General features: G+C 36.3%; 1 pseudogene; it reads left to right on the plus strand.

The window, feature by feature from the left end:
- Positions 1-28,340: 28,340 nt before the first annotated feature.
- LOC149218975 (putative polyol transporter 4 pseudogene) lies at positions 28,341-32,282 on the plus strand (annotated as a pseudogene).
- Positions 32,283-72,089: the final 39,807 nt, after the last annotated feature.

Here is a 72,089-nt window from a genome sequence, read left to right on the forward strand (position 1 = left end):
GGTTACTAGAGGCAAATCCAAACCTTTATCCGCGGTTGCTTCTGAGATTGAATACCTTTCATTGAGGTTGTCATGATTATGCCGAGAATGTATACCGAGACTGTTACAGGAATATATTATGCCGAGAATGTATACCGCTCATACCTTATGCCAATACAGTATTCTTATCCGAGATCTGTCACACCGATCCGAGTTTTGTGCCTGGGTATATGTATCTATTGCTGTGGAAGGAGTCTCTGGACAGCGTATGAGACCATATGATTGCATTCCAATTTCCTGCATATATATATATATATATATATATATATATATATATATATAATATATATATATATATATATATATATATATATATATATATTGCCTGAATATTTATATGCCTGGGCTGCGTTGAATATATACCTGAGTGACTGCGTGCCTGCGTATATGTATCTATTGCTGTGGAAGGAGCGTATGAGACCATATGTGACTGCATTCCCATTTCCTGCGTATATATATATATATATATATATATATATATATATATATATATATATATATATATTGCCTGAATATATATATGCCTAGGCTGTGTTGAATATATATCTTCATGTATAGCGTATAGACTGTGAATGACATCGTATACACTGTGGTTCCTGCGGCTTACCCTGTAGCTATATATAAGTTGCGTTTTATATGTCTTCATGTATAGCGCATAGACTGTGAATGACATCATATACACTGTGGTTCCTGCGGCTTACCCTGTAGCTATATATAAACTGCGTTTTATATGTCTTCATGTATAGCGCATAGACTGTGAATGACATCGTATACACTGTGGTTCCTGCGGCTTACCCTGTAGCTATATATAAGCTGCGTTTTATATGTCTAAGTTCCCAGCATGTATATATATAATGCCCACCGTATATATATAATGCCCAAACCATGACTGCGTTTAACATGAAAGTCTCCAGCGTTGACTGCAGCTAGGGTAAGGCTAGATCAGCCTTTAGAGAAACGTACTCTCCTTTAGATCTCTCTATCCACAAAACCCAAACACGTGGAGAGAGATCAAAAGAGATGAGTGCAAATGAAATTAAATCCTCATCTATTTATACTAAAAACGTAGAGGTTGAATAGACACGTCAGCTGGGCTTCTAGAGCCTACATAAGAGCTGGTCGGCTTGATAATAATTACATAAACAAAATAAATTCATGTCTCCATAAATACTTATCGGAATCGGATGATCTTTGGATCAATCCTACACCTCTCAACGAGAGTGATCCAATAAAAATATCAGCTGCCATAAATAAGCCGACCCACATGGAGTTTGGCCCTAGTTGCCAATTTAACAACCTGTGATAAAATCCATTGAAACCTCCTCCCAATGTTGGCTTGGAATGGATAAAGGTTGTAATAGACCCAGTGTCTTAATTGTTTCAACTTTATTTTGTTGGCAAACCAAACATTCCGCCACAAACTTTTGAATATCTGATTTAAGGCCCTCCCAAAAAGATTCCTTCTTAACCCTGTGGTAAGTTTTTAAAAATCCTGAGTTCCCTCCTAAGGGAGAAGTGTGCAATTCCATAAGAATATTTTGTTTTAGTTGGGAATTCTTACAGAGGTATAAGCGATCTTTGTACCATAACGAATCATTTTTCCAGCTAAATGTATCAGACGTACTGGAGTCTTGTTGTAACTTTCGAATAAGTTCCCACACTTCTTCATCATTCTTCTATTCCTCCCTTGCTTCGTTTATCCAATTTGGTTGGATAATAGAAATGGCACACAACAATGCTTCCACATCCTCATCCTTTCTTGAGAGTGCATCTGCCACCACATTTTGCTTCCCTTTTTTGTAGATGATTTCAAAGTCATAACCCAACATCTTTGTGACCCACTTTTTTTGCTCTTCAGAGGATAATCTTTGTTCTAAAAAGTATTTAAGGCTATCATGATCCGTTTTTACCTTGAAGTGTCTTCCCATTAGGTAGGGTCGCCATTTCTTAAGTGCATAGAGTATTTCCAACATTTCCTTCTCATAAATAGCTTTGTGTAAAAACTTTCCCTTGATTGGACGACTTTCAAAAGCAATGGGTCTTTCATCTTGCATTAAAACAACACCAATTCCATTTCCTGAAGCATCACATTCCATAATAAAGGTTTTTGTGAAGTCTGGTGTAGCTAAGACTGGTGCTTGGCACATTACCTCTTTAAGATGCTCGAAGGCCTTTGTTGCTTCTGGAGTCCATGAAAATGCATCTTTCTTCAATAATGTTGTTAGAGGTGCTGCTATTCTCCCATAATTCTTAACAAACTTCCGATAATACCCTGTCAACCTGTGAAATACTCGCAGATGCTTTATGGATGTGGGGATTTTCCATTCCTTAATGGCTTTAATTTTTCTAGGGTCTACCTTAACTCCTTCATGAGATACAATATGACCCAGATATTCCACCTCTTGTACTCCAAAGAAACATTTGGATCTTTTTGCATATAATTGTTTCTCCTCCAATAATTGTAGCACCCTGTCAACATGTTCAACATGATCCTTCCAAGACTTGCTATAGATTAGTATATCATCAAAAAATACTAACACAAATTTTCTAAGGAATGGTTTGAAAATGGAATTCATCAAAGCTTGAAATGTTGAAGGTGCATTGGTAAGGCCAAAAGGCATGACCAAAAATTCATAATGACCCTCATGAGTTCTAAATGTTGTTTTCGGATTGTCTTCAGTCTTCATTCTGATTTGATGATATCCTGAACGAAGATCCAACTTGGTGAAGTAAATTGATCCATGTAATTCATCCAGTAATTCATCAATGACTGGAATGGGAAACTTATCTTTAATAGTGAGCTTGTTGAGCTCCCAATAATCTGAACACATGCACCATGATCCATCCTTCTTGTGCACCAATACTACTGGAGCAGAGAAAGAACTTTGACTCGATTGAATTATACCAGCCTCTAGCATTTTTGCAACCATACGTTCAATTTCACTCTTTTGGGTATAGGGATATCTGTACGGCCTGATGTTTGGAGGAACACTTCCTGGAATCAGATGAATAGCATGATCATGATCACGAATAGGTGGGAGACATTTGGGAGTTTCAAATACCTTGGAATGATTGTCCAAGACTTTTTGGAGATCTGGAGAAATAGATGATTCCAATGTGGAAACATCTAGCGAACATAATTGTGCAATTACACCTCTTTGTTCCTTTTTTAGAAGCTTTGTCATACCGTTAGAGCTGAATATCTTTCCCGGTTTCCCTGCAATACCCCTTAATTCAACTTCCTTTCCTTCCACAGAAAATTTCATGAAAAGTTCTTGAAAATTAAAAGCTCTTGTACAACATCAGCACCTCCCATTGGAATGGAAAGCATTGGGCTAGTCAATACATATTCTCCCATGGATAGCTTGATATTATGGCACTTTCCAAAGCAGTTTATTGTTCCTCCATTTGCAACCATCACTTGACACTTTGGTGCTGGATATAAGAAGCAATTCAATTCTTTTGCTACCTTACAATGAATAAAATTGTGGGTACTTCCTGAATCAATCAACACTATTACCTTTTTCTTCTTGATTTGTCCTTCTATCTTGATGGTTTGACGAGTGGTAATTCCTGCCAATGCATTACAAGATATGGTCGGATTCATTTCTTCTTTATCTAGGCTTTGTTCCTGGAGTATATCCTCTTCTTTTGACCTTTCTTGCTCCTTTTCTTCTTCCTCTTCACAATCTATGTAGAATAATTTCTTCTCAACACACTTATGACCTTTAGTGTATTTGCTATCACAACTATAACACAGCCCTTTTGCTCTTTTTTCTTCCAATTGTTGTGGTGTCAACCTTATAGGTTGTGGAAGACTAGGGGAAATAACACTTCCATCTTTATAGTTGTGAGTGGTATGCTTCCTGGTTGCCATAATTTTGCTTTCCATTTTTCTTGCTAACCTAAATGCCTTCTCTAATGAATCAGGTTCCCAAAGGCGAACATCATGTTGGATATTTTCCTTTAAAGTCCCTATGAACACATCAATCCTATACTCCTCTGGAATATTTTTTACCCTTATGTTCAATTTTTGGAACTCCTCAATGTGCTCCATTATTGAACCCTTTTGTTTGAGACTTATCAATTGGCTAAAAAAAGTGTTGCTTTTTGTATCCTCATAATGTGCTGTCAATTCTTCTGTAAAAATTGCCCAAGTGATAATTTGTTTACGAGAGCAAAGCCATTAATACCATACAAACTAATTTGGTTCCAAATATAAAGTTGCAATACGTACCTTTTGTGTGTTTTGCACATTATTGAGATCGAAGAATTGCTCCATCTGTAATATCCATGTTGCGGGATCCTTGCCATCAAACTTCCTCATATCGATTTTTGGAATATGGTGGGTATTCGATCCAACATTAGAGTCTATAGAATCATGATTAACATTTCTTTGTTCTCATCATGAGTTTCCTTTACTACCCTTTCACCATTAGTGACCATTTCTTGTAGCAACTTATTCATATTTATCTTCAATTCTTCCATCTTATCATCCATGCCATCAATTTTAGCGTCCATGCTATTCATCTGAGCTTCCCTACCATCCATCTTAGCTTCTACGCCTTTCTTTAAACAATCCATCTTAGATTCTACACCTTTCTTTAAACCATCCATCTTAGCTTCTACATCTTTCCTTAAACCATCCATCTTAGATTCTGTTGCTTTTTGTGCAAGTGACACTTGTTGCACTTGGTCTCGTAATTTTGATATATCATGTTGCATTTCTTCCTCTTCTTCATAAGTCATGCTAGAGCTTTCAGGTTTCTTACTAGTTGTTTGCATTTTCTTTCCTCAGGGCATCAATTACTGATTCAAACTAATTTTTCAAACCAAGCTTATGCAAAAATTTTAAAAAAACTACACACCTTTTTTCTCTTTGTAGAAGCTTGATATTGAATCTGATGTATCTCTGCAATTTCAGATCATCCATTTCTAAAATTGTGACCTACAGTAGCCCTTTGTGTCCTATTTCCAATGCCACCAGTCTGATCCAAGTTGGATTCTCCAAGGAAGAGTTATGCACAATCTCCCAAGATGACCTGATTATAGACTAGTTCAGTAGAGCGAACTTGTACGACGTGAAACGAGTCAATGTTTTGACCTTTGGATCTGAAAAAGATATACAAGAAACTACAATCCATCTTCTTTCTGTCCCTTCTTATGAAATTTCAATCCGATGCTCAGAGAGAAAGTTATGATGATTTTCCCCAGGTCACCTGTTTGGAATGTAATTCAGGAGTCTTCAAAAAGACCAACTTCCTCAGATCATATCTCCACAAATATAGCGCGAAAAGCTCTGAAATTCAGACCCAAGATTTAGCGCGATTTCTTCTCAAATGGGATTTTTTTTAGCTTTTGAGACGTCGCAGAAAAAAAAATTATAGCGAAAATTCCATGATGACCTGTTTGGAGCATCAAAACCCTAGATTCCAAAGCTCTGTTACCAAATGTTATGAAACCAGCTCACAAAAAGATAGAAAAGAGAGATCCACGCCTTAGAATTCAGCATCTTCGAGGGGGAAGCCTCCTTTACATTACATAAATGAGCAATTCTTGGATGATTCAAATGACAAAACCTCCTTTCTATATATAGGAGTCTAAGGAGTCACAATATAACCCAGCCGACCTAACAATAATAATATAAAGCCACAAAAATAACAATAGAAGGATTCTATGGGGCACAGTAATAACAATATGGGGGAAATAGGGGCACAACAATATTAATAAGGGATACAACTACAATAGTAATGGGGTAATCACTAGTATTATAGGGACCCAACAATCTGACCCTGATAGGCTACTGATCAAGTAGACTCTGAGTAACTCTTTCAAACCAATCTTTTGGTTGAGGCTTAGCCTCCTCAACCTGAGAGGGCTCTCTCAATAGGTTTAAGATTTTTTATTAATGATTAGATGGCTAACTCTAGGAACAAAAATGGACAAATGTATAACTGGTTGACTGGTTGAATCAAAGATTAGAAAACATATATTGGGCTATGGAGTCAAGATAGTCTTCAACAAAACAACATGATCAACAAAACATGGAAGTCAAGGCACTTGGAGTTTAGGTTTATAAGTAAAACAATAACACAGTGAATCAACACAGTTTACAAGCATGTGAAGGAAGTTAGAGCATTTTCCAATGAATTCTAAGTATCACAAGCTCATACCACTGCAAATAAGTAATAGAAAAAGGCCATAAGAACATCAAACACATAAACTCCTTGTGAATCTTGAGAAGTCAAACTGATCTATGTATTAAGTTTGAAAAACCACAATTTCTTACAATAACACAACTTTCTTTTTGCTAATGAAATTACCAACCCTAAGAAATTTGATTCTCATTCTTTATATAGAATTTTTACAACCTTGGATTCTATGATCCATCTTTAGGAGAATTTGAATTCCTAACATTGACACCTATCTATTCATAAAACAAACTACTTAATTACAACTTGACAGCTAACTGTCTTTAAGAGTCCTAATACAAATAGGAGTGAAACTCCTAAAACATGCTTTCAACAACCTTATCTATGACTTAAATACATTCTTTAATCAGCTGCTAATCCATGTCTTCGAGCTTTATGATGTCTCCAATATTGTTGCAAACCCTACTGAGTCATGACCTAACTGTCCTGAAAACAAGGAGACAGAGTTCCTCCTTTTAAACCCTTAATCCTTTATGCTTATCTTCAAGCAGTTTTGCTGGTGTATATGTGGCATGTATTAGTAATCCATTAAAACTTCATTTTCCACCTGTGAAAAAAAGGGAACCTCGAACGTATGGAAAAGAGGATGAAACATGATTGTGCTACAAAAGTAGTCTATTTTTGTAACACAACTTTTATATCACTTATGGAATACTTATTGGAACCTTTCTTTCTGCATCATTGTCATCTAAAACTTCATCAACGATCCTCATATGTCTACCAACAATCATCAAAACTTGGAATTTTTCAGACCTTACCTTCGAAATGCATCTATAAAGTGCTAAAAGTTCACCTTCAGCAGTTTCGTAGCGCGCTACAAAACTGTTGTGTATGCTCTTTTTCCAATACAGTTTTCAAAAATCTGCAGTTTGGGAATTTCCAAAATTTCATAAAGACTGATATGATCACCAAAAATCAAAACAACTTACCCTTATAAGATGTTCTTCTTCACAGATGACCTTCTTTTTTATACCAAAACTGTTTTAAGATATATCCTTCACTGCCCTTTTTCATCACCCTGTTTCATTATTGTTGTAGCCTTTTCTTCAGATTTTGTTAACTGTATTTCTAGGTCTTCAATCTGTCTCTTCAATCTCCTGTTAGTAGCTCTCAACTGAGCATTCATCCTCCTTACAAATTTGGCTTCTTTGATTGCAGGAACAGTCCAAGTGAAGTATTGAGTTTCACTACTGACTATTTCTGGTTTGGAAACTTTTTCAACTTCCCAGAGAGCCTTTATCCTTTTGAAATCTATCTTTTCAGCAGCATGCCTTCTTGCTCTCATCCTTAGTCTAGAAATTTCATTATTAGCTGCTCTTAACTTTCCTTCCATTTCTTCGTAACTGGATTTTTCTGTTTGAGTGGAAAAAACTCTGTTTTTGTCACCTTCAGGTATTGGTGATGAAAGGTCTATCAACTCTTCCTGAACAATGGAAGCTTCTTCTGTTTTCCCTAACTCAATATTGGACTCTTGCATCTTTTTGGATTGCCTGGTTAAGGGCTTTCTAGGCTTGAACACAAATGCTGTGACATCATCCTCAAATTCCAATTTCTTAGAGGATTTCATCTTCTTCGAATTTCCTTTATCAAACTCTATGGCATCTACCTGCACCAAAGGAGATTCTGCAATATCAATGGCTTTTAAAATATCATTTAAATTACCCTTCAAGCTTGAACTTTCTCCTGAGATCACTAATTTACCCTTCTCCTTTGCAATTTGACTTCTAGTCAATCTCCTTTGAACTGGTTTGTTAGCTGACTGTTCTTGTGCCATTTCTTTAACTTCAGCTATCTTTTCCTTTGTGGATTTAGGAGTCTCAAGAATAACTACTGATGTTTTGCTCACTTGCTCTTTCACCTGCTTTCTAGGTTTCAACTTAACAAATCTTTTTGACCTAGACATTACAGGCTTGCTGGTTTCTACTGATGGAGTTTCTTTAACCTTAGGGTTAATGCCTGTATCTTGATTTTCCACTCCAAAATCACACAAAAATAAAAATGAAGACCATTCTTTGTTGATCCTTTTGAGTTCATGTAAAACTATCAGTTTAATTAGACCATGATGAAAAAGGGAAGTTTCATATCCTTGAGATTTCATTTGCACTTTATCTGCCATCTTAGCTATACTTTGATATGGGAATTAAGGAAATTCTAAAGAAATCATACCAGTAAAATGCAACAGTAGTTTAAAATGATATGAATAAACTTTTTGATATCTACCCTCACAGGTGAAATAACGTTGAATGTTGAAGAGAAAGTTGGCATAGATATCTTCGATGTAGTTCCTTGGAATTGCCTTGGTTAGGTCTGTTTCTGCAAACTCCGGCTTTAGAAACACTTTACATGGTTCCATGTCGAATCTGAAGTTTTTGAACCATATCTTGCCCCCTAGGAATCTCTGTCGCCAAAGATATGATCTCTGGATAAATTTGCAAGTTTAGGATTCCAACCTTTGTGTTTGTGCCAGTGAAATGTAGTGCAAACTCCTTTGTCACCTGAGTATGTCCTCCCTACAATTTTTTACAAAACTTCTAACATCCTGCTTTCTTAAATGCTTTTGCAACTGATTTATCTTTGACAAAGACCTCGGTGCTTTCAGGCTCTGTTCTTAAACAATGACCGGACCTGTGACTTTTCCTTTCTTCTGTCATCTTTGCCTCTGAATTCCTGTAACAAACCAGCCTCACTTGAAATTTTGTTTATCAGCCTCGCTTGCTTATGGTGGTCAGCCTCACTTGAATTATGGATGAGAGAAACCTTGGTAAGAAATTACCATAAGCTTACCATTCAAAAAATGATCTGTTTGAGGGTTTGCATGCAAACTGCGGTAAGAAACTAGTCAGCCCTTCTGAATTTGAAATTACCTATCATGATGACCCCTAAATTCGAAATGATGAGTTTTGGATGGCGGCATGCTTAAGAACTGACTCCTAGCTGACACCTAATAATGAAAATTTAACGGAATCTTAACGGATTGATGTTTTGACAAGACTGCCTACGAATCTGCGCTTTCGTAGCGCGCAGGGAAAAGTGCTACGAAAAGAGCAACGTTTTCGTAGCGCAAAACAGACATTTTACACTGTCTGCGCTACGAAAACATGGTTTCAGGGCTAATTCCAAAAATTTTCAAAATGGTTTAAGATATGAGTTTCTAAATAGAATGTGAGACTTATGATACATGAAATAAGGTTGTTAGACTTTATTTGGATATGAAAATGAGACCTTTGAGACTCTTAACTTATCATCTACCCATTAAAACATGGGATGACTTGAAACTTATCTAAGACCATGATTAGGAACAATATAAACTCTTATTTTGGTGATAACACCAAATAAGCACACAAACTAAGCCAATGAAGATTTCCAGTCAGGGAGAACATAGGCAAAATAAGCTAAGAGGCAGAAATTAATAGGGCAAGACACACTGATTATGGTCCAGGAGAAGCCCTGATCTTCACCTACAGGAATCGGAGTGACTGCCTAACTAACAACAAGCACTGATAGGCCTAATCGGCGTGACTTTTTGGCCAAAAAGAGCGTTGATCGATGGATTCAAGAAAAAAATAAAAAATTTCAAAGGCCAAAACTAGACCTACCATTGTAAATTTCAGACTCAAAGTAGAAAACCAGGCAAAGCAGAGAAAACTAAAGGGAAATGGTGATACTAGAAAAGTTCACACAAAACCATAAAATGACAATCAATCAAATAGAAGGATTGGCTCCCCAGCGGAGTCGCCAATTTGTGGTGCAGGTAAATTCTCAATGTGGACATAAACAATTCCTCTAGCTCGAGAGAGCGGGTCTAGCCACAAACAAACAATCTATGGAAAATCTCCTTAAGCTAGAATCAATTAAGAGGGAATACCTCTTAGAACGCTATTCCGCTTGGTGATGATCCTACTTCCTCACTCCAACTATCTTCTATTTCCTTCCTTCGAATACCTGAAACAAGCAAACAAACAACAACAACAAATGTGAAAGCATACAATATTGTATTTGGCCTACTTAACAGGTCAAGGAACATTAAGCCATAAAGATGTAAAATAACACTTCATGTAGGAAATCAATCAATAGTTGTATTCATATAAATCAGAAAGAGATTACAATTGATGCCTTGACATTGTTGGTCTCCTCCGACATATCCGGGTTCCCACACTTCTACTAGCACTTCATGGATAGCCCCAACAATGGAAGTTTTAAAGCCTCTTCCCTCTAGTCTCAAACCAAACCAAAACACATTATTCTCCCTCAAACATACACTAGAAAGATACAAGCTATAGATGTCTTACTGATCATTCAAACTCACTCCAAAAACTGGTTTAGCTTAGGAAAAGAGAGGTTTATATAGCTTGGATGGATGGGGGATGGTTCCTCTCATCATGGGAGAAGGTCTTATCTCTTGATTTTGTTCCATCCTAATAGGGGAAAGGAGCCCAAACTGATTTCCTCAACTCCATCCAGCCCAACCATCTACTAGACTTCCATTACGAAGCTTTTAGAGTTGGAAGCTTCGACTCCATATTTAAAAAACTTGCCAAAAGAGGATCGACACGACTGGAAAAGGGCTCAGTCACTTCGTATGAAGCTAGGGATAGTTTTAATCTCTGCAAATTGGTGCAAGGAGGAAACTGGTCAGTAGCGTCAGTCTTGTAAACTAGGATAAAAGGAAGATTCTTGGAAAATTATGCAAAGGGGAATTATTCTTCTCATGAAGAGGGACATAATGGGAGTTTCTTCATGATGGGAAAGCATGCAGGGTTCATTGTAGAGGTCCTCCAGGATCGTGGACGGGGAGTACAAGGAGAGTGGAAATATGTTGTGTAACAGTACTGTTACAATGACTCCAAGCTCCATGAGATGGTTAGTATAGACACAGCTTGGAAGGCTTCTTTGCAGGTAGCAACAGCATAGGAAGAAACAATAACGGCAGCAATAAGTAGCAATACAATGCAGGACAAGGGAAAGAGGAAGATTTTTGAGAAATCACATGCAGAGAAAAACTACAAGATGAGGGTAGATCCTATCACAAAGAAAGCAACTTTGGCAGTAGAGGCAAAGAGGAAGCAGTGAATAAAGAGAGAAGATCGAAGGAAGAGAGAAAAGAAAAGGCTGCAGGAAGCAGAACTAAAGTTGCAGGAAATGGAGAAAAAGTTGAAGGAAGAGTAGGAGCTGAGAAGGAGAGAAAGAGAAGAGAAGCAAAAAAAAGAGGAAGAAGAAAGGCAAGGCATAATGACGGAGCAAACAATGCCCATACAGGTTGAGGAGTTGAAACAACCAGTAGTTGAGGAAGACAATGAACAGATGCAGGATCGGGAACTTGCTCAAGAGATTGAGAAATTGATTGAAGTGACAGACTTGGAGTTGGAGTAGGAGCCACAGAACGAAGACACTGGCCTTATTCCGTGAGCACTAGAGGTCACCTCTCAGTATCCACCACCTCTAGTGTTAGAAACAGTCCGGAGCGAGTAAGGAGAGGTTGTTCTCCTTGATGGTGATCCAGTCATGGATGTGTACAATCTATCCTTTCATGAATTACTAAAGACGATTATACAGGAGCAGAGGAAGCACTTTCTGCATGATCATGCATCACTTGCATTCATGAAGGAAAGGGCGATAGTGCCGGACATCAAAAAGCATCCAATTGACCTGTTGATGCCAACTTGGCTTATGCAGGAGCCACAAGCTAAAATTTTAAGTTCTTGTTGGCCAAGCATGAATAAATGGCAAAGAACGTGCAGGATGCCAAGAAAGAGGCAAAAAAAATCAGAGAGCAGAGTGCAGTTTCCATAATGGGGGAGATGAGGAAAGGAATACTTGTTGAAGTAACAACACTTAAGACTACCATGTGAAAGCTCTATGATGAATTTGTCACCATGCATAAAGTAGTTGTCTGTGTTCATGGATTATAGTAGCGTAGCAAAGAGTTTGTTCAAACTTTCAGGAACATACATGCTGCCATCACCCATGTTAAAGAGTGGACAATGCAGTACAAAGTGGCCTCGCTTAGCTTTCCGAAGAAGATGAAGCCATAGGAAGAGCTAGAGAAATCAAAGGTCTGGATGTTGTTCCAGAACTATGAGCATCTCGCCCCATTCGTCAGCAGCATACAAGCCTCATATGAATGCACAGGATCCCATCAATCGGTTCCCTCACCGAGGCTAAACCCAAGAAGCAAGTTCGACTAGGGATCAATGGGTACATGGAGCAGCTAAGGTGAGAGGCCACCAGGGATGACTTGGAGCTAAGCTCACATAAAATTCAGAAGTACATTGGTGGTCTTGTCATGGTCAACACCCTGCTACACATGATTCAAGACGAGTTGGACACAGGTTCCAAGACCACATACCCAGATGCTATGGAGGCAAGAGTCTGCTATCAAAAAGTTACCATAAATCAGTTTGGGGACATTATCACACAGTTCCAAGCTTGGAAACAATACGTGACCGAGAAGCACCAAGTGTAGGTTGCCGAGTTGGTCTTTCCCCAAACTTCAGAGTCAGATTGTTTTGCCTTGTTAAGCTATTTCTAGCCTATGATGTCTTACATGGGTACATCTAGAAAATGTAATATTATTTGTAAATATGTCATAAGTGAAATTCCAAGTGTCATTAGTGGAATGTGAAAGGCCATCATGTTATGTAATGAGTTATTTGTAAAGAATTTGAAGAGTCATGAGGGTAGTCAAAGAGTCATAAAGGGGAATGTCAAGGGTCACCCCGCCCTTTGTTATAAATAGAACCTCATAACTCATAGACAGGGCTTTTGGGAACTAAGCTTTTAGCTAGGCTTAGGCTTAGAAAAGGCTTGGGAGTATTGTGATGAGCCTTGGATTCTCCACAACATAGAGTGAGTATACTTCTTTGGAGGAGCAGGTGTTCTTGACTGTAATGTTCCACTATTGGGGCTAGTGGTCGTCAATGGTGTATGTATGGATGGAACTTTAACTTATAATAATATTATCATAGCCAGCACGCTTTCATGCATATATTGTTATTGTAGGTGGACTATTCTGGTTGCTTTAGCAATGTATATTGTTTAACTTGCGCATTTTCTTATGAACTACTTTGTATGCAATTGTATGAATCTTGGTGAATGTATGTTGTTGGATTAACCCATCACTTTAATTTGTGGACTATTCTGCATTTTAGCTTGTGATGTCATTCCGCTCGTGCATTCCTTTCAAGTTGCATACTATTATAGAATTAGAAGGGGCATACTCCCTTTTCCCCTCTGTGTATTAGAACCCCCATCCATCGCACTTGACTCTCCGCAAGGTCACACACTTGCTCTCACCCAAATTTATCCTACTTATCTTTGCGCGATACCGTGGTCAAGGAATTACATTACCACCTACTGTTGGGACTCCTACTCCAAACGGTTCGAGGTCTAGTTGGGACTTCTTATATGGGATATCCCCTGAATGTTGGCGGGTCCAACACCATCAACAATATATTATAAATTTTGCTATAAAAAAAAATTGCAATTTTTTATTAATAAAAACAAAATAACAATAGAAAAAAATGAATTGAATATTTTTTTTTACACTCAATTATAAACACTACAACATATTTTTCGTATTGGGTTGTAGTAACAATACAACAAATTTAATTGAATTTATTTATTAATTTTATGATATTTTTAATTAAGCTGACATTTAAATATTTACACTTATTTACAAACACTACAACATCCACCTCATACTAGGTTGTAGAGTGCATCTCAACACAATGAAGAGGCTTTAATTTTCCACACACAAACATGAAATTAATGTACATAATACTCTATCAATCTATTTGAAAATCTTCTAATGCTCGTGTGTTCCTTTCAAGCTGCATACTATTACAGACTTCTAAGGGGCACACTTCCTTTTCCCCTCCATGTGTTAGAACCCCCATGCATCGCACTTGAATCTCCGCAAGGTCACACACATGCTCTCACCCAAAGTTATCATACTTATCTCTGCGCACAACCATAGTCAAGGCATTACATTACCACCCACTGTTGGGACTCCTGCTCCAAACGATTCGAGGTCTAGTTGGGAATTCTTATCGGGGAGATGCCCTGAATGTTGGCAGGTCTAGCACTATTAACATTTCTAGATCTAGAAGGAGGGCTAGATGACAATCTGAGCCCTTGAAGTTTGTTTTGAATTTTTGCACACATTTCATGACTTCTGTTGAAATCATAACCCCGACGTGTTTCTCTCACGTTGTTGAGTTTGAAGCGTCGGTGACCATTATAGATGACTTGTCCAAACTAAGTTCAAAGGTGATAACAGAACACCCTTGTTCAGGCACACGATTGCGTTTGTTAGCTTCTGTGACAGCGATGATGTCCCATCAGATGACATTGCCTGTGGGTTGTTCGCTTTCACGTTAAAAGGGCGCACAAAGCAATTGTGTCACACATTGCTCGCAACCTCTATATACTCTTTCAATGTCTGATACCATTTGTGCTCAACTTAGAGTTGACACTTATTCCTTATATATATGTATGTATGTATGTATGTATGTATGCTCTAAATTAAAAAACAATCTGAGTTATAATAAAAAGCAAAAATGAATATATATCTTTGGTTAGTTTTAATTAAAAGTATTTGAAAATATCAATGTTGGCTTGGTTGTGGTAAATATATCTTACTGACCAGCATATACTATAAGTAAAATAGTATATTCATATGAAGTAACATAATTTTATATAAACTTTAGAGAAATAAAATAATTAAAAGTAAAAAATATTATATTTCATTGGGAAGTTGTATCATTATTATACTTTTAAAAATATTTCAATATATGACTTAAATAAATTATTTCAATGCCCATGTTAACTAATTTATTTCAATATCAACTTCATATATATATATATATATATATATATATATATATATATATATATAGATAATTAAAAGAAGAAGAATTCAATTACCTTTTAATAAGAGGGAGATGTGTAATTCATTCCATTCTCAATATAAAATTAATACTCGACATTTTAAATTTTTTAATAATAAAAAAACAATGTGAGCGATAACTAAAATATTTGAATATGCAAGATTAAGTAATATTGATGTGTATTTAAAAAGATGTATAGTAAAAAAATGTTAAGAATGTGGTCCATAAATAAATTATTGCACTCACTATGTTAGATAAAATATTACAATGTCCATTTAAATAATATATGTGTCTATGTGTGTAGTCTAACTTATAGACAAAATAGCCTTTTTCACTGAAATTAACAAAAATCCAGCAAAACAATTTCAAGATTTTTTGTTGTTCAAAATACATTTTTGAATGCATAAATGGATTCAACACCTTGAAAAACCCTGGGGCACTCCAATTATGCATATTAAACAATTTAAACGCAATTTTTTTAAAAATCTCTGTCAAGTTTTGATTAAAATTAACCAAAAAAATGGTTGTGAAAAAGGCCATTTCGTCTATAAGTTAGACTATATATATATATATATATAGATATAGATATCATTGACCTAGTATAAGTGGAGAGATGTCAAGTCTCTCCATGTGCAAACATCTTTCAAAGTTTTGCACTTTAAAAGAGTTTTGCACCTCAAGAGATTTGATCCTAGCTTGCTAGATCCATGGTTAAGATGGATCTACACTGACCTAGTAAGAGCGGAGAGAGGCCAATTCTCTCAATGTACAAAACATCTTTTAAATTTTTTCACTTTAAAAGATCTTTGCACCTCAAGAGATTTGATCCCGACTTGCTAGATCTGTGGTTAAGATGGACCTACATTTGTGTAAATACAATAATTGTACACAATAAAAAATAATATGATATATGATGTCAATAATTGTGGAAATAGAGGAAAACTATTTATATTCACACTCTCATGTATTTATAATTAGTATAAATCAATCTTAACTCCATATATATGAAATCCCAAGAGGGTTTAAAAAGTTGATGATGCAAACTTCTTTTTTAGTACAAAACTTGAGAACATATTTGATTTCTTTCAATTTGTAGTTAAGATGGATATATGTTGGTCCCTTTTTTTATATTGTAAATCAAAAAATCTCTTAATTCATGAGAAATTTACATTGTGAGAAGCATAGTTTCAAAACACCCCTAGTCGCACTCATACCAGGCTTTTTGGGCAGGTTATAGTGACAAAAAAAAACTTACAGTATCATTTCAAAACTTAGAGATCATATCCAGATTGCCCAAATCATCCAGAATTACCCAAGGAGCAAAATACAACCCACCCACATCATTAACCAATAAGATTATATGGAGTCGGGTCATCCGGACCATTGCCACATGGTCGGCGAAAGGCTTCATGGACATGAACCTCCATATGTGCCATCCTTCCTTTGAAGTTATCCGACCTCTCCTAGAGTCGCTTCTAGCCTTGTCGAAGGGAAAGCAACCAAGTCATCATGTGCCACTGATTGTGCTAGAGGTCATTCATGAATGCAATGACTTCATTGTGATTTTCATTCTAGTCACGGGCCAATTGCTCCATCATTGATGACACCTAGTGAATTTGTGCTTCTAAAACGTCAAAGGGTGGAGGAAGGTTGACATGTCCTCACAAATTTTACTACTGCTACTTAATATTCTATGCCTCGTTTGACTGCTCCACGTGGTGAATACCTCCTTACCCACATGGACCAACACCTCGTTGGGCCTAACCACATTGGCACTGCATGGTGCCCCATCTAGCTACTTGACTCAGCCCATGCAAAAAATTCAAACCAACAACCCTACTGCCAAGACATATTACCAACCAAAACCCCCAATACACCCAAAGCACCACTCCAACTGAGTCATCCACTTACCGCACAGTCAACCAGATGGAAATATTCCACCAACACCCATTTCTATAGGCCCTCCTACTCAACAACAAAGAAATTCTAGTCCCTACCCCAAAGAGTTAAATTACATAATCTTCCAATCCCCCACCACACAAACCCTCCAAAGGAAAATAGAAATTAAAATAAAATCCAGGTGACACACTAAGGATTCCACTACCCATAACATCCACCATGGCTAACCCCATGACTCTCCAACTTCCACTACAAAAAACCCACCAATCAAAAGCTGAAATACAATGAAAATTAGATAAAATCTAGGTACATGCACTGACAAGAGAAAGGACAAGTTGAACCCTAAGAAGCTACCAAACGCCACAGAGGGGTTACTGCCACCTTTTGCAATCAACACATTGAACCCTCGGGTCCCACCAATGGCCACGTTAAGCGCCAAACTAGATCCCTTGGATCACCCATCAAGAGAACTAGAGAAGGTCATCTTTTAAGAGTAAACCAGTGAGAAAAGGGTTCTAGAGGTTCGAAGAACTAGTATGAGGCCTTCCCTTCCAGCCAAAATTTTGACCTGTGCTACTTGTAATAGTTTGTTGCTTGATGCTGCTAAACACCACGACCTCGTGTCCCAAATGGCTACCCCATGTGCCACCAACATAGCTAAAGAAACACCATTTTGCTCACATACATAACAAAATGTCATGGTCTTCAACCAAGGGGTGAGGAATGGCTTGGGCTTAAACCCACCCAACTCACCTGATGAAATTCCACACATCACAAGCTTATCCCTAATCTGCCAACTCCCACAAACATGCCCCACTACCAGGTCAGTGGCAGTTAAACGATTAAGGTTATCTGTTATAAATTAAATAACAAAGCAATGGAACGCATAAAATATTGTGGAAGCACAAACACAGAAAAGCACGAAACAAGAGAGACACATATATACATGGTTCACCCAATTTGGGCTACATCCATGGAGAAACAACTAGTCCTTCCTTTTCTATTATCCAACAAAATGAAGAGATATAACTTACAACAAATTCATTGTAATTTCCTCTTCTCTCTCATGCATTTTCCTCTATCTTTCTCACACAAAATAATATACACAACCACAAGCAAATTCTCTCATATAAAACAAAGGTTTCCTTCTAGGGAAAAACCTTAAATTAACATAACTTCTATTGTCAGATCTTCCGTCTAATGAACAACCTAGGTTGACTACGAAATTACAATATTTTACAAGGCAAATTTTCATCTAATTTTTGCTTCAAGGTTACTGCCCTTGAACCCCCACTAGGGGGGGGCCAAAGAATTGTATTCACCCCCCTAGCAGCAATAGTGGGGAGACAAGTCCCCCCACACACCCCCCCCCCTCCGTCAAGAACTGAGATCCAAACATGGTTCAAACAAGACCTCTAAATCAAGAAGATAATGAGGCTCCACACCCAATAGTTCTCTAAATCCTTCATCGAGCGAGTGCCAAGTGAAGTGTCTGCAACACGCTTGTTCATCATTAATGATGTGTGGGTGGGGAGTTGTAGGCCATCTCTCGAGCTACCAATCCTTCATCTACCACCCATATTGAGAAATATGTTGATTCTTAATGATACTATTTACATTATATAAAAAATTCAAACCTCTATATATAAAAATATACTTATTTTTAGTTTTATTAAAATCTTGATGATACATAAAATTACAACTATTTAAATTTTCTTTAATATGTTTTATAAGTTTTTTATTTTATTTTTTAATGTAATATACATAGCATTTATTTTATATACACAGGTACTACAAAAAAAAAAAAAATGTGAGTATTATGTTTTTTTATGTTTATTAATTAAATATAAACGTGAAGTTATGAAATTTGTGGGATATATTACTTAAATTTTTAATGATATATTACTTAATTTTTTAATGTTATATACATGTTATGAATTTGTAGTTTTATTAATAAAAACAAAATTACAATATAACAAATTGAGTTGAAAGGAATTCTTATTTTTATTATTACTTTAATTACTTTTTAATTGAGCTAATATTATATTTTTTATTATAGCTTTAATTAACACTTCACTACAACATTTAATGTAACACGTCACAACAACATCTTCCCTATCCCTATAGTAGTTGCAGAGCACCTCTCAACCCGATAATCCACAACAATAAGAACTAATATGATATAGTTGACCCAAAACAAAACAAAACAAAAAATTAAAAATTAAAATGTAATTTTTAAAATCCTATATATTCAATGAAAAATTTTAAGGGGGGAAATGTGTTTTATTGAGCATTTTCCCTCTCAAATATTATTAATATTTATCACTTATTAAAAAAAAACAAAATAATTCTTCTCAAATATTTGATTAATAATTCTTTAATAATATTTCATTACATAATTAAAATAATTATCTTTTTTCATATTATTGCCCCAAGTCATTTATGAGGGCTATGTAATTCCAATATTTGAGGTGTGTTGGAAAAAAAAAAAATGCTATAAATTAAAGAAATAATGCTGGCTATAATAAAAAAAAACAGAAATGAATTTATGTTTTGTTAGTTTTAATCAAAAGTATTTGAAAATATGAATGCTAATCGGGTTGAAATTATAGCCCACTAACTATCAAAGAGTTGTAGTAAATATATTTCACTCTTACTCTTATATCTATTTCACTCTTAAATATGTATCACTGGGAAAATATATCATTATTATATTTTTTAAAATATTTCAATATATGACTTAAATAAACTATTTTAATATTCATATAAACTAATTTATTTCGATATCAATTTCTTTTATATATATATATGATAATATTAATTATCATAAAATATTTCAATGTCTAATTAAATGTAAAAATAATATTTATTTTTAATAAAATTGAGATGTGTAATTCATTCAATTTTTAACATAACTTAATATATAATATTTCAAAAATTTTAATAATAAAAATAATTTAATGTAAACCATAAATAAAATATTTGAATATGCCAGATTAAGTAACATCAATGTATATTTAAAAATATATATAATAAAAAAATATTTTAATATTTAAAATGTGATCTATAAATAAATTATTTTAATAACTATGTTAAATTATATCTATATATATATAAAGTAGAGACATATATATCTTATTTAGTAAGAGTAAAGGGGTCAAGTTTTTGTATGTGTAATTTTTTTTTAAATTTTATATAATTTAAAAAAAAAAAATTAGATCTTCCTAAACATGTGTCAAATTTATAATTAAAATAAAGCTATAGTAGTATAGAATTATAATTAGATTGGATAACTATATACTTTAAAATTATAAAATTGAATATGAAAAACTATTTAAAATTAACCAAACCTTTTGCTTTATATTTAAAATTATAGAATTTGAATCCTAAAAATTATTTAAAATCAACAAAAACGTTGAAAATTTATTTAAAATTAACAGAAACGTTCTCTTCACGGATGTTTCATTTAAGTACTTTAAAGTGAAGTCATATACCTATTATGATATACGGTACTTATATTATTTGTTCTTTATTATATTGGTTTTTTAAGGTATTTAAAGGAAATTGAAATCCTTAACCTTACCAAATTATGCATATTAATATTTTAACATTAATTCATTGTTTTAACAACTAAATAAATAAATTTATATATTGAAAATAATAATTTTATAAAAAAAAAAAAATAATAATTTTAATAATATTATAAAAATAATTTTAGTAATATCATATAAATTATAAAATATAAAATATGTTTTTTTGTTTTGGGATCGATATGATTATTATTGGGATATTCTTTCTCAAAATATAATTCTTTTTAATACTATTAGTTTAATATGATGAATGCAACTTATAAGGTTTAAATATGAAAATAAATATAAAATATTTATTGTATTTTATTTTATTTTAATTGATATAATTATTTTATTTCGGAGATTTTATTTTAAAATATATATTTTTTTTTGAATATTTTAATAAAAATCATCTAAAAATAAGTGTTACAGGGTAGTTTAGTCCTTGGCATTCAAGTTACAAATTATGCTTTTAGAAAAATTGCAAATTGGTATATGAAGTGGAAAAATGTATTGCTTATTGAGCAAGATCTTGCATAAATTTTGGTGGGTAATAACCAATAGTCTTGTTATGAAGTATTATGTTAACCATGTGATTGAAGCTCAATTGGTGATTGTCTTGTTACGAAGTATTATCTAAACCATGTGATTCCATGTTCAAATCCCCCATGGGTCAAATCAACAAAAGAGAAAAGTATTTATCATTCAACCAAATATTTGAAAAATGTATTTTTAATAATATTGAAAAATGAGAATAAAATTATCAATAAGCAGATTTACTAGTAACTACTACCCACCAAAATTTAAACAAATTTATATATCTTAACGAACAATTAATTTATTAAAAATGAGAATAAAATTATCAATAAGCAGATTTACTAGTAACTACTACCCACCAAAATTTAAAGCAGATTTACTAGTAACTACTACCCACCAAAATTTAAACAAATTTATATATCTTAACGAACAATTAATTTATTTACTTCACATTTCAATTTCTTAATTATTACCTAAACAAAACTATAAAATTAAATTTAAAATATAAAATGTGTATTCATCTTTTTAAATGATGATAGATAATTAATGTAAAATATAAAATGAGTATTCATCGTTTAAAAAGATTTACTCTCATTGTGATGCTCATAGATAATTAATGGAAAATGATAGTGCCCAGTTTTCGATCGGTGAGACTGGTCGCTCCATTAACCAAAGGATTAGTGAGCACATAGGGACCTCAAGCATATGAGAACCAAGTCTTCCACTTTAGCAGAGCCTGTGGAGAAAACCAATCACCATGTCTGCATTGAAGAAGCTAGTGTGATTGCAATTCCATCACCGGAAATTTAGGAAAGCCCTTGACATTGAAAAAAAGCCAAACAATCTCAATAGAGAGGATGGCTTCTTTTTTTCTTTTTTTATTCAAGCTCTTTGATTCTTAAATTAAAATTAAAATTTTTATTTATTTATTATTATTATTATTATTATTATTATTTATTTTTATTTTTATTCTTAAATTAAAATTAATATTTTTTTGCAAGCTCTTTGATTCTTAAATTAAAATTAATATTTTTATCTATTTATTTTTTTATTTTTTTTAAGAGCTCTTTGATTCTTAAATTAAAATTAATATTTTTATTTATTTATTTATTGTATTTTATTTTATTTTATTTTTTTTAAATTTAAAACTATTAAGTAATATTGTAATTCTCTAATATTTTTATCAGGATACTCTTTGACTATGAAGATAAAACTTATTTATTTATTTATATGTCCTTTTAGCTTATATTTTAAAATAGAATTAACTATTTATAGAATATTCTATTTTTAACTTATACAACTAACTAATATTTATATAACCTCGTTGATTTATAATTAATTTATTTTAAGATTTAAATCTCCCTTTAACTAATTTTTTATTTAAAATATAATTAACTTATATTTATTTAAAATATAGTTAACTATTATCTATTTTTAATTACTCGATTATTTTATGATTATAGTATATTAACTCACTTAATTTAATATATATTTATAAAATTGTCAATTTATGTTTATTTTAATAAGAAAATTAATAACTCAATTAACTGATTTGAAAAAAAATAAAAACAAAAATAAATAAATAAATAAATTCGTCTAACTAGTCGTTTCCCGGTCAAATCGAGCTGTCATGATTCTCGCTGTTACCTGGATATTATGCCCGATCTATTTATAATGCATTGCAAGATCTGCTCATTCAACTTGTCCTAGCGATGAACCACACTGGTTGGTTCGAAACGCGTCGAAAAAATTATCTTTATGTGATTTTCGCCAAAAATTCTTCTCAACAAAAAATAATAATTCAAAACTCCATTTATCATCTATTAATCTCAATCCAATCGATTGATCGACACATCGAGAGTCACAGGTCCCACCCGAGATTCAAGGTTGAGCAAAGTAAGACTCGCGGAGATAACTTAACCTTGGGAAACGTTTAGTTAGTGGTGCAACTGAGTATGCCACACATCATATTAGACCACAAGGCCACTAGTTTTAGTTTCATTTGTGCACTACGGAGTTAGAACTAGCTATATTTATAATGTTAAATAATTATATGAAAAATAGTGGGTAGTTTATGAATTAATAGTGAAAATTATTGTAATGTTATGTAATAAAAAAATTATAATTTAAAAATAATAAAATTAACCATGTATTATATGAGTAAATGAAATCTATAAAATTAAACTAGTATGAATCTATTTTAAATTTATATCCAATAAAAATTAAGAAGAATTAAATTTCTTAAAATGTAATAATTTAATTATTTAATAAGAAATATTTAATAATTTGTTAAATGAGTTTATTTAACCTAAAAAATGAAGAAAGTAATACATGACATAGATTTAAATGATAAAAAATAAAATTTCTAATTGTCAAGGCTTAATACTCACAATATATATGCAAGTATATTTTATTTCATCTAATTTTATGACCATGACTTTTAATGAATGGATAAGTCTTTCTTTGGGGATGCACTTGGTTTGCAAGGTTGGGTTTGCCTCCAACACATTGTTGGTGGGTTGGGATATTTAAGCTGTAGATAAATCCCCATGTAAATTCATAGATATTTATTATATTTCTATTGTTATATTAGTATTGTTGAGATTTGTAAGCTACAGTTGATATTCCTCGTCACAACATATATGATAAAATTATACTTAAAATTTTGAAATATATATTATGCAGATTATTTTTCCTTGGAATTTTGGATATATTAAATTACAATTTCATGCACGCAATATATAAAATGTGGAAAATAGAGAACATACAAAAACGCAATCACTCAAAACCATACGAACATAAGAGATACTCTAGGAAACCCTTTTGGGAGAAAACCTTGCTGGAAGGGGATGTACTCTCTCTCTAACTGAAAAATGGATGCAACAAATACAAAGAGTTAAGGCTTGTGGCCCATGGGCTGCTACAGTGCACAACTCCTCTATATTTTCTCTCTCCCTATCCACTTTCAACTACTTTCTCACCTATGGAACAAAAATGCACTTGAATCTAGAATGATACCCCTCTTCCTCCTAGTGGCTCGGTTATAACATAGACCGATATCCTACTAGTGGCTAGATTTGATTCCTTAAACTCTTAATTATAGTTACCAAATTGAGTCTTTTAGAGTCTTCTTCATCATGATCATGTGGCTAACCCCATTTCCATTAATAATTGGGGCTGCCATGACATCCTCTTGAATTATGGTGGTCAAAATAGGAAGGTCAACTTTCAAGCGACATAACTTTAGCTTACCAACTCTGATTGAGGTGATTCTTTCACTGTTGGAAAGGTCTCTATGTGTAGAATATAAAAAAGAGGTGTTATAGTCAAGCAACAAATTTTTACCTCCAAAAAAATCCATTTGATGCCTCAAACTACTATAGGAAGGTTTCAAACCCCAAATTTGCCAAAGTAGGTCCCACCGGTAAAAATAGTCTTGTTAGATGTTTCCTCCACTTTTTCGACACTAAAAGCATAAATATGGATGAAAAAAAAATATAATGATCCAGTCCAAATCACAACTTCCCACTTTGGGAGGACTTTGGTCCCAAAAAGCTTCCACTAAATGAGGTGAAGAAAAATTTCCTCAACCTTCTCTTGGGTGTACCATTTTGCCTTACATGGAAGTTGCCCTTTCAACCCAATCAACTAAAAGTTATGTTTCCTTTGTCTTGTAGTTTTGGAGAGTCTTCTGCGAAATTGTATCCTCTATTAACTCTTCTTAAGCATATGGTGTCAAATCCTCTATAAAAGGTAGGACCTATTCATCTTCCTATTCTAGCATGGAAGGCTAATAGAGTTTTAGATTATCTACATCCACCACTGAGTAAATGCACATTTATGGGAGTATACTAAGTCTATAGGTGTTATCTCTCACATTTTTTATTATCTCAAAGGGACCATATCATAGAGCCTTTATTTTCTTACTAGGGATCTATAGCCTCTCCTTGTTTAACTATAACCATACGCTATCTCCTACCTTGAAGGACTTAGATCTCTATTATGGGTTGATCATGCCTATCTTTATATTTTTCCTATGACTTTTACAGTGTTTTGTACATGTAGATGAATCTTCCTAATCTTCTCAACAATTTTTCCTCCCTTAACGCATCCCCTGTAAGATCATTCCCTCACTCCTCCTTACTGCCCATATGCAATATCCAAAGGTGAAGGTGGAAAATATCCAAAATAAGTTTCAAATGAGGACTTATTAGTGGAAGTGTAGATTGATATGTTATAATAGTTTTGTATATATACTAGATTTTTGTCCCAAGTCTTCAAATGCTTCTAATTGTAAACCCCCCAAAAGATGCACCAAAGTCTTGTTGACTACTTTTATCTACCCATCAATCTATGGTTGGAATGTTCTATACCTATTCAACTTCATGTCCATCTTCTCCCATAATGTATTCTAGGATGCACTAATAAATCTTGTGTCCTTGTCTAAAATGATACTTGTTGATACCCCAAAGTGTACCCAAACTTGTCCAAAGAACAAGTTCATTGCATATTTCTCACTAATTGTCTTTTTACAAGGAATCATAACATGCATCTTTATGAACCTGTCAACTACCACGAACATATAGCCATGTCCCTTCTTAGTTGTTGGTAAACCTTTATAGCATCCCTTACCTCACCCCTATTTTTGTAATGTTAAAATTGTGACTATGTAACACCAGCATGGAGGCCATAGTTGGCTGAGACATTATGTTGTAAACACAAAATAAAGTAAATGTGAATTTTAATTGGCTGGCCAAAATGAAGGGACACATGGATCCAATGTCTAAGGGGGTGCCTATTGTGTTCATGCTGGTTACTTATGGTTACACCCATTTTGTGGTAGTTGGGTGCCTATTGCATGTTGTGAGTATACCCATACTCGACTACATTTAATTTCTTTAACCTCGCCTTGACCAGTGAACAACAAACACTAACAAGCATTAAAGAGGGAGAGTGGAGAAGTGGAGACAACATCCTCGATCGAAGAGGGAGGAGCTAGCATAGAAAACCCAACCACCACTCGATAGATGAAAGGACGTGATTGGACTAGGGCAATGAAAGGGCAGGAAGTTCCCATTTCTCTTTCTCTCTCGCAGATCAACTAGAAAACTTTCATTAGATAGCAAGAAGGGATAAATTGAGGAGGGAGAAGGAGAAGGTAGTGCTCTTTATACTCTAAGATTCAGGGTGGTCAGCCTTGGCTGGCTTGTATTCCTTGGTTTTCTGATATTTTCTATTGAACTAATTTCTTGTGCTTTGTGACCCTAGGTGACGATCTGTGTGGCCATGTTTATAGTCACTAAGCTCCTTGTCTAAGCCTAGGTGGCTTGTGTGAAACTCAAAAAATGAATGGACTACTAAGTGCTTGATATTGAGTTAGTGAATCACTAAAATAGTGGACTCTATCTACTAAGAACGTGTCCAATACATTGGTGTGAAACTATCCCTATGTAAGCATCCCCTCAGACTCTGGACCCAACTTGGGGGTGGTCAGCTACAAGAAATATTATAGTGTAGTTGGCCTATGGTTAGGTTGGGAGTTGAAGTCTCTTATTCAGTTGCCAGCGAAATTAAGTCACACATATAAGTATAATGATTCATGCATATTTGAATGATGGATGATGATTATGTTGGTTATGTTATTGGCTGATATTTGGTTCTATACAATTTGTACTGCTAGATATTCATGGTTAACAGATTGTTTCATATATAGATATCTATTATGATATTGAACTACTTGAACTATATGACTACTACATTTCTCATGAAATGCGTGATGCCTTATATATTTAGAAAGAGTTCATAAAGTCACTGTGGTATCCATGGATGAAAACTAACTTATATGTCTCTAGTTGTGTGGAATGTTTTGCATTGTTGAATCCATTGTCATACTTAGGATTAAGTAGTTATCTTATAAGTTTCCAATTATATTAAATGTTGGAATCAAGTAGTTCGATGCCATATTTATGATTGTATATTGCATGCTATGAATTTAATTTATATGATGTGCATTAACTAAACATTTGGTTGGTGTTGAAGATTTCATAATATAGGAATGATGTGATAACTCTATCGGTTTATGCACACTTGCATTCTTACTATGACTAATAACTGTAAACAACTTCAATATCCTGAGATTCATTGCTTTTTAAACCATGGTCGACAACCTTTTGAATGGTCACACAAACTTGTATGTGTCCTTGCCAATGAATGAAGGAATTCTTAGTTAACTAATTTGCATCAGACAACATAATTGAATGACTAGCATATTTCACCTTTGACAACATTGAATTTGGGGAATACGACCTTTGGAGCGATGTCTTTCTCTATTTTGGAGATGATGTAGTTTAGATTTGCTCGTGTTCCTTTTTTGCAATCTAGTCAAGGTGTGGTGTTGTTGAAGGCCCATTTTCAAGCTCTAGACTTCACCTTGAGAAATTTTGGTGTTCGCTGATGCCCCCAATCTTAAGATATCTTTGAAAATCCTTAGATTTATCTTGAAGTTTTTGTTAAAATCGATACACGATCTAGGATTAGCATGAAAGAGTTACTTTGTGTGTAAGATCTATACCACATTACTTATTCTATTATAGATCATATTTACGAACACCAATGTGGAAAAAATATATCATATTAATCTTTATTTTTTAATTAAAATAAATATTTATATTATATTAAATTTAAAAAAATAAAAATAAATAATTATAAAATAAATAAAAAATAATAATCACATTTCTAAATAAATTATCACTTAACCCAACATATGTATATAATTTAATTAGCTTTTTGTTTGTTTTTTTTTAAGTTTTTGAAGGGGAAATTTCTTATGATATTCGATGATTCACTTATTTTGAGTTTCGTTAGCACTTTGATTACAAATTTAAATTTAATAAAATTTATTTAATTAAAATGAAACTTCTAAATTAAATTATTAATTTAAAACTCAATCAATCACGTTTGTAAATAAACTATAATTTAATATTAAATGCATATCTTAGAGTTAAAGTAATGAAAATAAATAAAGAGCTGAATAAAAATAAGAAAGATGCTGTATACCACTTGCCTTACTGAAGTGTAAATCAAAATGCATGATTCATTTAAGTGTATCAGATTCTCTGCTTGGACTTGAGGTGGGCCACAAGAATTATATAAATCTAGGATCCACTATCCTCTAGAGAGCAAACACAGCAGCAACAATGGTGTCAACTGCTGGAGATCTGGATACCGTGGGTGGGGAAGGGCAAGAGGCCATGAGTATGGATAGTTCGAGGCCGACGAAGAAGATTTCCACAAACATATTTGTGATTGTATGTGCAGTGATGGCCTCCACCAACTCAATTCTGCTCGGCTATGGTATGTTTAGAGAACTTGATTCCAATTCAAGACGTTGATCAGATCAGATCCTCTCCAAATTTTTTAGAAAAATAGAATAGAATTTTATTTACTCTGCAAAGGAGAGGACTTTCTCATTTTAGATATTACATGTCTATTATTCACCCCACTACGGGGAGAATAGCACAAGATTCGAACCCAAAATCTCTGGTTCGGTAAGACTTCATCCAATGACCATCTCCAATTGAGCTACCCCAGGCGAACCTAACTTTTTTGCATTATTATTTTTGCATACTAAACATATTTGATACATTACTCTGTTTTTGTTATATTTTTCCTATATAAACTTTTAATTTCTTGCTATGTTGCATTACCTTTTCTGTTAGCTTAGCTCTTATGAAATTTAAACCTTAAATCTCATCATTTACATAATATTTCATAATTTAAAAATACCAATAACAATTTCTTCTCTGCATTATTATTCTGGCATACTTACCCTATTTCGACACATTACTTCTGTTTTTATTGTATTTTTCCCATATAAACTCTCAATTCCTTGCTCTGTTGGTTCTATACATATACCTTCTTTATTTGTTCTATGATGTCAGTAACAATTTATTTGCATTATTATTCTTGCCGAGTACTTGGATGCTCACCTAAGGATCCTATCCACAGCCTACTTCTACAGCTAGGGTTAGGGTACATGCAGGGGCTTCTGTTTTTGTTGTATTTTTCCCATGTAAACTCTCATCCTATTATGTTTGTTCTATGCATATTCCTTATTTATTTGTTCCATGATGCCGATATCAATTTCTTTGCATTATTATCCTTGCATACTAAAAATATTACAGCACATTACTTCGGTTTTTGTTGTATTTTTCCCATGTAAACTCTCAATTTCCTGCTAGGTTTGTTCTATGCATATGTCGTCTTTATTTGTTCTAGGTATAATATATACTGTCAATACTCCTTTCTTTTGTATATATTCTATGTATATATTCATTTCTACAGCCTTATTTGTTATCTAGTGTACGTATATTATATACTGTCAATACTCATTTCTACAGCCTTATTTGGTATTTAGTGTATGTATATTGTCAAAACACATTTCCATAGTCAGTTTTGCAGTTTTGTCTTTTGTGTAATATTTAAGGTTTTTTTAATGTGGTTTATGGACCTAGGGATAGGTAGTGGGATAGTTAGTGTATGTATTTAAGTTTTCTTAAATGTGGTTTATGGATTTAGGGATAGGTAGTGGGATATTTAATATTCTTCTGTGTAATATTTAAGTTTTATTCCTAGTAGTTTTGTTTTTATGTGGTTTATAGTTTTGGAAATAAGAGACTCTTCGAGATAATTGAATATGTGATTTTTCTTTATAACAAAAGGTTTTTAATAACAAAGACTCTACCAATTAATCTAAAATGTTTTTATGAATTAGAATAGCTAGTTAACATTTTCCTGAGTAAAGGTTAACATGAAACTCATCTCCCTATTTCCACAGTTTCTTGTATGATTAATTTGAATTTCTGAAATATAGTTACATTCTTGATATTGTCCTCCACAGATGTTGGAGTGACAAGTGGCGCCATTGTGTTCATTCAAAAGTATATGAACCTCAGCGATGTTCAGGTGGAGGTATTCGTAGGATGGCTGAACGTAATTTCCCTGGTGGGGTCCGCCTTGGCGGGCAGAACTTCGGACGCAATAGGGCGAAGATGGACAATGGCTCTGGCATCCTTTATATTTCTTGTTGGGGCGCTCGTCATGGCCGTGGCTCCATCCTTTGCGTGGCTGATGGTGGGCAGATCTGTGGCGGGCATCGGAGTTGGGTACGCGCTCCTCATAGCTCCGGTCTACACGGCCGAAGTGGCCCCCGCTTCTTCACGGGGCGCGCTCACGTGCTTGCCCGAGATTTTCATCAATGTGGGAATCCTCATTGGTTACATTGCCAACAACGCTCTGGAAGGACTGCCCGAGCACTTGAACTGGAGAGTCATGCTCGGTGTGGGAGCTATTCCGCCGATTTTCCTGGGCCTTGCGGTGCTCAAGATGCCCGAGTCGCCACGTTGGCTGGTCATGAGACACCGCAACGATGAGGCCATGAAAGTGCTGCTCAGGACCTCGGTGGATCAAGCGGAGGCGTCTGAGAGGCTGGATCTGATTATGCAAGGGATAGAATATGCTAAGCAGGATGTGTCCCACTCGGGAAACAAAGATGGAGAGGGGAAGTGGAGTGAGCTTTACAGGTAGGGAAAAATTTTAATTTTCTTTAATATGCAAAATGTTAAATATTTGGAGATATTTTAGTGGTCTTTCTCAAAGATTTTGATAAAATTTTGCAAAGTTTTTTGTGGTAATATTTTGATAAAATTTTGGAAATTTATATCAAATTTAAAATTTTTGAGTGTTTAAGGGGTTTTTGATGGTGTTGAATATATTTTCATCAATAACAAATATGATTTAAACACTTTTACTCTCAAATTTTTTGAAAAATAATGTTGAATTCAAACCATTTTTAACCTTATTTTTTTTTTAAAGATTGAATTCAAGCCATCTTTGATTGTCTGCAAGAAGACATAAAAACAAATTCACATTTATACAAAATTTTGCCTAACTAAAATAATTTTATCCTCTATATAAAATTTGGGTCAAATCATAAATAGAAATTAGTTAATATTTGTTTGCAAGAAGACATAAAAACAAATTCACATTTATACAAAATTTTGCCTAGCTAAAATAATTTTATCCTCTATATAAAATTTGGGGCAAATCATAAATAGAAATTAGTTAATATTTGTTTTTAAATCATAGGTAGTCCCTAAAATTTTAGTTGTTACATTCCCACTAAAGTGATCACACTCTAATTTAAGAGTGATCATAAATGTTTTTTTTTCAAAAAAAAATCATAGAAAATTAGCGATTTTGAAATATTAGCCCTCAAATTTCCTGTCAAAGACACACTAAACCAATCAACCAAATTTAAAGCCAATTTTTTTTTTTAAATTAATTTATTTTAAAATATTAACCCTTAAATTTTTACCTGTTACAGACCCTCTAAAGTAATCATGCGAATGTTGATTATCGCGATGGGACTTCAGTTTTTTCAGCAAGCTGGAGGCATCGACGCCACGGTTTATTACAGCCCGTTGACCCTCCAAACAGCCGGAATCAACAGCCAAGCGGCGAAACTGGGTGTAACCATAGCAATAGGGTTTGTAAAACTTATATTTGTGGTGGTGGCAGTGTTTCTCATAGACAGAGCCGGGCGGAGGCCTTTGTTGCTCACAAGCGCAATTGGTTCCACTGTATCACTGCTAACTTTGGCCACAGCCCTGGCCATTGTCGGGAAATCATCAATTGTGGGAAGGGTGCGTGACGCGGCTACTTACGTGTCCATAACCGCAGCCTTGGTGAATGTGGCATTCTTCTCAGTTGGAATGGGGCCTATCAACTGGGTGCTGGGAGCCGAGATTTTCCCTCTTAGACTCCGGGCCAAAGCGGCCAGCCTTGGGGTGGCCGTTAACAGAGGCATGAGTGGGGTGGTCTCAATGACATTTCTCAGCATTTCCAAAGAAATGACTGTGCCTGGAGCGTTCTACCTCTTCGCAGCTTTTTCGGGTCTCTGCTCCATCTTCATATACTTCTGTGTACCGGAAACCAAAGGCAAAACCTTGGAAGAGATTGTAGAATCTTTCCACGTGGAACCTTCATACAGAAGAGCAACAGCAGATCCCTCGCAACTTGAGCTTGGTGACACAAGGGCTAGTCTGGTGAAAGTAGAAACACCCGTATCAAGAACGTAAATGGTTTGTCATATGTAGTTTAGGGATTGTGGTGATATTTTCTTTAGATGTCGTATAGACTTTTCTTTTTATTTTGCAAAAACTATTCGGATTTTGAAGGCTGAATATATTCAGTAATCTTAAAAATCTCCAATGTAATCTGAATGTCCAAAAAATGTGAATGAGATTTTTTAAAGAGGAAAATGTATATTGTTTATTCACTTTCTTAAACTATTTTTTCTTTATGTTTAATCGGAAGTTGTTTAGGTGTGGTTTTTTAAATTATTGTTTCTTGATGTTTAATTGGAAGTTGTTTATATGTGTGACTTTTTAAAATTTAAGAGGGTTTCTCAAAAAAAAAATTGTGGTGAAATATTGATTTATGTTGTTTATACTAGACCAGAACCCTTTGTAAGGGTTTTTTTTTTTTTTTTGGCTCTAGTGCATTTCAATCTATTTAAGATGAAACATAATATTAAAGAGGAAAAACAAAAAGTACAAGGAAACCCTTTGTAAGGGTTTTTTTTTTTTTTTTGGCTCTAGTGCATCTCAATCTATTTAAGATGAAACATAATATTAAAGAGGAAAAACAAAAAGTACAAGAAAATGTGGATGTTTAACCAATATGGAAGTGAGGAATATGAAATTATTGATTGAATACGTATATGATGGATATTTATTTAATACTATTAAAATAAATCATTTTCAAATATTTGATTGTATTATAATTGAAAATATACAATAAAATGTTATTTTTGGATATAATTGCAATGTTTATGTCATAATTATTTAAATATTTGTGTAGTGATTTTTCATTGTTAAAAAATCATCCAAAAGTAAAATTCTAGAAATTGTTGATTGAATATGTATATGGTGGATATTTATTTAATATTATTAAAATAAATAATTTTCAAACATTTGATTGTACCATAATTGAAAATCCATAATAAAATGTTATTTTTGATATAATTGCAATATTTGTGTCATAATTATTTAAATATTTGTGTAATGATTTTCATTGTTAAAAAACCACCCAAAATTAAAATTCTTGAAAATAGTTCATACTCACTTAAATAACATATTTAGCATCAATAACTACTACCTTATTATAATTTAAGCAAATGTTTATATATAAAAGATGGATAGGAGCCACATGTAAATAAATCTACTTACAAGAGGTTAATATCCACCATTATTTATATGTTTTTCAGTGCTTTAATAAGTAGGAGTAAAAAAGTAAATGTGGAGAGGCAACTAATTTTTCCACTTCGTATATCAATTTGCAATTTTGTTGAATGCATAATTTGTAATTTTTGTGGCAAGGACTAAGGTACCCGTTATAAAAAATCATAATTAAAAAAAAAAAAATATTATCATACACATAGCATGCATGAATATTGCAACAGTATCCATAAATTATGGCATAAAATATGTGAGAAAGCTCTCCATATCATATTAAATTGTGCAAAGGCCACAATAAGACTTTCAAATTATTTTGAAATCATATATTTGAAAAATGTTTTTTTTTTAATAATATTGACCAATAAATATTTATTTTTTTAAAATTAAAACATTATAAATTATATTGGTTATGCTAAACTAATAATACCTTAACAAAAAATAGTAATATCAATTAAAATAAAATAAAAACAATAAATAATTTATAATTTATATAATATTATTAAAATTTAAAAAAAATTATAAAATTATTATTTTTAATATATAAATTTATATTAATATATTTAATTTGTTAGCCCCAAGGGATAGCTCAAATGGTCGAGTTCCCGTTGCTAAGCACCTTCCGAGTTGGGAGGTCACGGGGTCAAATCTCCTCGACGCCCTCGGGGTTAGGCCTGATATGGCCGACCGGCAGATCCCTTCGGGTGGAACTGCCCCGCTTCTCTACGTGGACGTAGCGGCCACTCATTGAGTGCCCGTGAACCACATTGAAAAAAAAATATATTTAATTTGTTTAGAATAAGAGTTTCACTTTCCTTTTAATACCTTTAAAAACCCAATATAATAAAGAACAAATCATATAAACACCGTATCTCATAATAGGTATATCACATCACTTTAAACTAGTTAAATGAAACATCCGGGAAGCGAACGCTTTTGAAATATTTTTTCATATTTGAATTTTAAAAGTAAAGGAAATGTGTTTTTATTTTTTTCAATTTAAATTTTAAAAATTTATTTTTATAATAGGAAAATTTATCATAATTTAATTAGTAATGAGGATAGTTATCACTCATTGTTATTTGGGAATGTACGTTGACTCATAATCATTATTCAAGGAAAACCATGCCACTTAGAATAATCTATGGTTGTTTCATAAGGGGGCAAAGGCCTTTGAATTTTGGGCCATTAACCTGTTTCCTTATATCCAACAAAGACTAGCTTTTAGGTATATTGTGGCTTTTTCTAGCACCTAGAGCACAAGTGCTTCAAGAGATATTGAAAGCTTCCTACAGACAACCTCTAGGTTGATTATAGACTAGTGCCTAAGAAATTTTGAATAGAGAAGTGCTTGGAAGACTATCTATGAGGGGGTTTCTGCAGCACTCCAATTGTCACGTAAATAAAAAAGAATAAAGAGGGCTTGGTTCAATAGTCTGACATCCAGGTACACTCAAGCCAATACATGGATCCAAATGCGTAGGGGGTAAATCGGAGCAACCTCAAAGAGAAATGTCTTGTTATGGTGGCCGCCACTTAACAATGAACAACTTAAAATTAAAGTTGTAGTAAACTAAAGAGGAAGAAAGAAAAGAAGGAAATAGACGCATAGGGCTGTAAACAAGACAAAGTTCTAAGCAGCAATGTTCTAGCAGAAGGATGGAAGGCAAAAGAGATGGGATGACAGAAACAGTGGAGCGCTAATTAAGGTCCCAAAATCTATAGATCATGAGTACATTTATCACTAAATAGCGTAAGTAAATCTGTGTTCATAAAGGTACATAAGGTTAATCGAATAACACAAGTAAATCTGTAATTACTACAGGTACTATATGCTATTGAATAACACAAGTAAATTTGTAATTACCACATGTATTATTCTCTATTTAGCAGCAAAATATACAACCATGAAAGCATGAGACCAAAAACTTCATTACACAATTTCAGTAGAAGAGGAAAACATATATGAAAATGAGATTTACAGAGGGGAAAACATACTGTGCATTACTCTGATTGGAATCACCAAATAGTTTCATTAATCCAATATGAGTCCAACATACTAGTCCATTTACATTCATCCAAATATCGTTCAAGTCCCTCATGAACAGGCAAGCAGAACCAAAAGTGGAATCGCAGAATTCAGACCACTCAGGTGCAGAATTTCAGAACCTCTTGTATAAGTGTTTCTTCCCCCTATTTATAATAAGAGGGGGAGCTTGGGTTACAGTTACAAAAATATCTTCGCCAGAGTATCCAGCTGTCTACTAAACTAGTTATCTTGACGTGCGATGTCTTGCCATCCAAAAGATTGCAAAGGATCTGATTCCTTTCTTGAAATACAACAATTGCAGAATAAAATAAAAATAAAAATTGAATGATGAGGGGCGGAAATATCCCTCTATTGTTCCTATGAAATCCCTTGTTCAGGCCATGTCTCTGCTATGATGCACTTCTCCTGTTGTTCGGTCGGTTCCTGTCACTTTCACCTTAATTGCCTGAATAACACGTTCTCCGGAGTTGGGAGTGGGTCGACTGTGAGTGCCTGTCACGAAGTAGAAATGGAGAATGTCTCGGTAGTCTTTCACTATGTATTGGGGTGGAGCCACATGCCTCCATTTACTATCTGAAGTCGTACGGCGAAGCGGTCGAATTCATTTCAACGGCCAGTGTAGTCCTTGGTTTCTTGTTGCAGGGGATTCTACAGGATTAGCCCATATCTATCTGCCACTATCCCATACTTCTATTTAAAGTCTTAGTTTTTGATTCGTCCGCCTTTAAAGCTCTGTACCATACTCTCGAAGCCTCGCAGTATCAGGGCTTTTTCTTTTAAAACATTACAAAACAACGAGCTTTGATGCCCCTTAGCCCCCTTTGGTTTAGCCCCTTTTAGTGTTTCTACATCATAGGACCAAGGGTTGTGACCTGCAGCTTAGCCCTCAAGTGGTAGGGTCTTTGGACTCCCTTCTGGGGGCTTTTTCCTTTGTTGCATAGAATCACGCATATTGGTGGTTTCTAGCGGGTGCCTTTGGTATCTCTCCTTAATACCTGTGATCGTCGATATGTGGGAAGGGGCCCACTTGGGATATCGAAATCAAAATATAGGAGAGGGCCTTCCTACCATACTTCATAGATTTTTCTGATTGTCCGGACGTGAAACTTCCATAAGGCATATCACATAAAATATCGCATCAGGGAGAGTTCTCGCATATCGCAATCGTGAGTTGGAAAGGACTTTAGCAAAGGAGAAACTTTGACCTGTGCGATCATTGATCTGCAGGATTAGGCCCTTTAGTGCTTAGCCCTTGGTTCTTCGGCCCTCCATGTGATCGCGGGAGAACCCTCTTATCAGAGCCCCTTTATCGGTGGCGCGCAATTGGTGAATTCCTTGTTGTGCACCATGTGCTGCTACCTCCGGTTGCCGATATGTGGGATTGAGGATGTCATTAGTGCCACGCGTCACTTTGTGAGTGCTGACACGTGTCACCCGAAAATGCCCCCATATGATCCTGAAAATGCCAGATCAGAATGCCACATGTCCTTCGTACTGCCATGTCATCTTCGTGCAGCTACGTCATCATGATGTCAACTTCCATATGGATTCATAGGTATCAATGGTATTCCACCACGTGGCTCCCTGGAGGAGAGAGAAAAGGGCTCGCCTGCCTCTGGTTTTGCGACTAATTTCCTTTGTAAATCGACATCGGCCCTCCCCTACTGCTTTAACACTGTTGGCGAATTCCTCCATAATTCCTTAAGAATGGTCCATTGGACCCACCGATCGTCGATTTGCCAATGTTGTGGGACTTTGGGCCTTCGATCGCTGATATACACTACACTTCAAAAACCTGTCGATCATCGATATGTCTCGCCTTGGACCTTTGACTATTGCGATTGCTAATATCAGCGATTTCTAATCACAGGTTTGTTATGTCCTCCCTAGCCACACTATTAGGAAACTCCGAAATGCGATTGTGATGAGCCTCCCTTGGTCTTTTCTCTTTGGCTTTCTAGCTTGAAAGGGCATCTTCAATCTATTATAACTTCTGATCCAGAAGTCCATTTTTGGACTTCCATATACGTTGGAAAGATTATCACAAGCACTATGCAATGAAGGGGGTATGACTTAGCTTAGAGAGATTTTGTGGCTTGGGAGATGGCTTCAAAATTCACTTCTCTTTTGCACTCTAGGAAATTGATAACTCATAACGCAATGAGTGACAACATTGGCTCCAACTGGGGACAATGCCTTGTTGGAAAGTTGTTGAGAACCTGCAGACCAATAGCCTTCACCATTGGGCATGGATTCAAAAATATAATGAATCTTCCTTTCCTCGTCAAACTAAAATGCAAAAATAAAAATTCTAACAACTGGAAAGTAAATTCTCATCTAGTGAGCTTATTTATATACACTCCTACTTATATATAGGGCTTAATTCACCTAAGTGAGTTCAACCCTCCAACGAAGCTAGGCTAGCATTTGGGTGCTCGACCTAATTCCTTCATGCTACTGAAATTTAAAAATTATAACCAACATGCACCATGAAAAATCTTTGGAGAAAATTTTTGGTATGTGTCCCCACCTTGGTAGTTGATGCTTAACTCTTTCGTTCTCCTTCATGAACATTCTAATGGGGTTCTTGAAAATGACTGGAAAACATGTCCATGCACCCCATAAGAGATTCATACCAAAGGTTTGACACATACCTTGGAATAGATGTATATTGTTGCAGGCCCAAGAAATATACCATGTAGTTAGCTACTGGGTCACAAAACTGATGATGAAAATCAGTAAATGTTTTCCTTTCTTGAATTGTTTCCTAGGATGAATCTTTCTACAACATGTAGACATACACTTTGCTTGGCTCATCAACTTTGGGCTCTTCTTGAAAAATATGTCGCTGGAAGCCCTCTCACCACTTGTTTGTAAGTAGATACCTTTAATAATTCGCGACCATCTTGTCCTCCTAAGAATCATACGCATTATAAATAGGAGGAGGTTCTTGAACTTGTGCTCCAGGTGAAGGATGTGCATTGTAAACTGGAGCCTCTTCTTTCTGTGCTTCTTCCCATGACTAGGACTGTTGTAGTTCTACACCACTCAACTTCCCATCGGAGTCATACTCATCATAAGAAGGAGGATCATCAAATTCAACTGAATAAGATCTCTGAGGGTTTATTTGCAGCTCGATGATGTTTCCTTCTTTTCTTTCTTGACCACTGGGCAATGCTTCCTGATGTGAGTGTATATCTTCTTGGAATGGAGTCTCACAAACATCTTCAACAAGATCATTACCCTCAAGGATATTTTCGACATTAAAATGTGTGCAACAATATTCAAACAGAGCATTCAGTGGATATGATCTTTTGCAATAAAGATGGAATGCTTTATGAAAACATTTTAGGGAGGATATGCTTCCACGAGGTATTGTTCTGTACCAAACTCTAAAATCTTCTTCTAAAGAGTACATGAACAATTACATTTGCACATCTTCAAAAATAATACCCTGTTGCTCCATGCATTCATGAAAATCCTTAAGGTGCTAGTTTGACCTTCTATCTGTCTTTCCACTGAATCTAGGCAAAAAGGTATTCCATTCATGAAATGAAGGGACATGATTTGGATAACCAGCAATAGAAGAAAAATTCAGTGGGGCAAATTGGTTGGCCAGGAATGTAGGAATGGCCATTTTGAAAACCCCCTAGGTGAGTGATCTCAATTTTAAAGGTGAGTGAGAATCAGAGTGAGTATGAGGTTGTTTGAAATCTAGGGCGATCAAATAGAGATATGGACAGTGGAGTCGCCAGGATGTTTACCATAAATTGAAACAGTGGAGTCGCTAAGGTGAGGGATTTTCAAACCACACTTCCCTTTCTCACCTAACAGAAAGAATGTAAAAATTTGTCTTACCTAGGGAAAAATATTCTATTTTGTTCCCCGACAACGATGCGAGAAATATGTTGTGGCTTTTTATAGCACCTGGAGCACAAGTGCTTTAGGAGATATAAAAATATTATTAGAGACAACCACTGGGTTGATTCTAGACCAATGCCTAGGACATCTTGAATAGAAGAGTGCATTGAATATTATCTGCGAGGGGGTTTCTACAACACTGCAATTGTCACGTAATTAAAAAACAATAAAGGGGGCTTGTTTCAATAGTCTATCATCTAGGTAAACTCAAGCCAATACATGGATCCAAATGCATAGGGGGTAAATCGGGGCAACCTTAAAGAGAAATTTCTTGTTATGGTGGCCGAAACAAAACAATGAACAACTTAAAAATGAAGAGGAAGACATAAAAGAAGGAAATAGATGCATAGGGTTGTAAACAAGACAGAGTCCTAAGAAGCAATGTTCCAGCAGAAGGATGGAAGGCAGAAGAGATCGGATGATAGAAATAGTGGAATGCTAATTAAGGTCCCAAAATCTATACATCGTGAGTACATTTATCACTAAATAACGTAAGTAAATATGTGCTCATACAGGTACTGCAAGTTAATCGAATAACACAAGTAAATATGTAATTACTATAGGTATTGTAGGCTATTGAATAACCCAAGTAAATATGTATTTACCATAGGTATTGTTCTCTATTTAGCAGAAAAATATACAAACATGAAAGCATGAGACCGACAGCTTCATTACACAATTTCAGTAGAAGACGAAAACATATATGAAAATGATATTTACAGAGGGGAAAACATACTACGCATTACTCTAATTGGAATCACCAAATAGTTTCATTAATCCAATATGAGTCCAACATACTAGTCCATTTACATTTAGCCAAATATCGCTCAAGTCCCTCATGAACAGGCAAGTAGAACCAAAAGTGGAATCATAGAATTCAGAACACTCGGTTGCAGAATTCTGGGACCTCTTGTATCAGTGTTTCTTCCCCCTATTTATAAGGAGGGGGAGCTTGGGTAACAGTTATAGAAATGCCTTTGCCAGAGTATCTAGTTGTCACAGTGAGTGATGTCTTGTCGTCCAAAAGATTACAAAGGATATGATTCCTTTATTGAAATACAACAATTGCAAAATAAAATAAAAAGAAAAATTGAGTGATGAGGGGTGGAAATATCCCTCTAATGTCCCTGTGAAAGCCCTTGATCAGGCCACATCTCTGCCATGATGCACTTCTCTTGGTGTTCGGTTGGTGCCTATCACTTTCGCCTTAACTTCCTGAATAGCTCGTTCTCCAGAGTTGGGAGTGGGTCGACTATGAGTGCCTGTCATGGAGTAGAAATGGAGCATGTCCCGACAATCCTTCGTTGTGTATCGGGGTGGAGCCCCATGCCTCCATTTACTGTCTAAAGTCATGCAGCGAAGCAATCGAATTCATTTCAGCGGCCCGTGTAGTCCTTGGTTTCTTGTTGCAAGGGCTTCTACAGGATTAGCCCATATTGCTCTACCACTACCCCATACTTCTATTCAAAGTCTCAGCTTCCAACCCGTATGCCTTTAAAACTCTGTACCATACTCTCGGAGCCTCACGATATCAAGGTTTTTACTTTTAAAAAATTACGAAACAACGAGCTCTGATGCCCCTTAGCCCCCTTTGGTTTAGCTCCTTTTAGTGTTTCTGCATCATAGGATCGAGGGTTGTGACTTGGGGCTTAGTCCTTGGGTGTTAGGGTCTTTGGACTCCCTTCTAGCGGCTTTTTCCTTTGTTGCATATAATCCCACGTATCGGTGGTTTCTAGAGGTCACCTTTAGTATCTCCCCTTAACATCTGCAATTGTTGATCTGCGGGAAGGGGCCCACCAGGGATATCACAATTGCAATATAAGAGAGGGCCTTCCTACCATACTTCATAGAGTTTCCCAATTGTCCAAACGTGAAACTTCCATAAGGCATATCACATAAAATATCACATCTGAGAGAGTTCCCACATATCGCAATCGCGATTCGGAAAGGACTTCAACGGAGGAGGAACTTTGTCCTGTGTGATCGCTGATCTTTGGGATTGGACCCTTTAGTGCTTACCCCTTGGTTCTTTGTCCCTCCATGTGATCACGGGTGAGCCCTCTTATCGGAGCCCCTTTATCGACAGTGCGCAATTGGCGAATTCCTTTTGGTGCACCATGCACTGCTACCTTCAATCGCCGATATGTAGGATTGATGACGCCATCAGTGCCACGTGTTAATTTGTGAGTGGTGACACGTGTCATCTAGAAATTCCCCCATAGGACCCTGAAAATTCCAGATCAGCATGCCACATTTCCTTCATACCGCCATGTCATCTTTGTACTTCCACATCGTGATGACATCAACTGCCATGTGGATTCATAGGTACCAATGGTATTCTGCCATGTGGCCCCTTGCAGGAGAGAGAAAAGGGCCCGCCTACCTCCGGTTTTGCGACTAATTTCCTTTTTAAATCAGCATCGGCCCCCCCGTACTTCTTTAACACTGTTAGAAAATTCCTCTGTAATTCCTTAAGAATGGTCTCTTGGACTCGTTGATCGCCGATTTGCTGATGTTGTGGGACTTTGGGCCTTTGATTGCCGATATACACTGCACTTTGAAAACCCACCGATATGCTGCGCCTTGGAACTTTGACTATTGTGATCGCTAATATTGCAATCGCTAATCGCAGTTTTTCTCTGTCCTCCCCAGCTGCGCTACTATGAAACTACGAAATGCGATTGCGAAGAGCCTCCCTTGGTCTTTTCTCTTTTCTTTCTATCTTTCAAAGGGCATCTTCATTCTGCTCTAACTTCTGATCCAGAAGTCCATTTTTTGACTTCCATATACGGTTGGAAAGCTTATCACGAGCAATATGCAATGGAGAGGGTCTGACTTAGCTTAGAGAGATTCTTTGGCTTCGTATACGTATTCAAACTTCACTGCTCTTTTGCACTCTAGGCAACTGATAACTCATAACGCAATGAGTGACAACAAGGTATACAGAAAATAGTTTTAGAGCATACTCGAGACCTAATTAATTTTTATAATTTTAAACATAAAACAAATTATTTTGTAAAGTTTAAATATTTCTTTGTATTTCAATTTAACACATTTACAGACGACAAAAAATAACCAGCCTGCCATAGGGCATTTAATGTCCCTATGCTAGTTGGTTCACATACATGACCCCATACTAGTATTTGATAGGAGCATGTTGATTCAACGAGGCGGCTAGCCCACTCGTCGCCACACTGACAGTACTAGTGGTGCCATGTTGGTGCAAACATTCCCGCCTGATATACATTCCAAATTCGCCAAATATCAAAACGTCCTCCGCCGGCCGAACAAAAACCTCCTCCGCCTTAACAGAGTATCATCCTACGAAGAGAATCTTGCAACCCCTTTCCACTATCGAGGTTTCTCTGCCTTCAAACATCGCCCTCACCTACAAATCACCTACATTGATGCCCTATTGCATCATCGAGATGCACTGAGGTAGCCATGCAACAACGCTTTCCCCCTTTAAATTTGTCGTGCACTACTATAATTTTCTCTAAATAGTCAATAATATCTAGAAAAAACTCCACCACACTTGTATCCATTGTTGCTTTTTTTCTACAACATTCAAGTTTCGTTCACTCATACCTTATGCTCTATAATTTTTATTCAATTAAAAATCATATAAAAACTGCAAGGTTAGAGATTTACACATGCATTTTAATGGGTATCCATGAAAAATAGAAACAAACAGATCTTTATTCATGAACTTTACCACTGCAACAAAAACATGGCTTCCACATTACGGATAAAAATTCTATTAGTAGTGTATTGTTATCATAATTATCACTGGAGAACTCTACTTCCACTTTTCTTCTGGAACTTTTGTTGGTCCATTTTTTTTTGAAACTTTTTAAACTTCTATTGCATGAAAACTTTGTTGGACATTTTTCTATAACCTCTTAAACTTTTATTGTACTCTTTTCTGAGTTGTGGCCTCGGAGAGGATCTGAACCTCTTCTAAAAGTTTAAGTGAAAATTATGTTTGACTGTGATAAAAAATGTGGCCCAAAAGAGAATCGGTTTAGTTATTTTTTCTTTTCCAAAACCCCGTGTATTTGGGTCAAACCTGGATATGTTGTTGCTTCTTTTTCCATTTCATAAATCACTATTTGAGGCTTAATTCTGAAATAGAGCTCGATCCCGAGAATCAAGAAGAACCAACATATCCAGGTTTGACCCAAATACATGGGGTTTTGGAAAAGAAAAAATAATTATATAAAATAAAAGATAAATGATGTCAGGGTTGTGGTTCAGAAGTAAACGAGAGGGAAATTACCACCAATGACCTGAGTTTGATTCTCAACGCACTCTGCAAGGCTCTACCTGAGATCCCAGAAACAACATCATATCCGGGTTTGACCAAAATATAGGGAGTTTTAGAAAGATAAATAAAAAAAAAAGATAAAAAAAAAAATACCATGACAATAATTATGGTAAGATACCATGCCATACTTGTTAGTTGGGCTAGGATTCAACTGTGAATAGATGAAATGCAGATATCTAATATAAATCTTTTGAAACCTCAAGAAAGGTTATGCAAGAGGTCATACATTGAAATTGAATGTTGATAACTACCCTATTGAATATACTAAAGGAAAAGTCACCTAAATTAGAAGGCTTCCCATGGAAATTTTAAAAGGTGACTTTGGATCTTATTATATTGAACATACTCTAGGCTTACAAGGACATAGTAAAAATACAAAACCATTAAGTGTCGATATCAAAAGGAATTATTTCATTCATTTCCAACCCTGGTGACATTAATCTTATCACTATTTCGAGACCTATCACTCTCTTAAACATATCAAACAAAATCTTGACCAGTGCTTTGGCTTTCAATGTGAAGCACAATTTTCACGAGATTATTTACACAATACAAAATGAATTTACTCTAGATTACATCATAACAACAAAGGGAGGCATGGAATCAACTAGGTGCTCAATATTTGATGCTTTTTTATAAAATTCAACTTTGAAAAGGCTTATGATAGGGTCAATTGGCCCTTCACCTTAGCCAGCTCAAAGCTCGAGTCTTGGGATCATTTCTAAGTGCAATTAAAAATTTGTTCACAAATGCCTCAACCAACCTTTCTATCGACAAACGCAAATCAAAGGAGGTGATCCCTTTTGTTCAACTTACCAAAGAAATTCATTGGCACCTACTCTTTATGTGATTGCAGCAAAAATTCTAGGATATATGCATGCTCACAAAGTGGGAAAAGGGTTCATCAAGGGTAACGGGATTCCACAAAATTTTTCTCTAAAAAAATTGTTGAAGTAAGGGATTTCAGAGTTAAACAAAATCTTTCATTCATTCCTAGAGACCAAGGTGAGATAGGGATTCTCGAAACACATATGGATGCCCAATCTCTATGTCCCACATGGACTATCTTAGCACAAACATTATGAAACAAAGCTCGATTTCAAAGGCTTTTGTTTCTCTGACACACAAGTTTTGGTAGTGAAAACCATACTTATTTAAATAAAGGCTTATCTTGAAAGGATATCAATAAAAATTGTGTCACCTATCAAACAAATGCAACCAAGATGATAGTTGTTGAATTTGTGACCAACCCCTTTGCAGTATCATATTCCAAACCAAACTTGTGTAGCCACACTCCATGAAAATGTGAACATTCAATTCACTGGAAGAGAAGCAAAGGACACATCTTGAAGGTCCATGTATGCCTCTTTTATTAAAGTTTTTGGCTGTGACAATCTTTCCATTGGCAAGGGTCCAACAAAATTTATTAATTTTGGTCAATCCATCCAAGTGTCAAATAGTTCATATTCCAGATTTCAGAGGGATTGCAGACTAGAATAGTTTGTGCTCATACCCTTATTTAACAATGTAATCCTAGGATCTCCAACCTATAGAACCAGATTCAGTTACATGTCTTGGTGCAATTCCTTTTAGTCTTATAATTAGAGATTGAGTAGGATTAAAAAAGTGCACTAGAACATCCCCAAAATCCCAATATTTCTAGGCACCAAAAGGTCTAGAAGATGAGATATCAAAAAATAAGGTCTTGACTAAGATGATATATCAAATACAAAGATTTTCATTCACTGTCTAGATATTACTTGAGAGGAAGGAGAGACTGATCTTAAAGAAGAGGTTGATTCCTCAAAATATTATCCTGCTAAATATTTATTTGTTGCCCATTACTAGGGATCCAAGTCATCTTTTCTTGCAGTTGAGGAATGGTAGAACTAAGTAATTTCCAAATTTGAAAGCCACCCCTCACCAAGGGAGTTCAATCCAGGAAATGGAGCTTGCCCCCCTCTTAAGTATGTTTTGTTTATTACCCTTTTACACCACTCCTAATTTCCAAAAATGAGTCTTCACAATAATTCCTCCAATGTGATTTATTCCTACTAGTCCAGTGTAAAAGAGAATAAACCCCTAATGAATCTCCATGACTTGCTTCTCAAAACATAAGGAACAACTCTTTCTCCATAGCAAGGCCTAGAATTACAGCTCCCTTTATATCCACAGCCTAATCTTGACTGGCACTTGACTTGAAAACAGATGTAAACACTGCTTTTTGGCCAATATATTTTACTCAAATTCCAACCACCATAACTCACATAGCCAGATATTATGTCTTATTTAAAGGCCCACTATTACAATGTTTTGTTTCTACCTGTTTTCCCTGCTGCCATGGAGGGTCCAATGCCCAAAACAAACAATGAAAATCACGATCAACAAAGCTGACCCCTAAAACAAGGGCAACAAATAGATCAAGTTGGCCATAGGGCATTTAATGCCCCTATGGTGGCCCTTTCACATTACAATAGGATTAGTTCACAGGCCATTCCTAACTAACATTACTAAAGAATCTGAGACCCTGAGGTACTGAAGGAGACCCATGTGCTTCAGATCTAGGAATTTCCATGAATTTGCTTTGAAACAGAAGTTCCCATGCACATTTTAAATGATGAATATAGAGCACAAATACCATATAATGAATCATTCATTTAATATTTCACTAGGTAACAATCTTTTGAAAGGAAATGGTTAGGCCATAAAGTTGTTAATAATTAGGCGCTGCTTGAAATTCCCCTAGACTACAACAATGCACTTAAAATTGAAAAAATAGCATTGAGACCCAGAATGGCTATGTTCTTCATTTCATATTCCTTTAGTCCTTCATTCCTGAGATGTTGGTTGTTCTTTATGCCTGCCCCTTCAAACTTTTCATTCCACTTTTCTTTTCTTTTTTCATTTTATGGTCATGCTAAATTTCATTTGCACTTCTCTGCTTGCACTTGTGCTCGTGCATTTATGGTAGACATTACATTTATATATTCCCATTCAAACTTTGTTTTCCTATAGGTACACCTTTATTTATTTTTTATCTTCTTCTCTTTCTCCTTCAAATACACTAGTTTATTTCCATGTTTCATCTCTGTTTTCCTGTTCTCTCTTCTGTGTTTTTATAGTTCTCATATTTGACTTTTAGTCTTTTTAAATTTATATCAGATTTGGTCGTTGAGCCATTGATAATGAGGTCGTGATATGCAGTGCAGTGGTGATTTTATGGAGCCAATAATGACAATTGTGTCGTAATAAGGTTTGCAGATACCAACAAGATATAAGTCTATGGCCAACTCAGATTTATAAATGTAAACACATGGCAATGGGCTAGTAGTAATTAATAGAACCAAATGCTTCACACCTTAATTTATTATGTGAAAGTGGGTGAACGCATATTCATTTATTATATGAAATTGGGTGAGCTAAGACTTCAATCAATTCATTATTCTACCACCAACCAAATGGAATCCACGCGCGTTCTTTCTAAGAAAAGAAACTTTGTCAATGATAGTTGGAGTCTATATATCCTGTTAAACTAGGTCTTTCAAGTACACCTACGGTCTGCCAATATGTCTTTGAATTCCATTTTGTTGTTGGCATAATAGTTACAAGAAGATTTTGGTGTTCATATCAAGATATTTTTTGTTTTCAGTCACACCGAAATGGCCTTCAAGAAAGTTTCTATTTGATAGAAAATTAATCATGCATTTTTCATGGAAGTTCTGGACAATGCATTAGATATGTAAAGAGCTCTAGTCAAGCTATTGATATTTTTTAATGAACTTGTTCAAAAGGGTCATGCTAAATTTTATTTTCACTTCTCTGCTTGCACTTATGCTCGTGCATTTATCTTCATCCCCTTACCTTCATTAGTCATACAAGCAAATATCTTGGTACAAATGACTTTTTTATTGAGGGAAAGAAATTCCCATGGGACACCTTCACTGATTCATAGAGCAGGGCCACTAAAAATGAAAGGCCAAAAATGAATCTAATCTTTTGGATACATGGATGCATGGTGGTTTTATAGCTAAAAAACTCAAATGAACTAAGGAAATGAAGAACAAAGACCTTAAATCATCACAATTTTCTTATGGTGATCTGTTCTCTGCATGGATAGTGTTTCATGTCAGAAAGTTATTTCTTTGGTTTACCTTTTCAATTTAGTTACACCATTGTGCACCTTGAATTGCACTACTGTTGAAAAGGATGTGCATTCAAACTTGAGGTAGAAAAAAAAATAATCAATTTCAATCAGGATATTTTATCATATTTCATATTCTAATATGAATCTATTGTGTTGTTGTCATTATGCAGTTCTTCTAAGCTTATAGAATGGTGGAAAAGTGGATTATGTGCATTGAAGTGTCATGCCGCCCAAATTCAGGTCGAGCATCTGTAAAACTTGCCCTTCACAATGGGGAAAAAAATCATGTGGTTTATAGAATATGGGAAGTGTAGGAAGGACAACCAATAACGAAGCATACTACATTACACTTGTTGCGGGGTTAAAAGAGGGTCAGTGACATAACGATATAGACAAACTTAGAGTTAATCTGTAATCACATGGAATGCATCTAAAATGTTCGCAAAGACAATTTGAAGCCCCTCTACAAAGAAGAAAAAACCTAGAGTGCCAAATTTCATTCTTTTATGATAAATCACCTTACAGATATCCATAAAATGTCCACCGATCTAGTGGTTGGAGCAATCTCAAGTGTAAATGTAGGTGCCAGAGATGATATAGAATCATTGTTTATTCCACTGGCAAACATTGATCAACATCAGTATAGGTCCCCACTATGTGTATTGATCCGAATTGGATCCATGAAAATTAGCAAAGTGTTATGACTGTATCAAATCAGGACAGAATTCAAAATTTATGAACAAAGAGAAATCAGGAAGGACCTCTGAATAGTGGCAGTTTGTAGCCAGCAAGGAACGATGAGGACCTCGGCTAAAGCGTGCTGACCAAGGCCCATGGAGACCGTGCAGGAGGTAAACTAACAGTTAGGAAGTCTGGATCGGAAAACGGAAGCCGTTTCTGTGAAGCCCCGAGTGCTCGGTCACATGGGAAGCTGGGAAACCGTAGGGAAAGCGCTAACACGAAAGGCGGATCCCGCGCTCCAAAACCGGCGATATATCAGAGGCACTTTGGGGTAGTATGCAGATTTGGCAGAGAATAAGCGATTCCATACATTGCATGACGCATGTCTAGCGGATGAGAGAGAAAACCACCTCTCATCGTGGGCTAATGGTCGAGCAAGTCAACCACGCGATAAGAGCGAACACTGTAGGATCTGGGGGCTCCAGATTTGACGGCGGAGATTGCACCCGATGGGAAAACGGATTTGACGGGGGAATTAAGCCGTCACATATAAAAGTCTGAAGTCCGATTTGACCGCTGAGTTGGTGGATGAATCATTACACAGCGTAACCAAAATACCAAACTGTTGAGGAAGAGCTGGCACAGTTCATGAGAGGACAAGTGGCCACCTCCCTGTGAGACGTTGGCAATGACGCAGAGGCAGGGAACTCCAAGCGAACAACAACAGGCTATCAAAAGGGGCGGAAGAGGAAGCGAACCATCAAAGGACAGATTGGCTTTAAGCTATGAACAGTTAGAAAATAGAATAGGAAGGAACAACCAGAGAAGGAAACAGTGAAAAAAAAGACGAAGGAGACAGTAAAGCAAGAGGCAAAAAAACAGAGAGATGAGTTGACCTGCAGTGTAAGGCAACATCAAGCAGACAAAAGGCTTGAGAGATTCAAGCAATCCCTGTGAGGATCTATCAAGAATTGAGTACCGCATTGGGCTCCTCCCATTAAAGACCAGAGAGGTCAAGATTTGGTAAGGAAAGAGTCTGTGCACTCTAGTGGCTTAGAGAATCCAAGAACCACCCTACCAAGCATTATCTATTTCAGGAGACTCAAATTGAGCTCCTCAATGTAAATTTCTACTTTAAAGACACAATGAAAGAAGGCCACCACTGAAGCTGGACTGGAGACGTAGCCCTGGAGAATAGGGTGAACTCCTTATTAATGTGTTGTGTTCTTGTATTTGCTTACTGTGTTTCTCTTACTGTTTTCCATTTTCTAGTGTCTGTGTATTTTGAAATCTAATCGATCTGTTGCCTAAGATAACATAGACACACACCAACACAGAAGTTTGTAATACCTTCATTCATGAATTAATTAACTGAGATCAATCACGAGTGATTTTCAGATCAAGTGGTATTAGAGTTTTAGGCTGTTAAGGTTAGACAAGCTTGTGTTGGATTTAGCTGTTGAATGCTAACTAGATCGAAGCTCAAATTAGGACAAGGAGAGTTGGTCGAAAATAATCTTCAAATTGGGAGAGTCTATCCTCGGAAGACAATGTCAGAGGAAGGTTTTATGGAGCCAGACCCTCAATTCATAGATAGTTTCCTAGCCATAAAGTCCATGGTAGAGGAAATGTATAAGGACTTTAGAAAACATAAAGATGAAGACTCATCAGGCTCCAAACAAGATAAAGGAGAAGAAGAGTCTCACTTCCATGACCACTCAAAAGGAAAAGGGAAAGAGGAAAGCTTTCTCACACCTCCTAATAGCCCTATACATAACAAGAATGCATCTTTGATTAAACTAGATGTTAAATTTGATTTACCTATATATGATGGAGAGTTGAATGTAAAAAAGCTAGACAATTGGATTAGACAAATTGATGTTTATTGCAGAGTGCAGAATATTGAATCAGACAAGAGCAAGATTCAGCTGGCAAGCCTACGCCTTGGAGGCACTGCCTTGGTTTGGTGGGAAGGTAGGACCCAAGCTGACATGAAAATACATGGTAAGACTATCTCTGTATGGAGTGAACTTGTTTCTGCAATAAAAAATCAGTTCTATCCATTGGCCTACATGCAGCAAGCCATGATGAGTTGGAAAAAACTTCGACAGTTGAAAGGGTAAAGTGTGCAAGGGTACACTCAAGAATTTATAAAGAGAGCATTGATTCTAGGAATCTCATTAGACTCACCTGAGACTCTGTTGAAGTACACTGGTGGTCTACACAGCTACATGAGGCACACTACCCTCATGTTTAATCCCACTAGTATAGATGAGGTATTTGTACAAGCTACTCATCTAGAAGCTAGAGGAAAGAATGGAATTCCATAAGTTGGGGGATCATCCCAACCCATTGCAAGCAAGAATAAGGACAAAAGAAAGTAGAAATGGAAAGCAAGGAAGGATAACACTGCAGAGAAAATCAAGGCTTCATGCACTCACTGTAAAAAGGATGGGCATGTTGATGAGCACTGTTGGATTCTGCATCTGGAGCTGAGACCTAAGAAGTTCGAGGGAAAGAAGAAGAAGACTGTTGCAATTATTCAGAAAGACTTGGGGTCAGACTCAGGAGATGAAACAACCATCACAGCCACAGGTATAAAAGGTTGTCTGCTTTAGAGAATGCTGAAATCAAGAAGCAGGTGCAAGAGTTGCTCGAGAAAGGGTTCATCAGACCTAGCACATCACCATGTGGGTAACCAATCATTTTGGTGAGAAAGAAAGATGGCTCGTGGAGAATGTGCATTGATTACCGAGCACTGAATAAGATAACAATCAAAAATCATTATCCCCTTCCTCGCATAGATGATCTTCTAGATCAATTGAAAGAAGCTATATATTTCTCCAAGCTAGACTTGCATAGTGGATACCATCAGGTCAGAGTTGCAGAACAAGATGCATGGAAGGCTGCTTTCAAAACAAAGTAGGGATTGTATGAGTGGCTGGTTATGCCTTTTGGATTAACTAATGCTCTTGCTACTTTCATGAGATTAATGAATGATGTACTCAGAACTTTTCTTGATGATTGTGTTATTGTGTATCTGGATGACATTATGATATTTAGCAAAACGTGGGAAGAACACTTAAAGCATGTTAAGCAGACACTAGATGTTTTGAAAAGAGAAAAAAATTATGTTAAACTCCCAAAATATGAATTTGGCAAAACATCTCTGAATTATTTGGGTCATATAGTAGGGGTTGGTGAATTGAAGATAGATCCCTCTAAGGTGGCAGTCATTGTAAACTAGCCTAAACCCAAATCTGCTACAGAAGTTAGAAGCTTCTTAGGAGTAGCACAATATTGGAGAAAGTTCATTTCTAACTTTTCCTTAATTGCAGCTCCCTTACATGCTTTAACAAGATTAAACAAGGTGTTTCAGTGGGGAGGCAAACAACAGAAAACCTTCGACACCTTGAAAGAAAAGATTAGTACAACACATGTACTAGCACTGCCTGATCTTCAAATACCATTTGAGATCCAAATAAATGCCAGTGACTATGCCATGGGAGCAGTGTTGACACAGCATGGTAAACCCATATGTTATCACTCTGAGACATTTAATTTTGTAGTGGTTAACTATCCTACATATGATAAAGAATTGTATGCATTAGTACAGAGTGTGAAAAAGTGGAAACATTACTTAATGGGAAAAGAGACAACAATACATACTGATCATCAACCACTTCAATATCTACAATCCCAAACTAAGTTGCAGCAATCAAGGCACTATAGATGGATGGGTTTTCTACAACAGTTTCATTTAGTCATCATATATAAAAAGGGCATACATACTAAAGTTGCAGACATGTTATCTAGACCCATTATAAATGCATCTACTATACTTAAGCATAATTCTGTGTTACACGAGAGTTACATTGAACAATATGCTTAGGATATAGACTTCAAAGATGTATATGCAACTTTTAGTCAAGGCAAGCGAATAGAAGAATTGGATTATCATGTAAAGGAACGACACTTATATCATTGTGGGAAGTTATGCATTCCACAAACTGAAAGAGTAAAGATAATTTGAGAAGCACACACTTCTCTAATTTCAGGTCACTTTGGGGTAAGTAAAACAGTTGCACAACTGCAAAGATTTTATTATTGGCCAAAAATGAACGAGACAGTTTCTAGATATGTAAGAGGGTGTACTATGTGTGCTAAAAGCAAGCCCAACAATAGAAAACTAGGCTTGTACACTCCATTACCAATTCCTTCTCACCCTTGGGAAAGTGTTTCCATGGATTTTGTTGGAGGACTGCCTAAATCTAGGAAACGTCATGATTATCTATATTTTGTTGTGGATAGGTTCAACAAAATGTGTATTTTGATACCTTGTAATAAATAGATTACAGCTGAACAAACTGCAAAACTGTTTTTTGAACATGTATGGGTTCATTTTGGGTTACCCACTTCCATTGTATATGATCGAAACACCGGATTTGTGGGGAAGTTTTGGTCAAGTCTGTGGGAACTGATGGACACCAAACTGAAGAAAAGCACAACTTTTCATCCACTAACTGATGGCTAGAAAAAAGTAGTCAACAGGACAATGATCCAGTTGCTCAGGGGATATTGTAGCAAGCATCCTAAGCTTTGGGAAGAACATTTATGTTATGTGCAACATGCTTACAAGAGAGCAAAACATTCTTCTACACAGAGATCTCCTTTTGAGACCTGTTTTGGTTTCACACCAAGGTCTCCTTTGGATTTTGTCTTTGGTAAAGAAACCACAGTGAGGGACGCAGTGATGTGGATAGGGCAACTAGGTTCATTGAACAAATCCAAGAGATCCACCAGGCAGTATAGGAAGAGCTGGAAAAGAGCCAAGCCAAATACAAGGCAAGGCATGACAAGCATTGGGTGGAGCATAGTTTCCAAGTTGGTAACCAAGTCTGGCTATATATTAGCAAGGAGAGGATGCAAGGTGAAGGTAAAAAGATAAAGTCTATCAAGTATGGACCCTTCAAGATACTTGAGAAGATTGGTGAGAATGATTTTCGCCTTGAACTACCAGCTTACATGCACATCTACTCAGTCATAAATGCAGATTGCTTGAGATTGTTTGAACCTTCACTAATTGAGGATCCCAAAGAGCAGAGTCAATTGCCTTCTATTGATGACCTGCTATCTGAATATCTTAATGAATTGCACAAAGGCACAGTTCTAGACAGGAAGGTGAGGACGACGCGCAAGGGAGATGTTGAATACCTTAGAATTGGGCTCAAGGGTTCAAAGCCGAGCAATGCAAAGTGGATAGAGATTGGACAAGTGAGACAATTGTACCCTCACTTAGTCGATGCTTGAAAACCAAATTTTGGTGGTCCAAAAGCTTTTTTAGTGGGAAGGCCGTGATCCGAATTGGATCCATGAAAATTAGCAAAGTACTGTGACTGTATCAAATCAGGACAGACTTCAAAATTTATGAACAAAGAGCAATCAAGAAGGACCTCTGAACAGTGGCAGTTTGTAGCCAACAAGGAACGACGAGGACCTCGGCCAAAGCGCACTAACCGAGGCCCATGGAGACCACACAGGAGGCAAACTGGGAGTTAGGAAGTCTGGATTGGAAAATGGAGGCCGTTTCTAACGTGCGATTAGCGCTAGTCATGCATCGCTGGGCAAAACCCCTCGAGAAGGAGAAGCTCCGAGCGGTCGGTCGCATGGGAAGCCGAGAAACCGTAGGGAAAGAGCTAATGCAAAAGGCGAGTCCCGCGCTCCAAAACCAGTGGTATATCGGAGGCACTTTGGGGAAGTAAGCGGATTTGGTAGAGAATGAGCAATTCCATACATTGCCTAATGCGTGTCTAGCGGATGAGAGAGAAAACTACCTCTCATTGCGGGCTAACGGTTGAGAAAGTCAACCACGCGATAAGAGTGAACACCGTAGGATCTGGGGGCTCCAAATCTGATGGCGGAGATTGCACCTGATGAGAAAACGGATTTGACGGGGGAATTAAGCCGTAGCATATAAAAGTTTTAAGTCCGATTTGACCACTGAGTTGGCAAATGAATCATTACACGACGTAACCGAAATACCGAACCGTTGAGGAAGAGCCGGCGCAGTTCATGAGAGGACAAGTGGCCACCTCCATGTGAGACGTTGGCAGTGACGCAGAGGCAGGGAACTCCAAGCGAACAACAGCAGGCGATCCGAAGGGGCGGAAGCGGAAGCGAATCGTGAAAGGATAGATTGGCTTTAAGCCATGAACAAACAGAAAACAGAACAGGAAGGAAGAACCAGAGAAGGAAATAGTGAAAAAAAAATGAAGGAGACAGTAAAGCAAGAGGCAGAAAAATAGAGAACTGAGCTGACCTGCAGCGTAAGGAAGCATCGAGCAGACAGAAGGCTTGGGAGGTTCAAGCAATCCCTATGAGGATCTGTTGGGAATTGAGTACCACATTGGGCTCCTCCCATTAAAGACCAGAGAGGTCAAGATTTGGTAAGGAAAGAGTCTGTGCACTCTAGTGGCTTAGGGAATCCAAGAACCACCCTACCAAGCATTATCTGTTTCAAGAGACTCAAATTGAGATCCTCACAGTAAATCTTTGCTTTAAAGACACAATGAAAGAAGGCCGCCACTGAAGTTGGACCGGAGAGGTAGCCCTGGAGAATAGGGTGAACTCCTTATTAATGTGTTGTGTTCTTGTATTTGCTTACTGTCTTTCTCTTACTATTTTCCATTTTCCAGTGTCTGTGTATTTTTCAATCTGATTGATCCGTTGCCTAAGATAACATAGACACACACTAGCACAGCAGTCTTTAATACCTTCATTCATTAATTAATTAACTGAGATCACTCACGAGTGATTTTCAGATCATGTATACATTATTGTTATCATTTTTCTTGGGACTCTCATAGCATGGTTCTTTCACTAAAGAACCTGTTAATGTACTATTTTTCCATTTTAATGTGTACGTAATTTTCACTAATGAAGAACCTTTTAATGTACTATTTGTAATATCATTCACCTTAAATTTCTACTCATGTTATATGTTTTGATAGCCTTTACCAAATTTGTTATTGATGAATGCAATTAGGGTTTTTATGAATGCAATTAGTGTTTTTATGCTACATGCTCTGCTATGGGGTGAACATACCACCAAGGTTTCCCTTTCTAACGCACCATTGTGTATGATCCAAGGAAGGGTTTTTAAAAATCATATTTGTTGGAAAGAGGTTTGTTATTTTGTAATGAATTTCTAGCACCACAACTTTTCCCAAACTCTAACAAGGATCACATGTTATCAATACAGTTTGTAATAGGGCCAGAGATAATGGTTAATAAGAAGGAACAATAGTTCCTCATGTGTCCAAAGTTGGACCTTTACAATGGGAAATCTGTCACTACATTGGATACAAACCATCAAATGTGATGAAAAGTGTACGTTCTGCAGAAGTAAAGGATTCAAAATAAGTAGATGTTCTTCATTAGAGAATAGTCCCTGATTTTATTAGTGAAACTGACAGAAAATAAACATATAAGATAACAATATGCTACATAATACTCCAACACCATCAACTATTGTCACTAAAAGAATACAAATAACATACCTAATGGATTAGAAATGGATATTCATTTCTTAACTAGAGTACAAACCAACTTATTGGTCCAAGGTTTTTAAATGCTACACTTATAAACATTGTGAACAGTTATTGTGATTTCAAGGCACAATTCACTGCCACTCACATCAACATTATTAGAGTTTTGTCCATGTTGCAATTTCCTTTGTATGTCTGTCAAACTATTAAGCATGGTCAAATTAAGGTGGTTTTGCTTTACTGCCCCTGTTGTAATAGTATGCGCGCTACACAATTTTTCTATGTAAATATGTTAAAGGGGAAATTTCTCATTGTGTGTAGAGCAGATACTTACTCTCGTATATTTAATTCAAAATTAATTTCAATTGACTTTATTCAGCTACATATCTTGACTAGTCATTTAACATGCATTCTGATTTATGTGAATTTTATTGAAACTTTTTCCTTTTAACAACTCATCAAGTGTCAACCATAATTATTTATGCCCTTATATCTTGATATGCCACTTATAACAACTCCAAGATATTACTAAAAGGGCCTATTATATCTTTTACTCACTCATTAACTAAAAGATAAGACATTGTTTCACAAACTAATACTCAATGCCTATTGTTGAGTTTTAATTTTTTCAAATGGATGGTTTTTTTCATCATACCGAAGCCCCTGTAGTCACTTACATGTTCCCCTTTAAAATCCTCTTTAAAATCATCTCATCCTGGTGATTTACAGTGGGATAAAAGGGTCAAGAGATGCCATCACTCTAGGTGTTGGAGGCAAGGGTAGATGATTGGACATGCCCTCTGATCAAGGATTGATTACAGGGATTTTAGAACAAAGAAATTGTGAGGATCAAAACTAGGTTTGAGGATTGTTGGCCATGAAAGAAAATTGATTTTTGGGCCAGAACCTGATCATCATTTGTCTTGTATTTTTAATAAATTTTGATGTGTTGTGTCTCCATCCAACTAGACAACATTGTTGTTGTGCGTCCTGCACTTGGAATAATTTGTAATTTTAGTATGTCTCTATTTCCATGCAATTCATTTGTTTCCAGCAACCAACGCATATTGACTGGAAGATTATTGTATCAAGAAATATCAATGTCTCCACTTCAAAGATGTCAAGTTTGGTATTTTCCTACTTCGAGTATTTGTACGTGAAAGGATGAGGTCAAATGTCCAAATATTTTAGTATTCTCTAGAAGATTATGGCACTACATAACATAATTGGCGTCATTATTATATTAAATTGTACTCAAATTAGACTGAGCAGGAGGTGCTTGTTAGTATTTATAAATTACAATCTAGTTTTATCTATTCTGCATCAATTTTGATAAAAAGAAATAGATGGTTCTTTAAACAATTAAAGCACTGAATCTTGTTCCTTCAATCCAGTAAAATGTTGTTGCATGAAAGAATTTGTTTTTTTTAATGGATATAGTATTGTGGGTTTAAAGTGTCCCATGGGAATTATTGAAATGGATCTAGTGTAGATTTCAAGCCTTCGTTGATCTTATCCTTTGTAGGCTATTTCTCAGTATTATATGGTTTTGCATGTTGTAAGTTTGCTCATCATTAGAACCCTAACTTATACTAGCCATCTCTTAATTTATAATCAAAATTAGTTGGATTCCCATAAAATCATACACATCATAGTTATCAGTTTACAATATAAAAGTCATAACCATATTCCCATTGGGATCACCTATATAAGATAAGCATATAAAATGTCTAGACTGAAATGAGCTAATTTGCAGTTTACGAATGAGCTGAAATGTTGGGACTAAATTAGATGCATAAAAATTTCATGTCAAATATGGTTGAAATATGTTTTGTGACCTAAAAACCCACCCATGCCTAGACCTGAATAATTTAAGAATCATTTGTATTGTCCCATGTGTTCCCTCACTTTACAAGTAGAATGTTGTAGTGCCTCTATTCAAGTTTTTTTGAAGTGTGGTTCATGGTTCATAGACCATAACTAAATTACTACTAATTGAACTTTCTATATGTTGCCAATTTCAAATATTTCTTCAATTATATCTCATTAGTAAAATTTTATTGGGCTAGCAAGGGGACCTAACTTTCACTAATGGACATGTTTTTGTAAACTTAAAATTGATTTTGGCTCAAATAAGTTGCTCACCTCAATGTATTTACAGTACCAAAAACCATTGTGGGAAGTCCATGTTTTGCATGAGCATTCATGGAATTTTACATTGCAAATATTTGTCAATCATCTATAATTGTTGGGAGTTGCTCCATAAAATATTTCACTGATAAGTATACTGCAATTCTCCAATATTATGTTTGTATATGTTTTGATTTTCTTTTATAATTCCATAACTTAAATTTTGATAGGATTATCTCTGTCTATATTTATGCCACTATATGTGTTCCTGGCCTTTTTCTTCAGCTCCATGTTAGAAAGTCAAATAACACAAAATGATATTAATCTCAAGTTGAAGGATCCTCTTCCAATGAGAAAAGAAAGCAATTTATGGGTTCTTCATGATCTGTTTTATATGCTTCTTGACTGATGTTTAGTGCTAAATGTCCTAGTTATTTTCTTTAGTTTCCTTGTAGATCCTTGGTTTTATGAGAGTGTAAATGAGAAAGGTTTAGCTATCTACTTGTTTCTATCTTTGGAATTTGCATTATTGATTTTTTTCTTTTTGAAATATATGGAATGCTTTCACATTTCATGGGAACAATTGTCCAATGTTAGGTAGGGACAAATATGTCTCGAGGATCAGTGATATAGGTGATATTAGGCAACGTCATTCTCAATGACCTTAGAATACATGATTCATATATATTCCATTTTGTAACATTACATGGTTACCTTTTTTCCCTCCCTTTCAAGAACCAGTAAAAAAAGTGCATATCAGCCCCTGCATACGAGTTGCAAACAACAAAAGAGAGAACGTTTACAGAAAAGTACAAGCACTTTATATTGGCTTCCAAACTTAGATAACATGTCTATTTTTTCAAACCTTTAATGCACATCTATAGTTGAGATATGATCAAGAGATTAAAGCACTTTTGACACGAGGTATAAAATGTATTGTTTGTAGGTCCTATTTGTTTTAACTTTATATCATTCTCCTAATCATGATGATAACCTTAAGGTAAGCCTTTTATGACGAAAGTATCTTAAAGGATGAAGATTGGGATTGATTTTTTTGTTCATCGCAGGGTATATTTTTGTTTTATCTTTTGATTTATGAGTTGGTACATATTTTTCGAGTTTGTATAATGTCAATGGATTTGGGCAGTTGGGAGAAAGGAGTTCAAAAGAGGTTGCCAGGTGGATGCATTTTTTAAAAGAAGCTGGTTTACAGGTCAATTTGATCACAAATTTGGAACCAAGTTTTTCTTGTTGTTGTTGGCTTGTTGGGGCCTGACCCAGGTTCAGAGTTAATTAGCCAAACAAATCCCAGTACCACTGGCCCTTTCGGCAACAGTTTGTGGAGCGTGGATTGAGGTCTTACCTAAAGTAGTATGAGAGGGTGCTAGAACCAGGTTTTCGCACCCTGGATATGTTTGACGAGTTTGACTAGTCCTTTGTCTGTTCCTGCACATAGGTGGCTTCGCACACCTTCCGTGCCTCGTGGCCTGATACCCTGCCCTTGCGCAGCCCTAACCAGGAGTTGTGTCACGCTCTGCATTATTACCCGAGATCTTATTGATACTTCAATGTTAGTTAAGCACCTTCGCCTACCTAAATGTCTTAAGTTATGCTTAACAATACAAAACATTCATATAGGTGCGCGCAATAAATAAACAGTATAATTAAAAATTATATCAATCATGCATTAACCCAAGAACATATACACAAAATTATAGCAAAACTTCTCTTTATTCGTTCTCCAACGGTTACAAACTCAAACCGCCCTACACACTCAGCTGTAGGGGTCCGCACACTTAGCTATGGACTACTAGGCCTCTGCGCACTCAGCTGCAGAGCCTTCTCCTACTCTACGACCCACGAAAACACTTTACACTTCAACTCAATCACTTAGACTTCCTTGTTCCTTCATTATTAGTTAGTTTTCTTTTACAATTAGAGCCTCACTCTATTTATACAATCCCATGGTCTGCGGACCATGGGTAGGTCTATCCAGCCGACATTACATTACAAAACTAGGGCGGACAACCTTGTGACTTTAACATACTTTCACACTCCGTGCCCTCAATTCGCGGAGCTTTACAACAAGATTCGGTCAAAACTTGGGCTTTAAGCCCCAAAACATGCCTTGGGGGGGATTCCATGCCCAATAGGCCCCTAACACAAACATCGTGACTCGCCCTCGAGTCACTCTATCAGCGCAGAGATCTTTGCTCAGAGTCTCTCCAACTGTTCTCGAACTGTGGCAAGGTCAGTAGTGCAATGAGCTACTACTTACTGGATCTGCTGCATATGTTGTTCCGAGACCTTTGTGTCATAACTGCTTCTCTGCATCTGTGCCGGTATCCCCTACATTTGTTTATAGTCCCACGCCTTTGTCCAGATCCTTGGAGCGTGAAGACTGTGCTTCGGCCGGTTAGTCAGATAGTCGAGCCACCCGTGTAGGGCTTTAAGTGACTGCCATTCACTTTGCCTGGGAAAGGCTCTCCATTTAGTTTGACTAGCTGTACCGTGCCTCCATCTATGACCTCCTTAATAATGTATGGTCCCAGCCAATGCATTCTGAAGTTTCCCGGGAATTTATCAAACTTACTGTCATACAACAGCACTAAATCATTTACCTTAAAGGTGTGCAACTTAATATGGCGATCATGCTAGGCCTTCTCAAACTGCTTTTAGTACATCCAAGCTCTTCATGCAATCATCATTCCAGCAGAAGGTGACATCCTTTTTCAACAGTTTCTCCATTGGCACGGTGATCTGGGCATAGCTTATGATGAACTTCTGTAGTACACCATATGTCCCAAGGTAGCGCAGAACTGCTTAACACTTCGCGGTGCTTCCAAATTCAGAATTACTGCAATCTTCGCAGGGTCTACCATCAGTCCTTGTTTGCAGACCACGTGTCCCAACAGGTTCCCAAAGGGAACGAGGAACAAACACTTTTTGATGTTCAGTGCAATTTGGTGTTGTCGGCAAGTATCCAGCATTAAGCGTAAGCTCGCTACATGGTGCTTAACCAATCCAAATATAGTCCAATCATTTAGATAGACCTCCAGGAATTTGTGGATATACTCTTTGAATGCTGCAACAACTATTCGCGAAAAGATGGCTGGTGCGTTCTTTAACCCAAATGGAATAACAGTGTATTAAAAGCAGCCCCACTTAGTCGCGAAGGTGGTCTTGCTCCTATTTTCTGGCACGATTTTGATCTGGTGGTACCCTGAGAACCCATCAATAAACAAATATGTTTCTTGCCCGCCGACATTTTCCAGTACTTCGTCTGTGAACGGAGTCGGGAATGGGTTGTGGACACAGGCGTCGTTCAATTTCCCAAGGTCCGCACATATTCTTATCTCGCCCTTCTGCTTCTTCTCCTGTACTACCATAGGGCTTACCCAATCAGATTCTTCCGCTGGCTCAATGATTCCCCCTGTGAGCATTTTGTCTAGTTCTACGCAGAACTTTTCCTTATACTTTAGATTCAAGTGGTAAGGCCTCTGCTTAACCGGCTTCGCTTCGGGTTTTAGGGTGATATTCATCATCCCTAAATCGCCAACAATCCTCTTTAAGTTCGTGATCTTGGTTGGAAATAAGTCTTGGAACTCGTGGAGTAACTCAACGGCCTTATCCACCGTGGCATCATCCCAGTAGTCGCCGAGCATTACATACTTCGGTTTAGCCTCCATACCAATGTTTACCTACTTTGTTTTTACTAGCGTGGTAATGTCAGGGTCTTCAATCAATGGCCCTTGAACCTCGCGATAGCCTTCAGTTTCTAGAACGTTAACTTTGTGTGGATCTTTGTCATCTTCTTCAATGTTTACATTGTAACACTCCAGCATGCAGCTCAGCTGGGTCACCCATTCAGGCTGAAGCACTTCCATTGGCTCTTGGGGTATTTTAAAGATAGTTTCTTTTACTGCTTGTAGCGCATCATCAACAGTATCCCACCAATGATCCTCAAATGTGAAGGTTAACAGGAATCCTTCGCGCAAGATATCCCACTCATTCTTGCCATGGCGGAGCTTTGTTTCTATATACCAATTCATGGGTATAATATCCAAGGTATGACAGAACAGGTGCACCCACTTAGGTTGGGGCTCCTCCCCATAGATCTTTGTCCATTTCGCGAGGTGTTCCTGTGGATCATCCTGTCCGTCATACTTATCTTTCAACTGCATCTGAGGCTTGCCAAACCATAGGTGCATCATCCTTCAGTAGTCGCACCAGTCCTTAAAACTTCTTTGGTGCATACCCCACCATCTTGCGGCATAACACACAGTACCCATTTCAGAGCACCTAAATGCTGTTGTTCCGACACTTCTTCAAATTTGTTCAGGAACTCCTCCACTTCACCTAAACCATCGTACGTAGGTAGATCTCTTACCTCTGTTGCTACGCAGCGCAGCAACCTTGTCATCATGTTACAGTTGAGTGTGGTTACCTCGTGTAACCAGTTCTGCCATCATTCTATCTCTTCATCAGAATTGATGTACAAGAGCTTTCATGCTCCCATAAGATTCGATCATCCACGGTTGGATTTACCCAGTCTTGCTCGCACGTAGTTATCTTGTAAATACAGTCTAGATCATCGTCGATGTTGTAGTTGCGCACTGGCTCTATGTAGTGCGATCCTTTCGTAGGGTCTAAAGGTACCACTATGCACAGTGACTTTTTCTCAAAAATCATCTTGCGCTTCTTTAGATTTATCACTCCATTCATGTCAGTGGCCTAATCTATTCCCAGTAGCGCAGGATAGGGATTGTTGTCATCAACAATCTCTATCACTTCAAAATCTGCTAGCATGCTCACTCCTTCGATATCTACTGTGATTCCCTACAATCTCCCCATAGGTAGGATCTTTTGTTGGTTCACCATTTGCAGTTGGATAGGAGAACATTGTAACGCAGGCCTGCCCATGCGTTCCCATGTCTCCTTTGGTAGGACGTTCACGTCTGATCCTAGATCTAGAATCACTTGATCCATCTCATATTCCCTAATCTACGTGGTCAATCTCATCTCCCTTCTTGTTCGCGTCGTGTGCTTCCCGAGCTTCTGGACTACGCGCGGTTCTCCTGGCGCAGTCCCAGCACATCTAGTTATGAGTTCTTGTAGCCCCTTCACAAGAACCTCATCATTTGTAGGTTCTGATTCAAGGGAGGCTGGAGTGCTCCTTTCCCGCGCAACCTTGCTATCAGTGTGGGACAATCCTCCGTCTAATGATCAAACTGCGTACAATATAAGCATGATGGTCTTGTTGGATTTGTACAATCATGGGCATAATTCCCTGGTCCTCCGTAATTGTAACATATCAGCTGTCCGCAACCTCTTCCTGGCCCCATTCCACCTCGGCCTCGTTCGCGCCCCTGAAATCCAGTGAGTGCCATTCCTACATTTTGGTCGAGGGCCCGTGTTTCGGCCTGAACTCTGTAGATAGGAATCTGATCCATCATCAATTCATAACTTCTACAGGTGCACTCATCATGTCCTACTGACCTGCAGAAATTACAGAACAACTGCTGGGAATTCTACGTATACTTTTGTAATAGATGGCAGTTATCTGTAGCATGCTTCCCTCCTATCTAACAAATCCCGTACCATAATGCAGGTGTCGCGCTTGGTCCTACTTGTGCCTCTGGTCTCAATGGCATTGGTCCTCCTCCCGCGAGGTAATTCGTGAACACTAAGCAGTGGTCCTTGTCATGCCCCTGGCCCTTGCACTTTACACACCATACCTCGTCACGGACTTCTAGACGAGCCGTCCTGTCTTGTTTCAAACTTTGCATCTCAAGGAACAATTTTTTCGACTGCGCGTGAATCTGCTAGACTCCCAGGTTAGGATCTTGTATCAGAGTCTCGTGTAATCTCATCACGACCTCCAAAGCCTCAGCCTGAGTGGTTAGCCTTTGTTGTGACAACACTTTCCATAGATGCGGTGTTAACGAGGCTACAAACCATTCGTGGTGTTGCTTGTCTGTTAAGGTCATGTTCGCTTTGCGAATTGTGCACTTCAGTCTTTGATCCAACTCCCACAAGGTTTCGCCTGGTAGCATTGAGATTTCTTTGAATCCAATGATCGACTATGCCTCCGACTTTGGCCTGCTAAATTCTTTGTTTAATGCACCCTAGATATCTGCTATCCCCTCATTCGGATTTTCATTAGAATGCTTAAAGTAATAAGTTAGCGCGCGATCCTACAGAGCGTTGACTAACGTTGCCTTCCTTATATTGTCATCCATGACACCCTGTGCTTCCCATACAGCTTTTATCACGAACCAAAACTGGTCTGGATCTTCATTCCCTACTCCCTTGAACACTGGTAGCTTTATCGCGCTAGCCATACTGTTTCGCGGTGGTGGCAGAGGTGGTATGGGCGAAGTTGAGGGTGAAGATGGTGAAACTAGTGGTGGTGTGGTGGGGGTGGTATATGCGGAATTCTCTGCCTTATCAGGTTGATCACACTTCTTGGCAAAACCTTCGCGAGCTCTTCTTTGCCCCCTCGCGGAGGTGATATCAAAGGGCTATTTTCTAGTTCTGTGCTACCTTCATTTTTGTAGATTCTCCCTCTCCATGTAGCCCCAAACACCAATTTATTCACATAACCCGCTTTTCACATAGTAGCATCTTAATCCAAGTGTTCAAAGATTTAACGTACTTACCTCGCGATCCCTTGAGGAAGCGTCATTCTACCTCGCTATAGTTGACTAAAGTATCTATCACGAATTCAGTGATGAATCCTCCTATGATTCGATCCAGCCAGTGATTGATAATGCGCGCGATCTTATCTTCCGATGCTTCCAGTCTGCTTACCAATTTTGGAGTCCACACAATAGGTTTGTCAAGTTTACACCTTCCTTGGCTATCTGCTAGCTTCGCAATCCACTCGTACAACTCAGTAGGGAAGGATGCAAAGAAAATTTCATGGATCTCCATATACAAGTAGAAATCTAACCACTCTTCCTTTGATAGTCGTAGATTCTTGTTTTCCTGCGCCGCGAACTCGTGAATCTTTTTGTCCAACCACTCTTCAATTCCTTTCTTGATCAGATTCTAGTGATATGACATCAGACATCTCTATGCAGATCTCGGTCCCAACAACGAAACCATTTGTTGGCTTGTTGGGGCCTGACCCAGGTTTAGAGTTAATTAGCCAAACAAATCCCAGTACCATTGGCCCATTCAGCAACAGTCCACAGAGCGCGGACTGAGGTCTCACCTAAAGTAGTATGAGAGGGTGCTAGAACTCGGTTTCTGCACCCTGGAGATGTCTGACAAGTTCAACAGGTCCTTCATTTGTTCCTGCACGCAGGTGGGTTCACGCACCTTCCATGCCTCGTGGCCTAATACCCTGCCCTCGCACACCCCTAACCAGGAGCTGTGCCATGCTCTGCATTATTACCCGAGATCTTATTTATCCTTTAGTGTTAGTTAAGCACCTTCACCTACCTAAATTTCTTAAGTTATACTTAACAATACAAAACATTCATACAGGTGCGCACAGTAAATAAACAATATAATTACAAATTATATCAATCATGCATTAACCCAAGAACAGATACAAAAAATTAAAGCAAAACTTCTCTTTATTGATTCTCCAATGGTTACAGACTCGACCCGCTCTGTGCACTCAGCTGCAGAGCATTCTCCTACTTTATGACCCACAAACACACTTTACACTTCGGCTCAATCACTTAGACTTCCTTGTTCCTTCATTATTAGTTAGTTTTCTTTTACACTTAGAGCCTCGCTCTATTTATACAATCCCATGGTCTGTGGACCATGGATAGGTCTATCCAGCCAACATTACATTACAAAACTAGGGTGGACAACCCTGTGACTCTAACATACTTCCGCGCCCTGCGCCTGCAATTCGCAGAGCTTTACAACAAGATTCAGTCAAAACTTTGGTTTTAAGCCCCAAAACTTGCCTTGGGGGGGATTCCATGCCCAACAGTTGTCAATATCTTTGTCTTCATTTGTCTATAGGATTGGGGTATGTAATAAACAGTAAAAGTAAATGGTTTACTTCTCTATATTCCTTTTAACTCTTTTTCCTGACAATGAAGGCCCACCCCTGTCAAGCAGACATGCTTTTAATTTATTCTAAGAACAAGAGGCTCTCTTCTAGGTAATTATATTAATTATTTTTAAAAAAATTAGTTAATTACTGGGTTTAGGGAGATAATTCTATACTAGAGCTTAAGTTTTACATAGTTTCTCCTCTATTTAGATTTTCATATTAATACTCAAAAATAGTGATATTGAATTCTTGTTGCATTCTATTAAGAGGACTTTGTCTTCCATACCTGCAAGTTGTAATAAAAACTACAATACAAAATGAGAGGATTAAGCCATGAGAATAAGCATGAAATGCATGCCTAGGTCATTGTGGGGAAGTGGACAATAAAAACAAATAAACAACATCTCATAATAGTAAAAGGAATCTATGAAATGCATCTCATTTGTTCTACTATTTACGTTGTTCTGAATAATTATAAATTACTACTATGAATTTGAATATGAAACCTTAAAGGACCACATAGCAGCAAATATAAATTCATATGACGGAAATTATATTTTCGTGTAAGCAACTCTATTATTTGTACTTAGAGGCTAAATATAGATTTGACATCAACATTTAAAATCAGGTTTTATCTCCTTGGAGTTCAGCCAAAAGCTTTCAATAAGTCGATACCATAACCGAACAAATTTGAAATTACATAATATTGAAAATATATAGAGACATGTTCAACCGATCATGCACACAAGATTGCCTTGGATGATGGTAGCCCTTTATAGGCTTATGCCCATATTTTATACATGAATACTCATATGCTAGAATATCAGCAATTTTGCCATTGTTTGTTGGCACTTTGATGGTTCTTTTCACCCGTTATTTCCTGTAAAACAAATTAAGAAGAATGTTGTCAAATGCTTTTGGTTCATCCATTACAAAACAAATTACCAATATAGGTTCACTTAAAATATAAATAGTAACTTTGATTCATACAAAATTTCATTCATGAAATTTATAACATTTTCATCAACCAACTATTCTCACCATAAAGTTCGAAGGCATGTGAGAAGATTGTCCTTCCTCGGTAGATGGTGCAACTCTAGGTAAATCATTGATTGGAAGTGTGTAATAGCTGAGTGGTTCTTGGGGGATGGATGGAGGCATGTTGGATAGCATAAATGAACAAGGTACAGGGTGTGGTCGGTAATACAATTTGATTGGTTATACGATAGGGGGAATCACCCTAGGGTGCAGAACCAAAATGTTAAGGGTTGAGGTAGGGTGCCGAATGAATCAACTTGATGCATATGGTGGAAACAACAAGGGGGTTAAATGATCAAAGGGGAGGGGTGGACACGATGAATAAAATGGAAGAGGAACCAATGTGCTTCCCATATTTGGATTCACATAGTTACTCTCCACAATGTTCTCATCAAATAATCGAATTTGACAGATTTAAGTATTGTGAGATGTGGAATATTCAATTGTAACAATAAAAAGCTCACATAGTTATGAAATTACATGGAAGGCGATGAAGATAATGATATTTTTCATTTCACATAAAATGATACATAAATTGAAATTTCCATACCGATATTTCGTAGAATAGAATGTTGTACCCTTCTAGATGCGTGGTCCAGATTTATTTCTTTTGTAGAAGATATCTCCAATTGTTCATTCATGCTTATTTTCCTTCCACAACCCCATCCAACCTTTAGAAACTTTGGTTCATATTTTCTTGATTTCAACACATGAACATGTTGCCCCTTTTTTTGATTGGGCTCAAGAAACTATGTCGTCTCTTAGTAGTGATCTTGGATGGAGTTACAACACCAATTTTTTTTATTGTACTCTAGGCTTACATTTTCTACCAATTTATTTAGTGCATATGAATTCTCCAAATTTGTGGGTGGTATTTGTAATAAACCCCTCAATTTCTTATGAGTTGATGAAATAACAAGTTTAATTTCATCATCGTTAGTTATGGCACTATCTGGTCTTAAAATGGTTGAATCAGTATGGTATGATAAATCCTCCACATCATAAATGTGGTTTTCATTATGACACATAAAATTGGAAGGAGAAGGTGGAAGTTTCAATTCCAAATATGGAAACATTACAAATGTTTCATTTAAATCAAGTAAAATTCTAGGCCTTTCGGTAATAGAACTAGAGAAATTAGGCAATACATTACCCCCCAAAACATTGCTAGTCACTAGCATCTCAACTTTTAAAACATGTTTTAAAATATTTCCATTTAGGGGCTATTTTCTATTACAAAATTGTAGGTTGAGCCCTTTATATATGAAATTATACAATGTACCACGAGTCTCCATAGTTTGGTTATGAACCAAATACTCAGATTTACTGTTTCCATCAGCCACACATTCTTCATCTAGGATATTATTTTCTTTGCATTTACTTACATTTAATTGTTTCTCGGATTTTGTAGCTCGTACAAAACCAACAATTTTTAAACATTGCATATGAATGTAATATAACTCAACATTTTTCAATAACAGATGAAACAATCAATCTACTCTTTTATGGGATGCATTGTTATTCTCACGAAGGTACCTTTGCTTTAGATACCAGTGATAACATTCAATACTATTATTTGTGTCTTGATTAGAGTGTGGGAAGTTCCTATATGCTTTTGCCCACATATTTGGAAAAAAAATACATATATTAGATGCAAAGAAACAATTGAAAATGATCCATTACGAAATAAATTGATAAAACCCAACTTCAAGAAACTTACATAATTTATTGTTAGCTAACCAGTTGGTTGTAAAATAATGAGTTGGTTGTTGGCTAAACATAGTTTATTCTTTAAATTCAACAAAAAACTTTCAATTGTATGTTGTACAGATTCATCATCTTTACAAGAATGCATAATTTCTCATAGAGCACGAAAGATACAGACTTTATTTTCCTTTCCCTTGACTTTATTCCCAACGTTCTTCACCCACGCTCTATGAACATGCCATACACACAATAATAGTATAGAGTTTGTTCAATTCCTGAAATAACATAACTTTAAAAGAGAGTATCAATAAACATTATTGTTTCCTATCTCTTCTAAAAAGAATAAACATTTCACCTTAATGCCTCAATTTCCATTGTCACACCATCTTTGATGAAAGCTCGAACATGCCAATCTAGATGTTCTTTTTTCTCATTTGCAAACAATTGTGACATCCATTTACAAATATCAGGAGTACTATTTCGTGATGATATTACCCAAGCTACTGGAATCTTATTGGGGTCATCATAAAAAACCATTAACTTGTAAATTTGATACTACATTACAAAGAAGACAAAATTATAATTATATAATAGGATAACATCGAAATGAAGCTGAATAAATGAAGTTTTGTTAAATATGTTTACCGCATATTTATTAATGTTGAATGTGGATTCCATTGATATCATGTTGTTGTGTGAGTGTTTGACTATCATTGAAACCATCCACTTTGTTTGTATGCCTACAATGAAATGGACGTTTTTAACAACATCTTGTTGTTGGTAGAAGAAAAAGTGCTATCGACACTCACTAAACCCAATAATCCACACTCATTGGATCACTTTCATCCCTCACATACTCTAGCCTTTTGATATTATTGTAGATATTTAACACATTTTGTCTTGTCATAAAAGAATCTCGAGGTGTCCCTATGAACAAATTACTAAATCCATACCTTACATCAAAGATAAACTTGTCCTAGATCATTATAGCATTAAAAACATCTCGAATCAAATATTCAATACTAGTTCGTATATTATCTGTTAAATGTGTCACATAATTGAATTTCTTGGGCATGAAATTTGCCTCATTTCCATGACAAGCCACATTTTTCTCATCAATATGTTTGCATGATGTATATATTAGAAGAACATCATTTGGTCCAAGAGCAAGTCATCGCATAATGAAGTGACGTTGGAAACCAACTTTAATGATGTGATGTGGAAGACTTTTTTAATTCTAGATTCAAGTTCAACTACATTACTGGCTTGTACATGATTCAGACCATAGGCACACCAATATCTGGCAAACAAGAATTTACAACAAATTAAATAAAATATTTATGCATGTTTGACATAGTGAACTTCAAACCAAATATCTCTCTCTCTCTCTCTCTCTATATATATATATATATATATATATATATAGAGAGAGAGAGAGAGAGAGAGAGAGAGAAACTATTCTAGATATGTTGAAGAATTTGGCTTCTTGATATCCATCACATCTTTACTTCGTCAAATTTTAGCAACAAATTGAGTAGGTGCACTTTCCCTCAATTTCTCTCCACTTATAAAATCCTCAATTCGACAATATAGAATAATCGCGAGTTGGTCTCCCTTTACTTCCGTCCATGTCAAATATTCCACTGAAAACTTTGTCATTCCTTCTGGGTCCTCAACCTCCAACTCATTAATTGTAGGTTTTAATCCCGTACAAAAATTACCTGCATACGAATTCTAAAAACAGAAAATAGACAATGGCGAGCATAACAGATAAAACAAATATACACGGAGATTTTCCCCTGGATCCCAAAACCGGGACTACTAGATTGATTTTTCATTATGTTCCTTTCAATGTTACAATACATATATATACATGTTGAAGCATCCATAAACCCCAATCCATTAACCCTGGATTAGAACACAATTGTAGTTCCCTTGACTGGATCTACAAAATACCATGGACCAAAAACCATTGTGCCCAAAACCATGTGCGATATCCATGCACAAAACCATAGGTAGGTCCACCCACCTAATATAGGGTCCAAAAAAAATTTCCCCGGGGCGCTGCCTTGGATTCAGAGATGGTGCACTACTTCTTATTACTTAAAGCAAGAACAAAACTAAGAATCTCATATATCAGCTTGAGCAGACTAACAACCTAGGTTGAGTTTTGAATCTGGAAGCTAGGAGAAGGCCTTGGAAATATATTTCTCACAATCAATAGGGATTTTAAACAATTTCATTTCATAATATGCAGAATGCATAGTGGGATAAACAGAGAACAAGTACTGCAGAATGGGTTTTGAGACCCATCAGTTATTTAGAAGCATGGTTGGAGGATCTATGCATGAAGACAATGATTGATCTACAATAATGTCATAACAATGGATTCTACATCACAACATTCTGGTATGGCTGAACTAGAAGCAGAACTTGAAGCAGAATTGGAGCTCATGGAGCGGAACTTAATTGTTGAATACTCTTCTCACAGGACATTTTCAGATAGTGAGGTAAGAAATAGTAAAACCATTTTGGGTTGGTACTATCCTACTATTCCTGCTCCAGATGGAAATGCAATTAACATATTCTGATGGCTTATCTTAAAAGTGTTTTGGAACTTTTTCTTTGTGGATCATGCATCTCTTTATTGCTGTCATGTATTTTGTCAACATAGGTATAATCTTGCCCTTTCGTGGGCCATTTTTTGCAAAAATATATGCCATGCCTACTTGATCACCTTCATCCCTCATCATATTCACCATCTCAGAAGGATCATCCATGTATTCCCTTTCTTCCCTCATCATATTCACTTTATGAGAAGGATCATCCATGTATTATTTTTCTTCATTATCATCATCTTGAAGGGATTGTTCAAAAATGCTTCACCTTTAATCATTATGTGGAGTTTCACATAATATATGCAAATAACTACTTATCTTGTTATTTTTTCTAATGGGAGGTGTTGCTACTGTCTCTTCAAATTTGTTCTTATTTTAAAACAATTTTCTTCTTTGAGGCACCTGAGGTCTCTGCTACTGTGGCTTAAAAGCTTGAGATGATGAACTTTCTCATCTTTCATCC

Source organism: Pinus tabuliformis, chromosome Q, assembly GCF_031772625.1.
Source record: "Pinus tabuliformis cultivar Carrire ecotype Pingquan chromosome Q, CPIR1, whole genome shotgun sequence".
Classification (NCBI taxonomy): Eukaryota; Viridiplantae; Streptophyta; class Pinopsida; order Pinales; family Pinaceae; genus Pinus; species Pinus tabuliformis.